Source organism: Poromitra crassiceps (genome assembly GCF_964638095.1).
Source record: "Poromitra crassiceps genome assembly, chromosome: 3".
In the NCBI taxonomy this organism is placed as follows: Eukaryota; Metazoa; Chordata; class Actinopteri; order Beryciformes; family Melamphaidae; genus Poromitra; species Poromitra crassiceps.
Genome location: NC_139625.1, coordinates 84,741,151 through 84,801,958, shown reverse-complemented (window position 1 = coordinate 84,801,958; position 60,808 = coordinate 84,741,151). Strand labels below are relative to the sequence as shown.

At 42.9% G+C, this 60,808-nt stretch overlaps 3 protein-coding genes and 1 pseudogene across 4 annotated transcripts; 1 reads left to right on the top strand and 3 right to left on the bottom strand.

Moving 5' to 3' along the window:
- Nucleotides 1–4,524: 4,524 nt before the first annotated feature.
- LOC310773323 (thyrotropin receptor-like) lies at nt 4,525–20,898 on the bottom strand (the record flags this gene model as incomplete). Its single annotated transcript, XM_083633197.1, has 9 exons — nt 4,525–4,767; nt 11,129–12,224; nt 12,905–13,093; nt 13,333–13,410; nt 14,413–14,481; nt 16,312–16,389; nt 16,492–16,566; nt 19,388–19,462; nt 20,792–20,898. 9 exons carry the CDS (start codon nt 20,896–20,898, stop codon nt 4,525–4,527), a joined length of 2,010 nt encoding a protein of 669 aa, XP_083489323.1.
- A 4,781-nt stretch (nt 20,899–25,679) lies between these two features.
- LOC310773322 (serine/threonine-protein phosphatase PP1-beta catalytic subunit pseudogene) lies at nt 25,680–26,699 on the bottom strand (annotated as a pseudogene). Its single transcript has one exon. The product of its transcript is annotated as a serine/threonine-protein phosphatase PP1-beta catalytic subunit pseudogene (transcript).
- A 4,368-nt stretch (nt 26,700–31,067) lies between these two features.
- Nucleotides 31,068–34,122, top strand: gdf7 (growth differentiation factor 7; the record flags this gene model as incomplete). The annotated part of the gene is made up of 3 exons (XM_083633196.1): nt 31,068–31,078; nt 31,248–31,474; nt 33,110–34,122. 3 exons carry the CDS (start codon nt 31,068–31,070, stop codon nt 34,120–34,122), a joined length of 1,251 nt encoding a protein of 416 aa, XP_083489322.1.
- A 6,567-nt stretch (nt 34,123–40,689) lies between these two features.
- On the bottom strand, nt 40,690–52,908 carry ldah (lipid droplet associated hydrolase; the record flags this gene model as incomplete). Its single annotated transcript, XM_083633195.1, has 6 exons — nt 40,690–40,878; nt 42,293–42,375; nt 46,927–47,167; nt 48,971–49,140; nt 50,752–50,886; nt 52,770–52,908. The coding sequence occupies 6 exons, from the start codon at nt 52,906–52,908 to the stop codon at nt 40,690–40,692; spliced, it is 957 nt and encodes a 318-aa protein (XP_083489321.1).
- Nucleotides 52,909–60,808: the final 7,900 nt, after the last annotated feature.

The window sequence follows — 60,808 nt, the reverse complement described above, 5'->3', positions numbered from 1 at the left end:
GGTGGTGATTGGATGGAGACTAGTGAACCTCAGTCAAGTTTAGATTAACTGAAAAACAATAAGGAACTTGGGGAGAAATGCTTTAGTTGCTCAGTTTGTGGTAAAAGATTTGACCGTAGGGGAAATCTACTGAGACACATGAGTGTCCACACGGGAGAGAAGCCATTTAATTGCTCAGTCTGTGGTAAATGTAGTCAAAAAGGAAACTTGAAGGTGCACATGAGAGTCCACACAGGAGAGAAAACATTTACTTGTTCAGTCTGTGGTAAAAGTTTTGGTCATGAAGAACACGTGAAGAGACATGAGAGTCCACACAGGAGAATAAGAATTGACTTGCTCAGTCTGTGGTGAAACCTTTGGTTATGAAAAGAACTTGAAGAGACACACATGAGATACCACAGGAGAGTAACCACTAATTGCTGAGTGTGTGTATTTTACAGTATATTTGTGTATTAAGTATATAATTCTGTTTAGTGTGATTTTGAAAAATATATATATATTTGACTGATACTGCAATTGTGATATGATTTGCAACATTATGGTCGATCAATCTGCACCATCAAATATGAGGTTTTCAAAGCCAAACTGACAAACTTAATTCAGCAACATGAACACCAGACAAGCTTTTCAGATGGCAGGGTTCCCACGGTCATGAAATTCCTGGAAAAGTTATGGAATTTGAATTTGTAAACTTTTCCAAAAAACACTGTTAATTACAAACTTTTTCCAGGTCTGGAAAACTTATGGAAAAAGGAAAAGAGTATGGAAAATATTAGTGTTTGCTTACTATTGTCTTGTGACTATCTGACTTCATTTTTCTAAATAGCATAATAAAATTCTGAATTCAGAAAAAATAAATTGATAATGCAAACAAGTGTTTTATCATGGCATCAGATGTAGCATACATGTTAACAGTTTCAAAACCATTCAAACATTTGTTCCCAACCCAACCCGGTCTCACCCCCGGGGCATCAAAATATGCTGATATGTCACGCCCTCAGTGTCATTATTGCCGGTGTGAAAGGTTACACTGAAGAAGGACCGTCTGGAGGTCGCCTCGCAGCGACCCCCTGCCGTCATGGATGTAATAACAGTCTGAGGTTTAAGTAGGTGAAAGTCACACTAGGGAGAAGGGGTGGGAGTGGTGGACCTGTTCGAGACCTGGTGTTCGAGACCTCAAATCCCGACCCAAACCATAACCCGGCCTAACCTTAATTGTCATGTCATGGTGTCTTTGGGTCATTTATAAACTAAATTAATTCTGTTCTTTTTCTATGGATTTTTTGTACTGCTATTTTTTTTTTATATATATATTTTCAATTTTTTGCAGAACAATAAACAAACAAGACAAACAAGCTCAGACACAGGAAAACAAAAACAAACAAAAAAAAAACATCTTTGACAATTAGTATTGTAACATGGTGCTACCAGCCCTATATGTGCCCATGTGCTTATACAATATGCATTGAGTCCTATGAAAGGGGTCCATGGAAAACCATCCAGGTAAGCAGTCTATCACCCGTAACCTCAGTCACTAGTCATTCTTGACTTCGTCAAAGTAAGCCAACAAGGGGTCCCAGATATTTGAGAACCTTCTGAGCGAGTTGGCTCTCAGGAACCTCAGCCTCTCCATCTGTATAACAGAGATCATGTCCATCAGCCACACCTGAAAAGAAGGCGAAGAGGAGGACTTCCATTCCTTTAAAATCAGTCTTTTAGCAACAGTTGTCCCCAGTGTCAGAGATTGCTACACAGCTGTAGGGAAGTTCAGAGAGGACTCCGAGCAGCCAAAGATGGCGAGTTCTGCCTCTGGCTGCAGGGTTACTTTGTAGGCCTTAGAGTACCAGTCAAATATTTTGGCCCAGAATGCCGTTAGTGAAGGGCAGAACCAAAAGGCATGAGATAGTGCCCTCTGACACCTGACACCTGTCACACAGTGGAGAGACAGAAGGGAAGAGCTTGTGTAATTTATACTTTGAGTAATGAAGACGGTGAGCAACTTTAAATTGGATCAGCTGGTGCCTGCTATTAACTGAGCAGAGTTGCACCACAGACAGACTAATTTCCCATATAACATCAGATAAATCAATACCAAGTTCCCCCTGCCACGCTTCTCTAATCCTCTCAGTAGAGGCTGTGTTGCGGTTGTCAAACAGACATACAAATCTAGAGATAAGGTGCTTGGAGTGAGTACGGCTCCGCAATACTTCGAAGAAAACATGCTCATTTGGGAATGCTTCAAATGCACAAAGTTTAGAACGAACGTAATCTCTGGTTTGCAGGTATCTAAGCCAGTTTGTGCCGGGCAACTCAAACTTCCTCTTCAGTAGATCAAAAGATGCCAAATGACCATCTATGTATAGGTCTCTGATGGAGACCAGCCCTTTCTCACTCACATGGTAGTTTTTGTCTGACCATGGAGGCAAAAAAGAGTGATTGAAACAAATCGGTGTATGGACAGAAACATCTGGTACATTCAAGACATTCCTAACTTGGTTTAGAATTCTGACAGAATTTCTTGTAACAAAACTTAAATGTTGCAAAGTCCCAGGCCTCTCTAACTTAGAAAATAACATGGCTGGTAGAGAAGAGCTGACAATAGAGTTGGCCTCCATCTTTAGCCATAGGGGTGCCCCGGGAGTGAGATTGCCAGGAGTCCCTTGCCCGCCAAAACATTAGAGCTCTAACATTGGCAGCCCAGTAGTAATGCCTAAACACTGGTAAGGCCAGCCCTCCCTCAGACTTGGGCTTTTGCAAATTAATTTTCAAAATTCTATGATTCTTATAATTCCAGATGTAGGACAGAATTATTGAGTCCAGTTCTTTGAAAAAAAAATGATCTGAGGAAGATAGGAAGGTTTTGACACAGATAGAGGAACCTGGGAAGTGAAACCATCTTAACTGAGTTTATATGGCCAATCATGGACAAGGGTAGGATTTTCCAGTTTTCTATACACTTTTTAAGTCTTAAAACAAAATCACCAAAATTTAACTTAAATATTTGTTTAGGTTTTCTAGGTATGGTCAAGCCAAGATAGGTGAGGCAGTCCTTTGCCAGTTTGAATGGGAGATTTTCTAGGATTGTACTGCTATTTTACATTGAAGTCAACGGCAAGTGGCTTGACGTTTAGCGAAGTATCCGGATGTGGCGGTCTGGCCTGTCAAGGAGTCACATGTTTGATGTGGACTTGCTCTCACACACAACAGACGCGGTGCGTTTCTAAATTCTTACTGGGTGTACTTTTTAGAACAAACATGGCCAGAGTGCTACTGTATCTTTCAAGTTCAAAGTTCAATTAGAAATGAACTGGAGAATAGTAAAGAACATTAGTTGAGTGTACAGAGTGTACACAAAGCATTCTGGGTCATTTGAAGACACACCCAGACTTTGCAAGCTGAAGCTGCACTACTCGCTATGCAACCCAATGCTTTGCAAGGGAAAAGTCTCTGGGACAGCAACAAACAATAGCTGCCATTATGTTTGACATTTTCCCTTTTTAAAACAGTGCCCTAGCCCTAGTCATATTTTTTTAAACCGCCTGGTTTCCCGAGCGACTCGTCCCAAGACGGTTATGTGAAAACAAACCATCAGGCAGTGTCAGGTTATTGGTCACACGTGGAAAAACGGGGTGGGGGGGGGGGGGTAGATAGATAGATAGATATTTATAAAGAGCACCCGTGCGGGTGGCCTGACGGAGCCGGGTTTTTTAATTAGGTCAGATTAATTGCCCTAAGGCTGATTGCCCTAAGGCTGAGGCTATAGTTCACTGATGATGTCACTGATGATTTCATCAGTCTGAGGCTCACGAGAGCAACTGAGGGAGAGTGAGAGGGATAGAGTGACATAGAGCCACTTTGTGTTGAAACGTCAGAATGAAGAGAAAAATGTTTGCATCAGTTCTGTAATTGATATTTTAAGTTTATTGGATAAAAGTTACATGATACCTAAAACCAAGCCAAAGTCACACCCTCTTCCGGTTTAATCATACAAACCAAGGAATTTAATCCACCATTCTTTTTTCCATAGATATTTCGCAATAATATGCTTATACAAATGGTTTTACTTGGTCAAAGCAAGCAATTCAGCTGTATTTAGAATCAGGAGAGACCATAGAACATTTCACTCAGAACAAAACTGGAAAACAAAATGTCTAAAAAATATATTTTTTAACATGCATTTGTTTGTTTGTTTGTTTTGGTCAGAGTGAAATGTTATGTGGTCTATGGTGATTCTAAATATAGCTGAATCAATTGGTTTGACCAAGTGAAACAATTGTTTTATAAGGATTTTAATGAAATGTCTATGGAAAAAAGAATGGGTGGATTAAATCCCTTGGTTTTGTATGTATGCCTAAACCGTAAGAGGGTGAGACTTTGGCTCATTCAAGAATGCCCGTATTTAAAAAGAAAAATCTATTTCTACTGTTATGTATGTTACTTCTACATGCAACATTAATTTCCTCACATTTATAAATGAAAAGAAAGATGATCCATTTTGAGTTCCAGGACGGGAGATCCAGGGACCTACAGCTTGTTGGCTGCTGTTTCCCATACGGACACATGTTGAGGTTTGAAGGCTGGCCTGTGAAGACAGCCCATGTGGGGAGTGACACTGACCAGTTGGTTTCGGTAGAGCTGTGTTTGGCGCTGGCACAGCCCCACGCGGCTCAGTAACGTCAGGACATCCCATTTAAAGGCCCTTGTCAGTATAGCATAGAAAAATGGGTGTGCACAAGAATTGAAAGGATAGAAGAGCACCAGCAGCACCTGTGGGGACACACAGAACAGCCCGAATTTTAGCTAGCGAGAAAATACATCATGAAAATGTACCAGTTACGCCCTCTTCCGGGTTAGGCATACGAACTAAGGGATTTCACCCGCCATTTATTTTTCCATGGACATTTCGTAAAATGCGTATAAAAAGAGTTTTACTTGGTCAAACCAAGCGATTCAGCCATGTTTGGAATCAGGAGACACCATACATTTCACTCTGACAAAAAAAAGAATTGAAAAAAGAAATCTCCTTTTTCTTTGGTCCAAGTGAAATATTCTATGATCTCTCCTGATTCTAAATATAATGTCAGTGTTTCCTGAGTCGATCACCTATTTTCCTATCCAGTAGGATGCACTTTCCGGTCTTTTATGTGGCTTTCCATTTCAGCGAACACTAGCTATAGTGTTGTGGAAATATTTGAGACTATATTTCTAAGAGTCTACCTGTCAAATTTCATATGCATACCTGACCATTTAAATGTCAAATACTTTAGGAAAGTGGTTTGATGAGAGAAAGCTGTAGGATGAGCTTGGATGACATTTGACAATTGATTGCTAATGCCTTAATAGTCCATGGGCCAAACACCAAAATTTCACATATCGGTACCACTCAAGTGGGCAAATTCTAATCATGATTTTTGAACATGTATATATCCATAGATGATATTTTAGTATGATAGCCTTTCCAGAATGGTAGCTTTCTCACGGTTATCAGCTCATGAAGTTAGCCAGCCCCTACAATAATTTGGATTCTAGGTGCTGATGCATATCCTATTCTAGGCTCTTTTTAGGACCTTTACTCATGTTTGATGAGAATATATTTGATAGGATTTTAAAGGGTAGCTTCCTAGCTTTCATTTAAGCTGAGTTGTGTGTCTCTCTGACAAATACAGAGGTCACAGGAGCTCCTCAAACTGTCAGTGACATTCGTTTTTCCACAATTTTCGTCTAAACTATAGTTTTATTTCAGCACTGTGGCATCTAGGAACATCAGAGATACAAACAACAAACACTAGAATACTCACAGGACTATAAGGATTCAGAAAAGGTATCATGTGCCCATACTATCCCATCGTGAGGGGTGAATGTGGCCCTTAAGGTAGAAGAATGACTTCTCAAGGGAAATGAGCCAGAGCCCTAAATTTAACAAATCGGTACCAGCCAGGTGGGCAAATTTTACTTGTGATCTTTTTTAATTCATATACCGTACATCCCTAGATTATGTTTTTATATGATAGACCTTGATGACTGGTAGCTTATTAGTGCTTATCCCCTCTTAAATTATGGACTGCTGTCGTTCAAAACTAGGAAAGTGCCCTCCCTGGAAATCATCTTTCTTTCATTATCCGTTGCCTAGGGTGTGTCTGGACTACTGTTAATATTACATAGATATAGGCAAACTATCCTATGATATTGTACATACCATACTATACTATACTATACTAGATATACTATGCTTGTCTACTAAAGTGGCACATTTCTCAGTCAAAAACAGAGTAAATTGACACGTTTCTCAGTCAAAAATAGTTTTATTTGTGTTACATTATATGGACAGCCACATTCAAAATGTTTCCAGTCTTTCAGGACAATATTAGGACAATCTACCCTTCCTGAGACACCATGCCACCCACGAGGGCAACACCATCATCGTCATTCACATCTGAGTCTGCTGGTTGGCACATTTTTGTAGTTTGCACAGGTTTGTGCACTTCAGACCATTATTGAGACCTCTTGAGGAGTGGAGGCAAAGTGTACTAGTGCCTATTTTCAAGAACAAGGGAGACACACAGAGTTGCAGCAACTACAGGGGCATAAAGCTGATGAGTCACACTATGAAGCTTTGGGAAAGAGTAGTGGAGGCTAGATTAAGAGGAGAGGTGAAGATTAGTGAGGAGCAGTATGGGTTCATGCCAGGAAGAAGCACAACAGACGCATTGTTCGCCCTGAGAATGCTGATGGAAAAGTATAGAGAAGGCCAGAAGGAGTTACATTGCGTCTCTGTAGACCTAGAGAAGGCATACGACAGGGTACCAAGAGAGGAGGTGTGGTATTGTATGAGGAAGTCAGGAGTGGCTGAAAAGTATGTGAGAGTAGTGCAGGACATGTATGAAGGCAGTGCGACGGTAGTGAGGTGTGCAGTGGGAGTGACTGAGGGGTTCAAGGTTGGGGTGGGATTGCACCAAGGGTCGGCCCTCAGCCCATTCTTGTTCGCAATGGTGATGGACAGGCTCACAGACGAGGTCAGGCAGGAGTCCCCGTGGACTATGATGTTTGCAGACGACATAGCAATCAGTAGTGAGAGCAGGGAGCAGGTGGAAGAAAATCTAGAGAAGTGGAGACATGCGCTGGAGAGAAGAGGGATGAAAATAAGTAGAAGTAAGACAGAGTATATGTGTGTGAACGGGAGGGAAGATGGAGGGGGGGTGAAGATGCAGGGAGTAGAGGTACCAAAAGTGGAGGAGTTTAGATACTTGGGGTCAACCGTGCAGAGTAGTGGGGACTGTGGCAAGGAGGTAAAGAAGAGAGTGCAGGCGGGGTGGTGCGGGTGGAGAAGGATGACTGGGGTGATCTGTGACAGAAGGGTACCAGCGAGAGTGAAGGGAAAGGTCTACAGCAGGGTAGTGAGACCAGCCATGCTGTACGGTCTAGAGACGGTGGCACTGACAGACAGGTGGCAGAGCTGGAGGTGGCAGAGATGAAGATGTTACGCTTCTCTCTGGGAGTGACGAGGCTGGACAAGATAAAGAACGATTACATCCGAGGAACCGCCCATGTCGCGCAGTTTGGACAGAAAGTGAGAGAGGCAAGACTGAGATGGTATGGACATGTGCGGAGGAGGGAGGTGGGGTACATCGGGATGAGGATGCTGGAGATGGAGCTGCCAGGAAAGAGGAGGAGGGGAAGGCCCAAGAGGTGGTTCATGGACGCAGTGAAAGAGGACATGCAGGCAGCGGGCGTGACGGAGGACGATGCAGAGGACAGAAACCGATGGAAACAGATGATCCGCTGTGGCGACCCCTGACGGGAATAGCCGAAAGAAGAAGAAGAAGAAGAAGACCATTATTGAGACCTGTGCACTCTGGTGGTTTGCACGACCTCACACACTTGCAGGAGAGCAACTGCAAAACGGTCTGGTGCTGGGGAACCGCACATCCACTGGATTTCAAGCTGCCCCTCATCGTCTGTGGTCCACCCATGGTCCTTGGGGCTTGGTACAGATGGCTGGGTTTGAAGAGACCGTCTAGAGATTGCAGTCTAATCTTTTGCATGAATGGAATGCATTAATAGCCAATCCTCAAATGGTGGAAGCTGGCTGGACTCGACCTCCCCACGTCTGGTGCAGAAAAGTTGGTATCGGAGGAGGTTGACATCTGTAATGTGTGTAGAGGGTACATATACATAATACATGTGGCACATGATTTCCAGCAGCTTCTTGAAGAGCTCATTAGAGACATCCCAAGCACGGCCGAGCTCAAGGAAGGCTTCTTGATATGTCCTGTCTGTTCAGGGTGCCCACTTTTCCGTGTCCTGCAAATACGCTGACAGTGTTGCAGCCAGTGAACGTGTGCATGCCAATCAAGGCGCCAGCAATACTATCGCCGCGTGATTTGCATAGTTTGGTGATGTCCTGGAACATTGTCTTGTTCTGTGTTCCACATTTTTGGTACATTGGGCATGGGATGTCCTTGCTCCAACCCAGAGTCAGTAGCAGGACATCTGTGTCTGCCATGATGATCATTGCCTTGAAGCCAGACTCTGCTACATGGAGAGCATGCATTAGCATGCAGGTGTCAGCTTCTTCCTGAGAGGATTTGAGCTGTGTTACCTCCTCCCATTGGTTCTTGTTGATTTTGAAGCAGACTACTTCACAGGTAACATATAAGGCCTTGTCTTGTAGTTTCTATCTGTGTTTGTGTCCTTTCCATTCCTCAAACAAGAATTTGATCAGACTGACTTTGCTGGCAGCGCTGTAGATCAGTTTCCTCCACTGCTGGATGTTGTGGCTGGAATCATGCAGGTTGGCTACATCTGGCGGGGCAACAGTTGCAGTTGACATGCTGACAAACTCATATTGATCTGGACTGAGTGGATTCACAAAGGAGTTTCCCATGATATCAACAATGGACTGTACTTTAAGGACCATAGGTGGACCACAGATGATGAGGGGCAGCTTGAAATCCAGTGGATGCACGGTTCCCCAGCACCAGGTACCGTCTTGCAGTTGCTCTCCTGCAAGTGTGTGAGGTTGAAACGGTCTGAAATGCACAAACCTGTGCAAACTACAAACATGTGCCAACCAACACAGTGAAGAAGAGCTTGCTGCACAGCTGACAGACTCAGATGTGAATGACGATGATGGTGTTGCCCTTGTGGATGACATGGTCTCAGGAAGGGTAGATTGTCCTAATATTGTGTTGAAAGACTGGAAACATTTTGAATGTAGCTGTACATATACCGTAACACAAATAAAACAATTTCTGACTGAAAAGCGTGCCAATTTACCCTCTTTTTGACTGGGAAATGTGCCAATTTAGTAGACAATTAAGTATAGCATATATCTATCTAGTGGTATGGTATGGTATGTATAGTATCATAGGATAGCATGCCTATATCTAGACATGTAATATTAACAGTTAGTAGTCCAGACACCCCAGGGAGAGGATATAATGAAAGAAAGATGATTTCCCATAATTCCCATAAGTCCATCATTTAAGAGGGGTGGTTAAGCACTAATAAGCTACCATGGTCATAGGAATTTAAAAAAATCACAAGTAGAATTTCTCCACCCGGATGGTACCGATATCTTACATTTTGGGTTCTGGCCCATTTCCCTCGAGAAGGCATTCTTCTACCAAATTCAAAGGGCAAAATTCACCCCTCACGATGGATAGTATGGGTTCATTATACCTTTTCTGAATCCTTATAGTCCTATATGAGTATTCCAGTGTTTGTTGTTTGTGTCTCTGATGTTCCTAGATGCCACAGTGCTGAAATAAAGACTATAATTTAGGGGAAAACTGTGGAAAAATGAATGTCACTGACACTTTGAAGAGCCCCTGTGAGCTTTTTATTTGTCAGACAGACTCACAACTGAGCTCAAATGAAAGCTAAGAAGCTACCCTTTCAAATGTTGTCAAACATGTTCTCATAGAACATGGTTAAAGGTCCTGAGCCTAAAATAGGTTATGGATCAGCACCTAGAATCGAATTTATTGTAGGGGTTTGCTAACTTCATGAGCCGATAACTATGACAAAGCTGCCATTCTGCAAAGGCTATCATACTAAAATATCATCTATGGATATATACCTGTTCAAAAATCATGATTAGAATTTGTCCACTTGAGTGGTACCGATATGTGCAATTTTTGTGTTTGGCCCATGGACTAAATAGGGGAAAATAAGAAAATGTCCAATAAATATGAAAAGCTACTCCTGTGGAAAGGCTATCATATATTAATTTACTTATATTGACCCTATAAACAATTTAGTATAGGTAAAGTTTTGCCCACCCATATGGTACCGATATCTGGTCTGGCCCATGGACTATAACTGCATTGTTTATGTTAGCATGACACCAGCTGACCGACTCAGGGTAAGCCTAGCCGATGCTAAATGACCGGATATATTGTCCTTCTCTCGACTCTGGGAGAGACAAATCTAAAGTGAATGATTAAAACAATATGTCACTAGAAAGATAGGAAGTTATAGTTGACTTTTCCACCATTAAACTGGCTGTAAACATTATATGGCCGTAATAGTAGATAACCGCAGCTGACCGACTCAAGATAATAGCAGCAAAAGTGATCGACCTATATAACAGTTCAGCTAGCTGAATCGCTTTGTTTGACCAAGTGAAACTATTTTTATAAGCATTTTATGAAATGTAGAAGGAATAATGAATGGCGGAAGAAACCCCTTGGTTTGTCTGCCTAATGTGGATGAGGCTCACGCCAAAGCCACGCCCACTTCCAGGTTAGGCATGCACACCAACAGATTTCATCCGCCATTTATTTTCCGATAGAAAAAAAAAAAAAAAAAAAAAGTTTTACTGTACTTAGTCAAACCAAATGATTTAGCTATATTTATAATCAGGATAGACCATACAACATTTCACTCGGACCAAAACTATACAAAAAAATAGCGGATTAAAAATATTTTTTGTCTCAGTGAAATGTTCTATGGTCTTCTAAATATAGATGTCTCGCTTGGTTTCACCAAGTAAAACTATTTTTATAAGCATTTTACAAAATGTCTATGGGAAAATAAATGGTGGATGAAATATCTTGGGGCGCATGCTGAAGCAGGAAGTGACGTCGACTTTGACTCTCTATTCAAACTCAAGAGTGAGTCAAACCTTTGAATCTGTGACAGTGATTAGCGGTCGGTGGAGAGTTGCAGACAGGCCATAGAAGCAGATGGGTGCTAGACATAAGAAGTTGGTGAAGATAAGAACGGCCATGCGTTTGGCCATGCTGGCATCACGTGTGCTGGACTGGTGCTGGGGGTTGTGCACCATACAGTATATGTGGAAGTAGCACAAGCAGACCACTGTGAAGGCCAAGACGTTGAGCATCAGGAGAGAGACCACGTAAACTTGACCGGCCGCTGTCTCAGTGTCCATAGGTAAGCAGATGCTCACCCTCTGGTAACTGCTCACACCAGCCACTGGCAGCAGCGCTAGCATCAGACACAGCACCCAACCAACCAGCATCAACACGGCCGCATGGCGGAGTCGCACTTTCCTCTCTGGCCTCATTGCAAACAAGATGGCGTGCCAGCGTTGGAGGGTGATTGCCGTTAATGTGTAAACGGACAACTCGCTGGCAAAGATGGATAACGCCCCCGCTAGATTGCAGCCGCCTCCTGTCTGCCAGGTGATGGCGTGGTGGTAATATTGGGAGCGGGTGTAAAGGTCAACAGAGGCAATGAGCAGCAAGTAGGTCCCCATGCAGAAGTCTGCAAACGCCAAGTGACACATGAGGAAACGGGTGACGGACAGCTTGCGGTGGCTGGTCAGCAAGACGAACATTACCAGGAGATTAGCTGTAATGGCTAACAAGCTAACCACCCAGACAGACATCCTCAGGAATCCTTGGCTTATCACATCCTCACATGGGTTAAAGGCATCAGGAAGGGGGCTGCAGAGAAGATCATCTGTGTTAAGTTCCTTGCACAGTGCATCGTCCAAATCCTTGTCAGGACGCTCTGTAGCCAACTCCATGTCAAAGCCATCAGTTGGACACTCATCCGGAGGACACGTATAGCTGTCATAGTAGTAATGATAGTCATATGGGTTGACAGTGGTTTGGAGAGCATAGATGTCTTTCAGATGTAGTTGCTGGTAGTAGATTTTGTGTCTCCTATAATTCCCAGAGACATTTCCAGAGGATTTCTGTAATTGTTGTCCCAGGGCCGCCCTGGTCAGGTTGCAAATAACTGCCTCGGTGTGTCTTGAGCACAGAAGACAAGGATTTATCATTAGAGAATAACAAGTAATTAACTGCAAATTCATTAAATGCATTATGAACTTTCAAGTTTGAACTAAAATCATCCTAGTTCATTTATTTCAACTAAAATGCATAAAGGTGAATAACCCAAACTGACATAACTCTTGTGGAACATATAGAGGGACAGGCAAGCAAAACAACTGTGTATTTTGCGATAAAAGCATATAATTTACTAATCTGATGTGGATGATCTTGGTGTCAAATCATACTTTTCTCAGAAGCTGCTCAGAAGCTTCCTTCTATCTCATAATTCAAGATTCAAAATAAGTGAATGCCATAACTGCCCAAACCTAATCTCTGAAATCATCCACATGAACAGATTGGTCTACTAAACGTTTGCGGTTTGTGGTCACAATTTGCATAAATGGCATCCCCCACCCCAATTCATGATCCCTCGATATCGAATTCTTTTTGGAATGCCTTTGGCTAAAAGTGTACCAAATGATATGCTTTTATCACAAAATGCACGATTGTTATGGGTTTTCTTTTAGCTAAGTTGCCCCACTAATGCAATACCGGTAACTCGATAGATGGGGAAATTTGGTAAGACAGAACAAATACCAGAGGTAATCAAGTATAGCGTGGGATTTTTTTTTTAGAGGACTTTCTATTCTCTTACTCACCCTCTCCATCTTTTCAACTCTTTGAGGCCACAGCAATGGCTTGGGAAGGTCAATTCAGCACTCTGTAAATGGAGGAAGCCTCTAAGGGGGGGTAGTTTCTTGAGGGTCCAAGTGTTTTTAGCTTGAAGTTTCTCAATGGTCTCCAGTCCTATTGACGGCAAAGAGTTCACTCTGGTCTCTGAGAGGTCTCTGGAGGACAGAGAGAGCAAAGCTGAATTTATATGTGGATACAAGGCTGAGGCTGTTCCTCTCTCCTGTTTTGGTTTAAACGTCTGAGCTCTGTCCGTTTTGTAGGGGTAGAATTAGCACATTCTTTGATTGAGTAAAATACAACATTATGAAGAATGATGTCTAGCTTTCTTCAGAGAGAACAGACAATGAACGGTAATACCTGTCTAACAAAGACTGTATACTTTTCAATCACTCACAAGAGAGTTGGGCCATGAATCACGCCAGAAAAAGCAAATTCATCTATTCTTTGCAAATCCATATTCCTGTGAAGATACCTGATCAAAGGAGAATAGATTAGCGGCAGGGGAAGTGGCAATATTTTGTAAGTTTTGTAATTGATATCATTCCTTAAAGTAACAATCCATGAAATTCTCATATGAATAAATGTCCGTTTTGCTACTCTCTATCACTGTATCTCTATCACAACAGTTATCCAACGCTGCATGTTCATGGCAGAGCAATGGTTCATGATGCTGTTCTAAGCCTGGTGCACAGGAAGTGATGCGTTTCATGTTTCCAGTTTATTCTGAAAAATCTACGGGAACTCAAATTACACCAGAAAGAAAATACAAGGAAAAATATGTCCCAATAATGAATAATAATAATAAGCACCAATGATGGAGACAATTTTTTAAAAAGACCACAGCAATAACCACTTGGTGTTGAACAGTAAAGTAAAGTAACGCGTTACTGTAATTTGATTACATTCGCAGTAACTAGTAATGTAAGGGATTACAATTTCCAAAATAGTAATTATTACAGTTACTAATCCAAGTAACTTCAAATTACTGCATTACTTTCACTAGCACTGACACAGTCCAAAAACGAAGTGTGAAGATAGGTCTAGCTATGAGACTACTGCGTTGTCAGAACGCGATTGGATTTTTGTCCTAGGTAGGCAAATTAATAAAAAGTATGCAGTTTGGTTGATTGTTGACTCCTCCTGTAAGGTTAATTATTGTTCCAATGAAGTGGATTCAGTTCTAAAAGGACCTGGCTAAATAGGTTGTACGTCACTTTTTCAGGAGGGGGTAGCGAAAGTAGGCTAATATGGTAATGTAATGAGTAACGTAACTAATTACTTTTGACACCAAGTAATAAGTTAAGTAATTGTATTACTTTTTAAAGGAGTAATAAGTAACTACAGTAATTACATTTCCTGAGTCACTTGCCCAACACTGGGCGCAAACGATGGAGACAAAATCAATAAAATGACAATCTCATGAATTAGCACTTTAAAATGTTGTCAACAAACACAATACTTAAGGACTGCATACACTTCCTCAAGTCTGCTCCCATTGAAGGCGTAGCGATGGATCTCTTTCAGGCCATTGCTATTCAACATACTACAAAAACACATTGTTATTCAGTTAGGAATCTGAAGGACCTCAATTTCCATACAGTACATGTACCCATTTGGGCTGAAGTTGTCTGTCAAAGGCACTTGCCTGTGGCTGCCCCATGTGATGTAACATAGGTAACACTTTGTCAGTGTGTTGTGACCAGGGGCCCTGGCCCGGGGCCCGGGGCGCTGGCTCGCCCTGAAATCTGATTGGCCACCCCAGGTGCTACCCCAAAATCCTGAGGGCGCCGGGCCTCCGGCATCCGTGGCTGACATCACTGTCTTGCAGAGGCTGTAGCGGGCTTTTAAAGCTAGCATGAAGAGCATGGTATATGAAACTAAGGCCATGTTCACATTACAGGCAAATCTGATTTGCTGATAAAGTCATTAATCATCATTATCTTGATTGGTTTCCTAAATCTGATTTGGGAGTGTGTCCGCACTGCAACAAATCTGATACTCAAGTCGGATCTGTGTGTCCAGACCTAAACAGCCTATCTGCATGGGTTGCTATGGTAACGACGTAAATACGGTAAATACGTACGTTGGTGACGTGGTTTTCCTGCGCAGAAGCATTTGATCATGAGTTGCGAGTGACGTTCAAATCAGATTTGGTGGATCTGCGCGTCCGCACTGAAGTCACATCAGTCGAAAGCAGATTGGAAACTACCTCCATATGTGGTTTGGGACAAGTGACACAAATCAGACTTGGAGCGTCCAGACTCCTAAAACCAATCTGGATAAAGTCATTAATAGGTCACTAAAGTTCACAAATCAGATTTGGCCTCCTAGTCTGAACATGGCCTAAGACCTATAAGGCATCCATTGCTATCAACCCTGTCATGCTAGATAGTCTGCAAGGGGCTCAAATGTAGCCCCTGGCATTATTTAGCCGCTAAATGATGCTCCAAATTTAGGCACAATTTTGGTGATGGAAAAACGGGCACCTCGAGATATGTGAATGAGAATGGGTTCTATGGGTAGGTCCCACAAGTCCTTTCCAGATAAGGTAGCATTTACATAAAACAAAGTTTTTAATTTTCAATTTTGTAATTAAACCAAGGCTGTCAAAAACGCTGACACTGGTGCCCTCAGGATTTTGGGATAGCAACTGGGGTGGCCAATCAGATTTCAGGGTGTGTCCAGGGCCACTCCTATAGGCATGCCCCATGTAATTAAGGTAGTTAGTAGTTGTTAGTAGTAGTTGTTAGTCAAGTATTTTGTGTGACCTCATCTAAAGTGAGGACTATCTATGCCTTACATTATAAATAAGCTCATTAATCATGAATAAAACATTTACAACTGTATTTAGGAATTATTACTAATGCTTACGAGTGTATTAACAATGCTTTATAAATGATGAATTAAGTATTTAGTAATACTTAACTAATGCTTAATAATAGTCTGCAGTTATTATAAAGTGTTACCGTAACGTCTTATAGTTTGATATGCTCATGTATGTAAGTAATGTCCACCTGGGGTCACTTTGTCCACATTCTTTATCCAGACCAATATGTGAAAGGCTTATTCCAGTTATATGTTATATGTTCAGATGTTCACATATGCTTCAGACTTTTATGACTTTTGAAGCGGCTAGTAGATAACAGTAGCCCAGAGCTAGACTTATTAAAAGAACTAGAAATATTGTGCGTTTCCCCGCGCTCATTTCTAGCATGCCTCGCACGCTTCACAGGCTCGCTTCGCCCGCTCACCTGGCAGCACTTCACGCATGCACAGTTATTATTATTATATATCATTATTATAGTAGTGAGATATCAAAGAAAAGGCAACATTTGAGATACAGAGGAAGCAGAACTGCCTAAATCCTACTTACATGGTTAGATCATTTTCAGATATTCCATTGAAAGAATTGGCAGGTATTACTTCTATGAAGATGTTATCCACCATCTCCCTGTTGAGATGAAATGGACATGAAATATTTCACACCAGACGAGAGTAAAGTTCAACTACTTTGACAAAAAAGAAATAGGTATAGTATTCCATTGCTACATACAAGATAAACTCATCTTGGCTGGATTGAATGTACTGTAGGGCAGGAAAGGAGGTGAGACCTGTGTTGAAAATACCACTGTATCAAAACAAATGTCCGTTAGCAATAATGCAAGGAGTTCAATTCTAGACACCATTTTGTGACGGGATCACACCAGCTGTGATGCTCGCAATTTCAAATGAATGTGGGCCAGGGGCAGTGGTACCAGGGGCAGTGGCACCAGGGGCAGTGACATCAGGGGCAGTGACATCAGGGGCAGTGACATCAGGGGCAGTGGCATCAGGGGCAGTGACATCAGGGGCAGTGACATCAGGGGCAGTGGCATCAGGGGCAGTGACATCAGGGGCAGTGACATCAGGGGCAGTGACATCAGGGGCAGTGGCATCAGGGGCAGTGACATCAGGGGCAGTGGCATCAGGGGCAGTGACATCAGGGGCAGTGGCACCAGGGGCAGTGGCACCAGGGGCAGTGACATCAGGGGCAGTGACATCAGGGGCAGTGACATCAGGGGCAGTGACATCAGGGGCAGTGACATCAGGGGCAGTGACATCAGGGGCAGTGGCACCAGGGGCAGTGACATCAGGGGCAGTGGCATCAGGGGCAGTGGCACCAGGGGCAGTGGCACCAGGGGCAGTGACATCAGGGGCAGTGGCATCAGGGGCAGTGACATCAGGGGCAGTGACATCAGGGGCAGTGGCATCAGCAAAAGCCAGGGTATGGCAATTAAGGGATGGGTTGGGAGTGGAAGATTTTGTCAAATAATTTGTGAGTTGTTCCTATACAATTCACTTATATCATTTAGGTGACAGTCCCTCCAGGAAATTGTGATTTTGCGACCACAATAACTAATGCAAATTCAACCAATCTCCACAATATTTACAGGGGCTTGCAATTTTTCGAAATTCTCGCGATTTCTCCACAAAAACGGCAACACAGGTGCCTCAACTTGCAATTTTTGCCAGCTCCCGCAATTTTAATCACAAAAAATCACATAAAACTTTGCAAATTCCATTGCAATTTTTGAGTAAGCTGCCATTAGCTAGTAGTTAAAAAATATAATTTCCCCCCCTCAACTTTAATTTGACCACACACAAAAATCACATAAGATTTCACAAATTGCATCACAAAATTTTTGAGGGAAGCCCCTACAAAATCACAACTTTTTATCACAACAATCACACACACACACGCACACACACACACACACACACACACACACACACACACACACACACACACACACACACACACACACACACACACACACAAAACTCCTGGAGGGACTAACTAAAGGGTTAGGGTCACATCTTCCTGGTCACCAGAAATGGAGATGTCAGTTTAGTAGAGATTCTGCAGCAGGTGCAGGTGCCATGTGGGTTGATGTAGCTAGTATATCTATGACACAAAGGTGCCATGTGGGTTGATGTAGCTAGTATATCTATGACACAAAGGTGCCATGTGGGTTGATGTAGCTAGTATATCTATGACACAAAGGTGCCATGTGGGTTGATGTAGCTAGTATATCTATGACACAAAGGTGCCATGTGGGTTGATGTAGCTACTGTATATCGAAAGCGACCACTGCTCCTGGCCTGCCCCCCGGAGGAAAGGACATGCCTGGATGGGTTAAATGCAGAGGACACTTTTCACCGGCCACCGTCAGCATGAGTGTGTTGTGGCCGCATGCATGTGTTGTGGTGTTCGTGTGACAATAAAAGACGGGGCTTGTCCCGTTACGAGAGTTTTTTTTTTTTTACGAGTTTTTTTATATCTATGACACAAAGGTGCCATGTGGGTTGATGTAGCTAGTATATCTATGACACAAAGGTGCCATGTGGGTTGATGTAGCTAGTATATCTATGACACAAAGGTGCAGGTGCCATGTGGGTTGATGTAGCTAGTATATCTATGACACAAAGGTGCCATGTGGGTTGATGTAGCTAGTATATCTATGACACAAAGGTGCCATGTGGGTTGATGTAGCTAGTATATCTATGACACAAAGGTGCCATGTGGGTTGATGTAGCTAGTATATCTATGACACAAAGGTGCCATGTGGGTTGATGTAGCTAGTATATCTATGACACAAAGGTGCAGGTGCCATGTGGGTTGATGTAGCTAGTATATCTATGACACAAGGTGCCATGTGGGTTGATGTAGCTAGTATATCTATGACACAAAGGAGAGATTCTGAAATCTAATAACCGTGACGTGAATTAGCGATTGTACACGTTAACATTAGCTAGCTAGCTTGTTAGCTTCACAATGGGGCAGTGTGACGTTAAGTCCGGTTTTCCACTACTAAGATAACATGGAACATGTTTGTATTGTATGTATATATAACATGACATGGGCTTGCTTATGACTATGTTTGAATCAACAGTATTATGGCATTTACAGTTTGTTTAACCCACCTGAATTAATGGGTATAACGGACAAGTTTCTAATGCTAAGGTTAGTCTGACGCTGTGGCTTGTTTATTGAGGAACTGTTAGCCGGAACTGTACTAGTCAGAGCAGCAACTCCCATTCAACTACACTGCCAACTATAGGCTGTGTGGTGGGGTGTACTAAGTAGTGAGGACGAGCAGGGAGGATTTTGACTTTTGTGGAACGGATATAATCACATAAGATGACAAGGATTTATTTAAAATTTGGCTAGCAGCTAAGGTATGGCGAGTGCAAAGCGCAATGGCCCCTTCCCTGCTTCCGCGCACGCACGCACGCACGCACGCACGCACGCACGCACGCACGCACGCACGCACACAGACTCACAAGGTGAAAACAATACCAGCCACATGCTGTTGAATATAGCATCAAGCATACGCACGATTTATATGGTTTTCCTGTGAAAAACATAATATACTTAGACTAACGAAAGCAAATGAGATTTTACTTACAGATACTTCAAATTAGGCAGATCCTTAAAAGCTTCTGGCTCAATGTGTGCCAGTGTTTTGATACTTCTTATTTCTCTGTTGGACGGACACACACACACACACACACACACACACACACACACACACACACACACACACACACACACACACACACAAGGGTAATTAACGGTAAGGGTAATTCATGGTTAATTAAAGCATTAATTAACAGGGTTAGTAAAGCTTAGTGAGCATTAATGAACCCTTAATTAACATTACCTAATGTGTAACACTTTTCAATAAGGGTGCATTAATTAAGGGTTGGTTAATGCTTCACAAGCATGAATTAATCCCTTGTTTACAGGGCTTTACAATAAGGGTCACAAAGAGCATTAATACATTGTTAATTACAGTTAAGTAATGCTTATTCAGTGCAAAATGCAAAATTACAGCCGTTGCGAAGATAGGGCGGAGGGGAAAAAAGTTGGTAGCCACAGTGGGAAGTGGTGCTTGGGAAATTTGGTTTGGTGCACATGGTACTTGGTCTGAAAATTTTGGGAACCTCTGCCTTAGGTCTTCTAGTTTCATATGGTACCAGTATCTCCACTCTGGCTTTAAAAAAGAGCTGTAGTGGTACAGCCTCTGAAAGACATTAATGTTGGCTGCGGATGCCAGCGTCCTCAATGAGTAGAAGAACTTTTTTCTGATGCACACATCCACAACCCACTGAAAACAGCCCCGAGACCCACCAGCTGAGGAACACTGGCAATAAAGGGTACTACTACATGTACATGTAAAAATGGGTACTTACAAAAGGGTACTTAACATGTAATAAGGGGTACTTACATGTAATATATGGTACTTACATGTAGTAAGGGCTACTTGCATATAATAAAGGGTACTTACATGTAATAAAGGGTACTTCCAGTACATGTAATAAGGGGTACTTGCATGTAATATATGGTACTTACATGTAGTAAGGGCTACTTGCATATAATAAAGGGTACTTACATGTAATAAAGGGTACTTCCAGTACATGTAATAAGGGGTACTTGCATGTAATATATGGTACTTACATGTAGTAAGGGCTACTTGCATATAATAAAGGGTACTTACATGTAATAAAGGGTACTTCCAGTACATGTAATAAGGGGTACTTACATGTAATATATGGTACTTACATGTAGTAAGGGCTACTTGCATATAATAAAGGGTACTTACATGTAATAAAGGGTACTTCCAGTACATGTAATAAGGGGTACTTGCATGTAATAAAGGGTACTTACATGTAATAAGGGGTACTTACATGTAATAATGTGTACTTACATGTAATAAGGGGTACTTAAATGTAATAAGGGGTATTTACATGTAATAAACAGGGTACTTACATGTAATAAGAGGTACTTACATGTAATAAAGATTACTTACATGTGAGTTGCCCAGGGCAGGTTATGAAAAGAATGCCTCTCCAGAAGTCTGACAGTTTCATCATCAGAGATGGAGCTGGAAAACAAATCAGAAACCAAAGGCTTCATTTGGTTTCACATACGTGGCTTGCACTTAGGCATACCATTTTTGGATTTTCAAAAGCTATTGAATAAAGATACTATACTCTTGTACATTGTTGCCCTGCATTATCTTATGAGTAATCTTTGAGCAATATAAGTACCGTAATTACATTCAGATATGGGAACCACTGAACAAACCGACTGATGAACTTGAAAATAACACGGCTATAGCGAAGACATCTTACTTTTTTCTTGACCAATATATTACATTGTTATGTGAATCATATTTTACACTATATTTTAAATTATCATCCTTATTTGCTGTGATTGTTTTGTTTAGACTGTGCAAAGAGTGCATATATACCACTCAGAAATGTTCCTTGTATTTCAAACAGTAATAAAATGGAGTTATAAAATTACAACATCAAGAATAAATGTTGTTTATTCTTCTTTGTGAAATAGTTATATGTATGGAAAATTATGCTATTTCAAAAGAAAATCTTACATGTAGGAAATGTTGACCAAATTGCCGAATGCATCCTGAGGAATAGAAGAAAGCCTCGTCTCGACCATCCACCTAAATGGAAATCGACATTCTTTTTTTATATATATATTGTTTTGACAGGACAAGAATACAGCACATGTCACAAGCTCATATTACATTCAAATGACAAGTTCTCTGTAGTGTCCCCTCTTTTTTGTTTTTACTACACACTAAAAACCTACTTCAATCATGAGACCAGTGGGTAAAGTTTAACGAGCAAGCTTTATTCATGAATGGCATGGCAACTAATTCTTTGGCGTAATGACTCCGTGGTAACATGCCCTCTTCTTGTGGTGAGAGAGGAGGGTATCTACTCAGACTAGGATTGAGAATCCCCCCCCCCGCCCCCCCCCCCCGTAGGGAATTCTTCAGGAGTCAAGACGTTGGTGGTGGACTGGGGAGGTGGGTGGGGCGAAACGTAGCTTCAGAGGATGGGATACGATCAGGCCAGGTACGGCGACCATGAGGTGAAGGATCAGGGAAAGAGGATGATGACACGCGACCATGGCTATATTGGCATTTATCTGACGCTTTTATCCAAGCGGCAGCTATATGTACTGCCACGTCATTACCAACGTCATATTGACATATTGATAGTGGCTGATTGGCTATTGAGGAGCTATTGAGGATGGGGTGATGAGTCAGGAGACACACCTCATAACGGACGTCACACTTGGATTACACTTGACTAATGCTGAGCGCTGATGCCTATTGTGATATGACGTAACATGACTGCTTCTCATCTTGAAACTAGGTCGAGACCAACATTAACCAAAAACCAAAACAAAGGGGAGTATAACAAAATGATGTCCACATCCACAGACATCTTTCCCCTTCTCAATACTAGGTCTTTATTGTCACACGAACACTACAACACATGCATGCGGCCACAACACACATTCATGCTGACGGTGGCCGGTGAAATATGTCCTCTGCATTTGACCCATCCAGACTTGTCCTTTCCTCCAGGGGGCAAGCCAGGAGCAGTGGTCGCTTTTTCTTTCCAGCACCCGGGGCCATCATTGGACCAACTTCAGATGTTGTCGTCACTGGTCGGATGACGATCTTCTGCATGTTTTTTTTATTGGGGGGTTATGTACGGAGGAACCCCCTGGGGGGTACGGGGAGAACATGCAAACTCCACACAGAAAGGCCCTTTCGACGAGATAGCCCACCTGGGCAGTAGGCACTGAAGATATGGGGGGGTCACAACTCCAGCGCCCACAGCGTCCCAGGTGAGAATCGAACTCAGGACCTTCTAGCTGTGAGGCGACAGCGCTACCGACTGCGCCACCGTACCGTATAAGATACAAACATGGACAGCACAAAACATACACCACAGCAGACAAAAACAAAAGGAAAACAAAAACAAAAAAGTGCCTTACCGCCTAAAGTATTCCGTTTACCTCCGAGTGTTGGCATGGGTCGATTTGCGGTTTTGCCGGTCAGGTCCGGTGTACGAGCTTAAACCGGTTCGATTTATTGGCAACCAGCTAAACCGAGTTAATTTAGCCAAGAACTGGTCAATTAAAAGGCAAATTAAAAGGCAGCCTCAGCAGCCTATACAGAGCTAAATCCAACTTGTATTGCATTAGTAATGAGCAACATGACAACGTGATTCATCTCATGTTTATTAGTTATAGTTACTTTGTTTATAAACTGACATACACAAACAATCCGTCTGTCTAATCTAAGAGTGAATTAGATCTAATAATCTAATTCACAATAAAAACTAATGTGAAATAATGTTTGACTGAGCTCTAGCTAAAATGTAAAATACCGCCGTCTGCTCGCTAACCAGGCACGTATGTATGTACTTAACCTAACTAACTTAATCTAACTAACTATCCGGTGAGCACAACATTGTCAGACTAAACTCCAGCTGACACCTCAAAAAACTACAATCCGCTATAGAAAAATGTATAGTTTGTTTATTAACTGGCCCCTGGCCTCCTATCATTTCACGAAAGTGGCCCCTGGGCAAAGTAAGTTGAGTATCCCTGCTTTATTCTATACGTAATCCTTTCAAAAGTGGCCATTCTTGTCATCAACTCAATCCATTCTTTAAAATCACGTGGGCTACACGATTTCCAGTGTCTCAATATTATTCTACATCCTGTTGTTGTGGCCAGACAGACAAACCTGCTCTTTTTTTTTTTTTTTTTTTTTTTTACAAAAATACAAGTGTACAAGAGTACCGCATTCTTTCTCACATCTCCAGCATGTGTCACTGTTCCTTAATTTAAGTTTGGCTAATTTACTCAGAGTCTAATATCTTCTATTTAGCAATTTATAGAGAATAAATTGAGACTGCGCTTCACATGAACATGTATGCCAAGAGGCGGAAATCGACATTCTAATGAGATTGACATTGTTTAAACATAATAAAATAGTGATCCAAAAGATGAAATCATTGATGAAAGATTTTTGGCAACTTACACCTCCTCTGTGCTGGGATGGAAAACGGGCATGACTTCAACTCCCATGCATGAAACTCTCCGAGTTTCCCATTGACACTGGCAGTGAAGTGGGCAGTAATCCACATGAAGTGTGGCCTCAACACTTGTGATGAAGATGAAAATCAGGTGATGAAAATCAGGATTCATTGTGACATGCCTGTGAATGCTGATGCCTTGAATGCTGTGGCGTAGTCTCCAGATTCTGCACAGAGAGAAGGGAGCAGTTTGGCAACTAGTGTCAAGCAAGCCAGAGTAACAAAAAGGACTTCTCGTCACAACTTTCAAAATAAAAGCCTTATTGATGAACATGTAGGTAAATAATGCATTTAAGGAGCAATTTGTAGTAAATGAAAGTAGCTACAGATGCTGTTTTTCAGTATTTTTCTCAGATGCTAGTTTTCTGTTACATATTGTAACGGCACAGGCGAGGCTGGTATCGAACCCGGGTCTGTCATTCCAAAGCACAACACATTAACCATCCGACTAAAGGGACAATACCCAAGTCTGAGGGCCAGTGTGTGCCAGAGCCAAAGTGAACGTCACTTCCTGCTTCAGCATGCGTAGCAGATTTTCATCCGCCATTTATTTTCCCATAGACATTTAGGAAAATGCTTATAAAAAATAGTTTTACTTGTTCAAACCAAACGATTCAGCAATATTTAGCAACAGGAGAGACCACAGAACATTTCACTCAGACCAAAACGTAAGAAAATTGCAGATTTAAAGAAAATATTTTTTCAATGTTTTTTTTTTTTTAGTTTTGGTCCGAATGAAATGTTCTATGGTCTCTCGGGATTCCACAGCTCATTTTACATCTAGAGCAGTGGTTCTCACCCTTTTCATATCAAGGACCCCTTAGTTTATTCCACCATACATTATAGGGCCACTACGTATCGCCATTTGATTGTAATTGTGTCCCTCTGACCCAATCTACATAATAAAGTTGAAGGACATGGGGCAGGTTGGAAGGTCCTGGAACCACATGGAAACTCCTGGAAAATCCTTGAAAACACCTGGAAAACACCTCACGCCCACACCCCAGTTTGGATTGGGCTGTCATTTTGCATGGCGAGGGGTAATGATCTGGAGAAGTTCATGGGCACTTCATCAAGTCCTGGAACCACCTGGAAAGTCCTGGCAAATCCTGGAAAACACCTGGAAAACACCTCACAGTAACACCCCAGGTTGGATTGGACTGAAATTTTGCATGGCGGGAGTTTATGATCCGGGGATGGTCATAGGCAGGTTGTGTAGGCTACTCCTGGAAATCATCTGCACACCACCATCATTTCCGGCCAAGCAAAAGGCACGGTTGTATTGCACAGAGGGAATATCCGCGCTTCAGCTGACTTGCTTTGTGCCTATTTGACCCGGGCAACACCGGGTACATTGCTAGTCTGAGAAAATTGTTATTGTGGCAGCAGCACAAAGCTCATTCCCCTAAATGTCCACAGGCCCTTTAAGGATCAAGGTTAGAAGGTCCTCCCTCGCGTGAGTGAGTGTTACTTCAAGAGTGAGTGTTACTTCAGTATTTCCGGGTTCCAGCCCAGAGAGTTGTTAGCGTGGCAGTTCTAGCTCTGTAATATTGTGTGGAAGGAATAAACAATCCAGCTTTTAGGATCAAAAGGAAAACTGCCTCCTCGTTCCTGCACTCGCATAACTGGTGACCCGGCACAATATCGACTATGTCTAACAATTAAACAAAATGTAAACAAACCTGAAAAATTCAAATATTCCTACCACATACCATACTCATTTTATGTTTTTAAAATGTGCTTCATCAATTTAGACATCAGAAATGTGTGTCACAATATCAAACAAGACATGGAGTCTAATAACGGCATGGGTGGGGGCGCGGTGACAGGAGCCCCCGAATTCACTCCCCTGTTCTCCCGTGTCCCCCTTTTCTTCCTTTTCTTCTTCTCCGGCGGCTTGAGGATCTGAAAGGAGCACACAAGGTTCTCATCCACGGCCATCATGCCGCCGGCGTTGTCGGACACCCCACAGTAGTTGGGGGCAGAGAACAGCGTCACCAGCTGTCGTCCGGCAAAGAACTCGTAGCCGCCTTGAACGACCTGATGGGCTCGGCAGATGAGGTCCATGTCATGGCGTTGGAGGAAGTCGCTGACCACGTCGGGCCCGAAGGTGACGGACATTCCGCGCTCATTCTCCCCCCAGCCCTGCATGTCTTTGTATGGGTCTGCCCACAGCAGGTCACACAGCAGACCTTTGTCGGGGACATCGGTGGGTCTCGTGATGCGACGAATTTGCTCCATGGACTGCAGATCAGGCGAGAGACCTCCGTGGCAGCAGAAGATCTTCTCGTCGACAATGGCAGCAATGGGCAGACATTTAAAACAGTCTATGAAGGTCTTCCAGAGCTTTATGTTTACTCTGCGCTTGCACTCGTCATAGAAGCCGTAGTAGCGGTTAGTGGAGGCACACTCGTGGTTCCCACGGAGCAAGAAGAAGTTTTCTGGGTATTTGATCTTGTAGGCCAGCAGCAGGCAGATGGTCTCCAGCGACTGTTTCCCTCTGTCCACGTAATCCCCCAGGAACAGGTAGTTGGCCTCCGGAGGGAAGCCGCCACACTCAAATAGCTTGAGCAGATCTGTGTACTGTCCATGGATATCACCACAGATTTTGAGCGGAGCCTCCAGCTCCAGGAGGGTAGGCTGGCTGAGGAGAATCTCTCGGGATTTGATGCAGAGTCCGCGGACCTCTGCCTCGGTCATTGCTACTAAGTGTTTCTTCCCTGGACGACATCCTCGCACTTCCAACAAACGAGTAATGAGGCTGTCAACGTTTAATTCACTTTCCACCATGTTTCTGACGCGTAAATACAGGCAGAGAACATTTTAAATGTCCACTACCGGTCCTTTTATAGCCTCGAGGGAAGGATTTATGACATCACTGATTCTATCACAATGAGTGAGTCAGAAGTGAATGTTTGAGTGAGTGAGATGCTACTACTATAATAGGCATCTGTGTGTCTGTCTGTCTTACCTAGACCAATCACCGCTCACGCTGCTTTGACATCACTGATGATGTCATACAGTAGACGGCTTGGCCTGGTGGCCAGGTCACCACTAGTGAAGTCATAATCCTCGATGTCATAATGATTTCATAATGTGGGGGGCGTATATTCTACGTTCACCCACCGATGACATCACAAGGTGGCCAATGATGTCTCACTGATGACATCATCACAAATTACATCACAATTGTGCAAGTGACATCACTGATGATATCATCACTGATGACCAAGGCTTTCGTTATAGGATAATTGACGGACAAATTAAAATCTGCCGGTTACCAAGTCCAGTGAAAATAGCACAATTTGAGTTGTCAAATTACATTTCCACACAGCTCCTTCTATTAAATAGCCTAAATGAATTTTTTTGTGTCTACAGGTAAGTAGGCTACGGTGTCATATATGATGAATGAAACATAATTCACAATTAGGAAGTACGCGATCTGATTAAATGCGTGTGCCACGGGTCTGTCAGCAGCATTCAAGTGGAGACATGTAGCTACCCCACACCTGCATAACGAATGACGTGCAGATATGAGAGAGAGATAGAGAGAGATGACATGACAATCTAATCGTAAAAAAGTATTTTCTGAAACCAAGCGTGTCTGTTATTGTCAATGACGACGATAGCATTAATTAAAAAGCGGACTACAGCTGATTGACACGCGGTGGTCCAACCAAACCCAGCAAGCAAAATTACGTCATGATAACGTTGTGATGACGTGTTCCAGTGACGTTCAGGACTAGGCCAGATCACATGGTGATTTGGGGATGATTTAGACGTCTACGCGGGAACGTCAAGCTGACGTCGAAATATGACCGTTACCATGAATGGGCATGTTCAGTTATTCTGCTATGTACACAGTGTATATTCAGCAACTTTATACATAAAGCTATAATTGTGTCCAGATTAACAATTTTATGCTACATTTTCAAAAAATATAATACCACCCCGTGAACTCGGGATCTACAACTTACAGGCCGGCTATTCTACCGCTACGCTAACTATTTGCTGAAATATTCTGCTGTAGGTTGGAGTAATATAGCCTATTGTTTCAAAACATGGACCCCTTGTTATTTTTATACCAGTATAACATCCATGGAGTCGGGACAGTTTTATTAAAAACGATAGCTAATTTAATTCAAAACTGAATCTGGAAGAATCATTGAGGGTCCCCTCAAAATTTACAAGTGTCACCAGCCTGTAGCCTACTTTGTTTGCCAATGCTCCTGCACACACAAACAGGCTATGAGACACGGATAATACATAGCCTACCGTACAGTATACGATAGGATTATGGTAGAAACTTGTTTTTTATTTAAAACGTTGGCGTCAAGTCTGACGGTCCCTAGCACTTGCCTCACCGCCCGCAGCACATAGAGACCAATGTTATTTGTCCAGCTCGGAGGATCGTTCATTTAGGTGGAAATGAGGTTGTAGCTCGTTGTCTACCTTAGATGGGGAGGCGTCGTGTGTGCAGTACACGCTTCGTTTATGAGCTATTGATCCGGGAAGTGCGAATCTGTCAATATATTTCCAACTTTACCGAACTTTTGTGGATCGCACATGTAACAGTTTACAATCTGTGTAAGCAGAACCCCGAAACACATGCTACAGCATGCAACTCCCAAATATTTACGCCTCGCAGTGTATTTTCTCTCTTTCAAAACAATCTGGCAACACGATATGCAAGTGAGACAATTGCAGGATTCGCCCGCAATTCATCTCCTCGTAGTCCCACCTCCACGAATAAACAGTTTGTTAATCAGCAGATGTCCACAACTGCTGATCACTCGGATTTTGGATAAAAAATAGCCCAGGCTGAGAAATACGTGATTGATTGCAGCCATTTAGTTATCCTCATGGATATTTCAGTGGTGAGTGAAATTAGTTGGATAGTGATACTTGGGCCAGATCTGACTCGTCATGATATGACTTGAGCTGACCCCGATTGGGCTCTCTCGATTCGTCCGGGTCCGTCCGTGCTTGCTGGGAAGATGACGGGATTTCAAGCAAGACGGTTCAACTTCAACTCACTTCCTGTCATTTTGGCACGTGCGTTTTGGCCATGGTTTTTCACGGACACGCCCACTTTTGAGGTTTTCGGCCGGTCTGAGTCTATTGGAGTCAATGGGAAAAGTCAACGTGATCTCAGATTATGACAGATTCTTTCTCCCCCATATTCATTAAAGTAAATATTCGGCCTATTCTCCGAAGCCACATATCTTCAGAATATTCTGACACTAAAATGGCATTTTTCAGACAGACAGATCAGGAGAAAAATAAACTTGTTCAAGACCTGTCTCTATCTCAGCAACACACTCTCGTGAGATTTGGCAACAGGAACTCATGTTAGAAGGGAGCGATTAGCTAAAGCTAAAGCTGAAGTTCGTTGATGTAGTAGCTAAATCTGTGTCTAGAGAAATTCTTTTTTTAATGGAATATCTTAGTTTAAACCGTATTGCGCTAACAACGGGCAGCTTTATGTTTATATGTGTGGTTTGGGAACTCACAATCTCTATTTCAAGTTAGCTTGCTAGGTCAGCACTAACCCTGCGTCACCAGGCACAGTCCTCTCACAACACTTCAGGGGAGAGTTCAGGTGACCATGTGACCAGGGTTAGGGTTAGGGAGAGTTGTAGCGATTTGTTAGAATTGGCCGAGCCTGAGGTGAATCATCTAGATAGTAATGGAAGATAATTGGTCCAACTCGCTCAGAATGGACAATAGGCTAGAGTCAAGCTCAGCTGGGAATATTTGCTTAACTTTAAACTGGAAGAAAAGGTCAGAAGAATAAGCTATTACTGTATTGTTAGTTACCTGTAGTATTCTCATCTGAGAACTTAAAGCCCTTATGTTACCGGTAGTCCATGGTGTTGTTGAGCAACACTAGCCACAATTTCTGCGTTCAGACGCAGAAATCACTCGTGAACACAGTGAGATGGCTAAACAGTTTATTATCATCACAAATGATGTCACAATGTCTATGACATCAACTATAATTGGCAGCGTGTCTCTGTCTGTCTGTCTGTCTGTCTGTCTGTGCGGAGTTGCAAGGTGCCCCGATTGCCTCCAAAATGAGCTGAAATACTTTTCAGTGGTCTGGCACCGATCACAGCTCACACTGCTATGACATCACTCTGATGATGTCGTACAGTTCTATACGGCTCGGCCTGGTGGCCAGGTCACCACTATAGTGATGTTCATCAGTGAGTGATTTATGGTGCGGGATCTACAGCAATATTTTACCTAGACCAATCACAGCTCACACTGCTATGACATCACCGATGAGGGCATAACTCACTGATGATGTCATACAGTTCCATGACATCACAATTGCTTGGTGTCATTGGTGTGATATAATCACTGACATAACAATTCCTCCAGTGACATCAGACATAATCTCTGATGACATCACTGATGACATCATCGGTGATTTTACGACATCATTGATGATCGCAGAAGTCATGCGTGACCATTAAGGGCCGAGGCGTCTATAAGAGGGTCTGTCCACCCGTATGTACATACGTACGTACGTCCGCACGTTTATTAGATCGTTTAAGAAATTTAGTTTTTTCCTCCAATGTTATTTTTTTAATTTTTGCTCCAACTGAAATGTTTTATGGTCACTCACGATTCAGTAGGTCATGGGTTGGCTTGGTTCCAGCCTTAAAACTCGTTATATATGGATTTTTTTTAAATGTCTATGGAGAAAATGGGAAACTCACTCCTGGGGCAAAAGATGTGATGTGACTGTTCAGTTCTATGAACAGATAGACGTAGGATTAGCTTGATTACAACTGTATCAAGATGATCAAAATGATCAAATTATCATACCTTTGGGGGATTTTGGGATTATTGATCGTACATCGTACAGAGGTCGAAATTATGGTACAAATATGATCATTATCGTACGTCTGGCAACGCTGGCAGAAAGGGATTCCCCTTCGCTCCGACTGAAATGGTCTGCACCAATGGCAGAGCTTATCCCCGCAGCCTGCTTCCAGTGAGTCAGTCTATTGATTGCATGGCAGTACCACACCTTGTTGCCCTGTACAGTTGACGCCCATGCCGTTTGGACTACTGCCACTGACTTGGGTATGGTTTCTTGCTGGCGGGGGGGGAGGGCGCTGTGTACCTGTACACATCGAGGCTATCATGGCTCAAATGTAAGATGGAGTCAATGATAATATCCCTCAGTCAATCTAAAGAGCAACGGGGAGTTTCCGAGCTCACAAACTCACACTGCACCTTTTATTTTCACTCCAGATCTCTGCAAATGGATGCGACAAAGACTGTGGCCTCTCTGCTCTGCTTTGCTGTCTGTGTGGGCTCCAGGTATCATGAAGCCTGGGAGCAGCACACCTCCCAGCCGGCTCGACCCCACTCCCACCTGGCCGAGAGCAGCAGAGACGGCATGGACAGGGAATATCGCCTCCACCATTACATGCTGTTTTTATACCGGACACTCTCCAAACTTCAACCAGGGGACAATGATCGTGTTTCACGTCCCATGATGGCACTTACAGCAAATACAGTGACGAGTTTTGTGGACCAGGGAAAAGGTGGGAGGACATCCTCAATTATTTTCTTTGAGCATTTTAAAGTATTATGTGTAAGAACAATTAGTAGAAGTTCTCTTAATTAATTATTGTTTAATATATTTACTGTACGTATAGCTACATAATGCTACATATTGTTCATTACAGTAAATTCATATTGTACATATCCATCGGCACTCCCACACTTTATATTTAATGCTCTTATTCTGCTGTCAATATTACCCATCCTCACTGACTCTGGAACTGCTAATGAGTCTAATGTTCTTGGTTTTTTCTTTGCTATTTTTGCCCTCATTTAATTATCTGATATTTTTGTTTTTCTTATGCCTAGCTACTACACATTTATTGCTGCACTTTGTCCCAATAATTTCTTTGATCAGAATGACTTGCGTTATACTGTGCATTTGACAAAACTTGAAAATTAATCGATTGGTGGGGAGTGCCCTAGAATTTGTTTACATAGGCTTAATTTTCATTCAGACGCCCTGTCCAGGCTTAGTGTACAGCTATTGATCTAAAATGTGTTCAATCGATAGTATCATTTAGTATTACCGCCCCCATTACTATCTCTGTTTTCATTACACACTAAATGTTCTTTGAATCAATAGTGTCCTTTAGTATTACCGCCCACATTACTATCTTTGTTTTCATTACCCTTACCCTTAGTTACCGGCTAAATTCACATCTTGTACCCTGTAACTACCCTGTAAGTACAGAATTGGTCCCCTGCTTTAGAATACAGCCTGCGCACCTGTAGTTACATTCTAGTTACTATGTAAGTGCAGGGGTATTGACACAGCTTCAGAATACAGCCCGCGACCCTGTAATTACACTGTAGTTACTATGTAAGTGTGGGGGAATTGACTAGGGATGTTCATTTTGAAAATTTTCCAAAATCGATAATCGGTCAAAATTAACGATCAATTAACCCTAACCTCAATTTTCAATTTTTTATTTTTTTTTACAAAATGAATGCCTATGGCAGAAAATACGAAAGACAACGTGTTCTCCTCAATGAACTCTTTATTTCAATGTGTCTCCTCTCCAACACTCTGCTGTCCCCGGCGCATGCCGGTGTGAATTCCCCATGTTTAAAACAGTTTTGTTGGCACAAAGGCCCGTGCCCAGCCAGAAAACTAGAGACTATATGAAGCTCCACCTCACGTTAGTCGGCTGTGCAATGGAGTGGGGCGAGGAGGAACGAATTCCACCCAAACCTAGTCAAAAAAAAAAAATTATAATAACAAAATCGATCCAAATGCCACAGGATCGATTCCAATCCTTAACGATCAATTTCGATTTTCGATAATTGATGAACATCCCTAGAATTGACACAGCTTCAGAATACAGCCTGCGACCCTGTAATTACCCTGTAAGTACAGGTGTGGTACCCCGTAATTACCCTATAAGTACAGATCTTGTTACCCTGTAGTTACAGGCTAAATTCACTTATTGTATCCCGTAGTTACTAACTACTAGTCTAACTACTCTTAGAAGTACAATTCGTTAAAAAAAGGAAATATAACTGAGTAAATGTACTTGAGTACTACCAACCTCCGCACATGTTTCACTTGGATTACATACTGTAGACAATTATAAAGATGGATCACAAGTCTATGCTCTGCTCCTCATCCACAGACCAACCTTCTTGGGAGAGTGGTCAGCGTTACATATTTGACCTGTCTAGCGTGGCCAGCATGGACGGCCTGGTTGAGGCGGAGCTGAGAATCCTCAGGAAGCCCCTGGTAGACCTTCTACCTGTGCTTGTAAATGGTGGAAATCTTTACAACATCCTTCTGTACTCGTGCTCTCTCGAGGGCACCTCTGGCAAACAGCTTCTGGACTCCAGAACTGTGGAGGTTTTGGATGGCGGTCTCCCCAGGTGGGAGGTGTTTGACGTGCGGGCCAGCGTGAAGGCTCGTCTGAGAGACTCCAGAGATCTGCCGCAGGCCTGCTTCCACCTCCTGGCCGTGTCCCAACTGACCGACGAGGCTGCCGACCCCCTGTCCCTCGGGCTGGGCCGCCATGCTCGACCGCCACAGGAGAGGGCCTTGCTGGTGGCTTTCTCACGTGCCGGCAGGAACGACGATGTGTTCAGAGAGATCGTGGAGAAGATTGGAAATGTGGCAGGTGGCTTTGGGCTCCCCACCTCTCTCAACCCCATTCTAAATATAGTCACTGATCAGAAGAAGCATGGCCGGCACCGTCGAACAACGTCCTCCAAACCATCGTCCAGCGGTGCTGGTGCAGGGGGAGGGATGGGTGCTGGTGGTGCAGGGGTGGGAGTAGGGGCTGCCGGTGGAACTGGGGGGAGAAATGGGTCCGGCCGTAGGAGGAGCCGCTGCAGCCGCAAGCCCCTCCGTGTCAGCTTCAAAGACCTGGGCTGGGACGACTGGATCATCGCCCCCCTGGACTATGAGGCGTACTACTGCGAGGGAGCGTGCCACTTCCCGCTGCGCTCCCACCTGGAGCCCACCAACCACGCCATCATCCAGACGCTGATGAACTCCATGGAGCCAGACATCACCCCGCCTAGCTGCTGTGTGCCCTCCAAGCTCAGCCCCATCAGCATCCTTTACATTGACTCAGGCAACAATGTGGTCTATAAGCAATATGAGGATATGGTGGTGGAGAGCTGTGGCTGCAGGTAGCAAACACAACTCTTATATAACTATTATGTTTATTGCAGTGGCTCTCAAACTTTTTCATATCAAGGACCCCTAATATAGTCCACATTAGAGCCAGGGACCCCCCATTTCTCTGACCCAAATCTGAGAATATTTTTTATTGTCAGATTATGATTTTGTCCAAAATTCCATGACTATCCGTACTGTAGGTAGAGAGATCACAAAGAAACTCTAAATAGTCATTTTAAAGTGAGGAAAAATAATGAGGTTTAAAGAGGACATGAAACGTTTGATTATGTGACTCTAGTTCATTTGCATTTCACCACATACAAAACAGGACACTGCTTTCGAGTCTGAAATTTACCTACATTTGCTAGAAAGATTAACAGAATTTCACCTCTTCGCCAACTAGGGCGCTGCTAGATGATGTCACCAGGTTGACTGTACAGTACAGTACAGTACAGTACAGTACAGTACAGTGGACAGGCTGGTTAAGTGTTGGTAGTAAAGTTTTTTTGAAGTTTTTTTGAAGTTTTTTTGAATTTTGAATTCTAACAGGCTTACAGCATATGCAAAATGCAATGCTACAGTTAATCATTCTAAATCATTATACTCCCATATAAAAATAGGTCAGAACTTTCTGTTTACAGAGCACTAGAATGTAAACCTTATTACATGCATAGTTCACTTCAAAATGAAAATTTAGTAAATTATTAATTTGTCTATCTCAAGCCTTCTTCCCAATTATTCCTTTAAGTTGGAGCTGTTCTTCTGTAATGGCAACAAACAAATCTCCATACAAATCTTCAGTTATTCCAAAGAACTTGCATTGATAAGAACTGAAGTCTAATGGGTTGTTCCATTGCAAACATTTCTTCTTGGCAAGATCTTTGATTGGCTGTCATGGTTCTGTGCTGTCGTCCCATTGGTGCAAGGAGGCGTTTTCAGGCCAAAATGGTGGCAATGCTGTTGTATCAAGCCTTCTATACTCTTTGGTTATTCTTCAGTGACCTTACCCTCTAGAAAATGTGTTCCATGCCATAAAAATCATATATCATCGTACCATCAGCCGCTGCCACCGAGGAAAGTCTTTAGATTGAGGTTTGTACCTCAGATTTGCCCTATCGTTATAGGAATAATATGTGCTGAAGTCAAAGCTTGTTAGACATATATACTGTTATTTATTTATGCACTAGATGTTACTGAATTACACATTGTTGTTTGGACATTCCAGTTTCCACATTTACTGCGGTCACAAAAAATAAATAATCAATGTTGCATTATTTGAAAATGTTGTTTGTGCTACTTATCTGTAGATTGTTTGATGAAACTAGCTGTTCTCTTTAAAGTGTGTATTGACTCTATAACAGCAGCCACATGCACATTATCGCGATGCCAGACAATTGGAGATATCCGGGTACCAATCGTCTGGGGATTAATTAAGATCTTAATGTAAGACAGTTTCTAGAACGGTGGCAAAAACGGTTGGCAACAAACATACGTCCCTTTGTCACCTTACCGGAAATGATGCTCCCCCCATTATCCTCCGTAGTGAAACAAACTGGAGTTACAGAGAATCACTGTAACACAGGGAGCTTTTTAAAACATTGAAAATGGTTGTTTTATCCGTTTACAAGCACACGAGTTTGGATTGGTTCTGCGAGGCTTTTTTTTTACTCAAATCATTTTTACCCAGTTTCAACAACAAAAGATGGGAGGATGTTCTCAGTCTCCAGTTCAGCGAAGCAGTTCGAGACTTAGAACTGAGTCTTGTCTAAGACGGCTTGATTAGACAATCAGTATTCAACATGGGTAAATCTACGGGGTTACTGTCACTGTTAACTGTCAGTGGAGCAGGTCCAGGTTTTATTAATAATAATAATAATAAATAACCAAAGTGTGTTTAATTTTTGTCATAGTTTATTTATTTAATGCTACAAAATTGTCATCTGTTGGACCTATCGTGAGGGTGAACATCAGTCATCGTTTCAGGCATATCATGTTGGCTTTGCTTTTCTGTTCTACTAGCTAAGCTTTCACTTGAGCACCTGCCCCCCAGAATATGTCCTGTGCTGCCCTTTCCTCGTTAATTAAAATCCAAATCAGGTTCTTCTTATCCACAACTGATGTTAATAGCAATTAGGGTGAATGTGCTTTGTTTATTGTGTTTCTGCCACTTGTTTGGTTGTTGGCATCTAATTGTATGTACTTGTAGGACAAACTGAACTGTTGGCAATTTAATGACACAATCCCTATACTGACATACCATCAGTGCCCTGCAAAACCACGCATCTCTATGTGGGACATAATATCAATGGTTAGTCATTATATTAAAATAAAGTAAATTTAAACATTTCTAGACAGTATCACAATGGTAAATTCTGTCAGTGTGTTGTGTATAAGGAATGTTTGATAGGTCAAGGTGTGTATGTGTGTGTGTGAATCTATATATGAGAGGTATGTGTATGTATGTACTATATATATATATATATATATATATATATATATATATATATACATACATGTACTGTATATATTGTAATTTCTACTATTTTATTTCATACACGAGGGCGTATGTATGTATGTGATGTTTTTTGTGTGTGTGAAAATATAAATAAATCATATATATATATAAAAAGGAATGTTTTACAGCAGATTTGTAGTTTTGTCACACAGAATTGTCAACATCACAAAACTATATTTACCTATGAGAACAAATAATTGAATACAGTAGCGAAGTCTAGAAACCTCAATTATAATCTTCAAAATAACATTTAAACAACAACCCCAGTTTCTCTTCATAGCATCAACAATATGGTGAAGACCGTATTTATTTATGATTTTCTCAATTGGATTTCATTCAAAAGAGAGGCAACCAGGGCCGGTTCCAGAACAAGATGACTAGGGATGCATCCTAGATAGGAAGGGGTGCAGATGCCCGGCCGAAAAATTTGACATGTTATTTGACTAAAAATAATGCATTTTACCATAATTTCAAGTAGAATGATACCACCCAAGCAAGAATATTTCAAGTGTTTCAAGTGCTTTACTGAAATATTTGGACCATATAATGATAATACAATTATCTCAACCTTAAAAGGTTACATATAGGTGCCAAAAAGCCATAAATTCACATCAAAGAACAAAGAAAAACAACAATTATAATTCAAGTTTAAACAGTAAGTGTGCAGCTGCAGCATTTATAAAAAAAAAAAAAAAAAAAAAAAAAAAAAAACTTTTCAACTGAGCATGCAGACAATTAAAATATGGGTGCAATGCATGCTTTTGCACCCCCGTATAACCGGGCCTGGAGCCTGGCAACACTGGCATGTCTGTGACAGAACTCCAGCAATGGAAATGAAAATGAAGTGATTTCCCAGAGACTTATGGAACATGAATGAGAGGTAAGAGAGGTGTCAATCCAAATAAGAGTGCCAGAATGGGATTTTTGAATGGGGTTCTAGTTAGATGACTGAGATAAGGTCTGTGGTTAACAAAAGGTTATATTAAACCTTTGTGTTCAGCAACACCAATCATCAGGATACACTTGAAAATGTTGATTTAGAAAGAGTTTGTGAGAACATTTTTAGGGGTAATCTTGGACCACAACATCTGTTGGAAACCCCATGTTAAGTTTGTATGCTCTAAAATGTCAAGAAATATCGGTGTCCTAGGTCAAACTAAACACATTCTGAACCTGAAATCACTGTACATGCTGTACTGCTCTGTTATTTTACCCATCCTGAATTATTGTGCGGAACATTATGCACACTTAAAAAAAAAAAAAGCAATAAGGATTGTTCACAAGGTAGGTTATTTGGAACACACAAATGCACTTTTTATACAGTCAAACACATTGAAACTGAAGGATTTGATCGATTCCAAAACCGCACTAATTATGTTCAAAGCGAGGAATAATCTACTTCCTGGTAATATTCAAAATAAATTGCAGACAGAGAAGGATGCTATGATTTAAGAGGTAAATATAATTTGAAACAGCCGTGTGCTCGCACTACTCTTAAGAGCATGTGTATTACAGTCTATGGGGGTGACTCTTTGGAACAGACTGGATGACAGGATCAAACAAAGTGCTAACATCTCCATTTTCAAATCCAATTTAAAAAATGATTTAATCAGGAAGTACAGTGAGTAGCTCTGATTTTTGTTGTAGTTTTTTGGCAATGTCCTCTTTTTTCTTCCTGGCAGCATATTATTGTTATGTTATTATTGGGTGTGTGTTCCTGGTCTGATATGTATTATACATTATTATACATATATATATATATGTAATATGTAATGTTATATATTATATATATTATATTCATTATATACTATACTACCCTATATACTATTATAGGGTAGTATAGTTCATTGGTACATCATCACAACATCAAATCATTGGGTTATTGGGGTAATATTGGAATGTATTATCAGGAATAAGTATTGATAGGGATATGTGGGTTGATCTATGATATTGTGTGTGTGTGTGTATGTGTAAGTTTGTATACGTATATACATATGTATGTATGTATATGTACAGTATACGTGTGTGTGTGTGTGTGTGTGTGTGTGTGTGTGTGTGTGTGTGTGTGTGTGGAGGAATGTGTGGGAGTAGGTATATGCTTATATACGGATGTATAAATTTGTATATGAATGGTTTGGGGGCAGGACTCGATAAGCTTCGGCTTCTTCCGGCCCCTTTTCAAACAGTTTGCTCTTTATTCTGTTGGAGTTTAAGTATTTTCCTTTTGCTGAAGTCTATTGGACTGTTAGTGATGTTTATTTGTTTTTCATTTTTATGTATTGTTTTAACTGTTTGAAATAAATCGTTTCAATCAATCAATCAATCAATCAATCAAATATCAAATTGATCACCAACTAGGCAACGTCCAATTTTGTGAAACCCTATGCCACAAACCTTGGTGTGATATTTTTGACTCCGCCTTTAAGTTTTACAAGAAGCAGGTCAATGCAATAGTTAAAGCTAGTTTCTTCCATCTTCGTACTATTGCCAAAATCAAGTCCTTCTTGTCATCAAAGATCTTGAGAAGGTCATCCATGCCTGCATATCCTCCCACTTGGGATCAGTCAGTCTGCAGCTGGTCCAGAATGCCCCTGCCAGCCTCCTGACGGGTTCAATCAATTTCATTCAATTCATGTAACTCAATTCAATGTTGTCTGCTAGTATCAAATGTTTAAAATTGTTATAGAGAGCCAAAGTGCCTCCTTCCGGTCGGGCCCTATGCGAACCAGCATGTGAAAAAATATGAATGCTGGTGAATGGCGAGAGACAGTACTTTTTTTTTAAATCCCATTTGAATTGTGTCATGAGGTACACATTATGATGTTTGTCAATTTAAAAAATAACTGCAAGTCAAGAAAGTCGCAGTTTGTGCTAAAACTGTTGCACTACAAGTTATAAATCAGAAAGACTACACACAACCAGTCGGCTAAGTGACATCTCCCCCGCCAGGCCATGTTGGTGTTGCTGTGACGTATATTGTGAGATGTAGTTGATTAAGTGGTTTCATACAAAACTAAATAATGTCTTGGACTATTTTCAATAATGAAGACTACTTAGCAGCTAACGCCCAGTTCAGGTCATATCACAGTGCACGCCCCCTTTCTTTGAGGTTGTATAACCCATTCATTGTTAGGCTCGCCCTCTTTCACTGATGCTGTCTCCTCATCCATTCACAGTTTACCACGCTGCATGTGGCAATAACCAATCAGCCCAAGCTATTCCTCTCCAGCTGATCCCAATCACCTAATCAGTGTAGTATATCAGGGTCCATGTTTTACTCTGTTTGACATGTACTGTGTATGTGCCATGTGTCATTCTCAGTTGCTGATCATCATCGCTGAAGCAGTTATTTTCGCCCCACCTCCTCCCCTGACCACCATCATCGTCATGACTCCTGCAGACTCCTGAAGAATTCCCTATGGGGGATTTCCTATCCTATTCTTCACTGACGACGCCCTCTCACCATCTCAGGAGAGCGTCATCATATCATGGAGTCATACGCCAAAATTAATTTGTTGTTTCATTAAAGCTTGTTAAACTTTCTACTAGTCTCTCATTATTGAAATGTTACGTTTCAGTTTTACGACAAACTGCGACTTCTCTCCCCAATTGTACTTGGCCAATTCCTCCCTCGCTGCCCCACCCTCTCTGCCGATCTGGAAAGAGCCGTAGACACACACAGGCTTCCTCCGAGACATGTGCAGCCAGTTGCCACCACATTCTTCGAGGCTGGTGCGTAGCTGAAGCAGGAAGTAGGCGGTGACTTTGGATCTCTATAGAGTGCCTTGTAAATTGCCACAGTGAGCACTTGTTTACTGAACTGAACCCACAGCACAGTGCAGGATGATGGGCAGCAGGCAGAGGAGGAGCTGGGAAGAGCAGACAGAAGGATGTCATGTCCTTATATAGGCAGAGGAGGAGCTGGGAAGCGCAGACAGAAGGATGAAATGTCCTTATATAGGCAAGAGGAGGAGCTGGGAAGCGCCGACAGAAGGATGAAATGTCCTTATATAGGCAAGAGGAGGAGCTGGGAAGAGCAGACAGAAGGATGTCATGTCCTTATAAGGTCATGTCCTTATATCAGCACGGATCCATTCAACAACCATGTGCGCTACTTCTCTGCCTGCGTCCAGCACGAAGGCATGGCGGAAGCCTTTCTCACACAGTCTTACATCTCCAGCTGGGAAGTCCTGCTTGATCTCATGATAATACTGTGCAGGGCACCAAGGGTCTGTAGCTCCATAATAAAACACAAGCTGAAAAAAATGAAGGGACATATGGTTTACTAAAACAGAAAACACTTGTGGGTGTTGTCTACAATTGTTTGAATAGGCCTTTTTCACAGGGGCCATTTTGTGTCGAAAAGGCAGGGTAAACACAGGTGCAAGCAAAACATTAATGAGGGTCTCCATGGAAGTTGGAAACCCTCATTGATGTTTTGCTTCCACCTGTGTTTACCCTGCCTTTTCGACACAAAATGGCCCCTGTGAAAAAGGCCCATTAACGAAAAAGTATCAGTTGATAAAAGTTGAGAGCAAGATTTATTTTATTTTATTTTATATCGAGTTTGTTTCCCTGGATTTCCCGCCTCATTTCTCTCCCCTATAGAGAGCCAAAGTGAACGTTACTTCCTGCTTTTCTCCCTGTACCAGCATGTGAAAACAAATATGAATGGTGGGGAACGGAGAGATACGCTATCTTTTGTATCCCGTTTGAATTGTGCCACACATGTCATGTTTGTCAATGTAAAGATAACTGCAAGTCAAGAAAGTCACAGTTTGTGGTAAAACTGTGGCATAAGTTACAAATCAGAAGGAATACGCACAAGTGACGTAAGTGACGTCTCTCCCGCCAGTCCATTGTTGTTGATGGTGTGACGTATAATGTGCGACACGAGATGTAGTTGATTGACAAAACTAAACCTTACATTTCAGTTTCATAGTTATCTTTTAAATTGACAAAATTTTACATGTGTACCTCGTGGCACAATTCAAACGGGATAAAAAAAGTAGCGTATCTCTCCGTTCACCAACATTCATATTTGTTCACATGCTGGTACAGGGAGAAAAGCAGGAAGTGACGTTCACTTTGGCTCTCTATTGTAGCCTACTTGGCCAATTCCACCTGCTGTCCCGGTCGTTGCCGCACCCCCTCTGCCGATCTGGGGAGAGTTGTAGACTAGCACATGCTTCCTCCGAAACATGTGCAGTCAGTCACCAGCCGCTTCTTTTCACCAGACAGCGAGGCGTTTCACTGGCTGGACGTAGCGCATGGGAGGATCATGTTATTCCTCCCAGTTCCCATCCCCCTGAACAGGTGCCCTGACCGACCAGAGGAGGAACTAGTGGAGCGACCAAGACAGATACCCTTAATCCCACTTCCCACCCACAGAGATGGCCAATTGTGCCTGTATGGACGCCCAACCAAGCCAGAGGCAACACGCGGGGTGGAACCTGCGACCCTCATGCTGGTAGGCAGGGAATCTACGGCTGCACTACCTGGATGCCCGAGAAGAAGAAAAAGCAAAAAAAATAAAAAAATAAAATAAGAAGAAATTGTTCAAGTAAAATATAGCTTTTAGAATTTTGAAATATTGACTGGTGTCTAGTAGACAAGGAGACATGTTATAATACTATTTATATGGGCTAGGTAAGTTTTTTTCCCCCTCACCTTTTCAAGGTTTTTCTTGATGGTTATGTTGTCTCTTTCCAGAACTTCTCTCATCTCCTGACCCCCCATGTACATAGCATTGGCTAAGAAGAGAAAAATCCATTGGTCATGTCATTGGTTCAATTCCTGTAAGCGTCAACTGTTTGTTTAAAATATACAACTTTAAAATCATTTATAAAGTACACCACTAAAATGGCAAATGCTTAGCTTACTTTCTCCCTGTGGTTCGAAGCCTATGGTGTTTAGGAAAAATACTGCCAGAATAGGGTTTAGATTGGGTGTTGCCAGCCACCACCAGCGTCTTTGATCATTTACACTCAGCTTTCAAGACGCACAGAATATTTAGTTCTATAACTATGTAAACACTGAATATTGCAAACGACAGACGTTTCATATGGAAATAACATTTTATTCTAGCTTCATCCGTTCTTTAGCTATCGACACCTGAATGTAGGTAGTGTTCATCAAAAACGTCCGTCCGTCTGACAAAAAGCTGAGAAAAATGCATGTAAACAATGGTCATTTTCAAGGATCCTGAACCCAATGAAATGTGTCTGAGGGCGGATACTTGACCGGTGTTACACCAAACTATGCAGCACATATGCACTGTGGTTTCCCTTTCGGGCCAAACATGTCCGTGGTCACAGCTTTCACTGTAACACCGGTGCATGAGTCTGCTCTCGGGAGAGGGGAGCCTGGCTTACATCCTGTAGGCAAAACTGCTAGACTACTGAAGACAAGAATATCTGAACACAGATCTAACATATGTAATCATGACACCAGACGTCCAGTGGCAGTTCATTTCACACAAGCTTCCCACAATGGGCTCTATTCTCCCCCTGGCCTTAGGCGCTAAATTGGCCTTAAACGGGGGGGGGGGGGGGGGGGGACCGCTTTACGCCTGCCTACCGCTGACTCAGGAGGATACCGTCATGTTTTTAGGCCCCGAAATGCGCTTTACGCTGAAGAGGCGTGGCACAGTGCCAGAATAGGACAGAATGGGCGTTTCGGCCTTAAAGTCGAGCTGAACCCAAAAATGACTTTTCTTTTCTTTTAGTTCAAATACTTGGGTATGCAGTGCACTTATTTAATAATGTATGCAAAGAAAATCACAAAAATCTAATTTCTTTAGTTTTTCACACTTTTTCACATCAAAAGTTCATTTTTCAAGATTTCATTGATAACAGTAATGTACAGTTTGCTGACGTCACCTAGTACTATCAAATTTCTACCCCATTTCAACCAATCATGTCACGACATGCAGCTGTCAATCAAATCTTCATTTCAGGATCATTTTCTCTTCCAAATGAAGTAGAAAATGGCGCCTAGTGCCTGTCATCTGGCAGAATTCCTATCCCATAAACTTGGCCAATTGTTAGAAACATGAACAAAAAACAAAAACTATAATCTCTAAGAATGCAAAGAAATGTAACTGGCTCGTTAAAACGTGCATTCCAGGAATATTATTTACATTTATAACGATAATGGCACGCGCCTCCGAGCCTGACAGCCTCCCTGGCTGTCAGGGGTCGTCTCTCGGAGATTCCAGGCGGGCGGGCAGCACCCATGCTGATCGGATTGTCCGCTCGCTCTGCACGAAGCCGGTGGCTGCCTGGTACTCCGCGGATCCCACTCCCGTAGCACGACAACACGCTGAATCCCACCCGATTTGGGGGTGGAACACGCCAGGATTGGCCGATGCCAAAGCCAGTCGACAGAATTGTCAAATCAAATCATCGACACCGTATATGGTCCGCCTCTCAATTTGTTTTCAGTCTGAAATGGACTCAGATGCACGTGACGAACGGGTTCACCTCGACTTTAAATACCAGCCTAAAGCAATCTTCCCAAAGGGCGTTCATTTTGCGGGTTAACGCTTTTCAAAACCAGGCCTTATTCAGTGCCCCGGGGATATAGCCAGTAACCTAGGCCTAGCTACTGCAAAACTGTTGAAAATTCGATGTCTGGTTTTGTCACGAGGGCATGAATCCAGAATGCAACATAAAGGATGCCAACTTCCATAAAACACCACAGAAGAAGAAGGATACAGTATGTCAGGTTGGGTTCGGTATCGTATCGCAAGTGTAGAATGAAACGTCCTCCTACTCCAGATGATCAGTCCATTAAGGGTGATTCTGAGGGGGATGACGAAGGCCTTTACCAAAGCATGAGCGGGACCTTCATCATGCTGTGACGGGCAACCCTGGAGCCGACGCATGTCAACATCTACGAGTCAGTCAGGCCATTTAACCCTGGAGCCAACGCATGTCAACATCTACGAGTCAGTCAGGCCATTTAACCCTGGAGCCAACGCATGTCAACATCTACGAGTCAGTCAGGCCATTTAACCCTGGAGCCGACGCATGTCAACATCTACGAGTCAGTCAGGCCATTTAACCCTGGAGCCGACGCATGTCAACATCTACGAGTCAGTCAGGCCATTTAACCCTGGAGCCGACGCATGTCAACATCTACGAGTCAGTCAGGCCATTTAACCAACGCATGTCAACATCTACGAGTCAGTCAGGCCATTTAACCCTGGAGCCGACGCATGTCAACATCTACGAGTCAGTCAGGCCATTTAACCCTGGAGCCAACGCATGTCAACATCTACGAGTCAGTCAGGCCATTTAACCCTGGAGCCAACGCATGTCAACATCTACGAGTCAGTCAGGCCATTTAACCCTGGAGCCAACGCATGTCAACATCTACGAGTCAGTCAGGCCATTTAACCCTGGAGCCAACGCATGTCAACATCTACGAGTCAGTCAGGCCATTTAACCAACGCATGTCAACATCTACGAGTCAGTCAGGCCATTTAACCCTGGAGCCGACGCATGTCAACATCTACGAGTCAGTCAGGCCATTTAACCCTGGAGCCAACGCATGTCAACATCTACGAGTCAGTCAGGCCATTTAACCAATCAGGCCAAGACATGTTACAAATGTATGGCAGAATGCTTGCCTAGTCTGACATGGTAACATGGTGAAAGACAAAACATATTGTGTATCTGAGGCATTACTGGAACGTTACTGCTAACAGTTTGATGCCTGGGCTGCACACGTTGTTTGACTGTCATGTCCAGTCTGTTATTGTTCACGTAGTAGACCCTCCTTTGATCATGCCACTCTCACTCATAGCGGCTAAACTCTCGATAGAAACCGATTTGTAACGTTATCTCTCCTCTTCAGCCATCGCCTCCCTCCTCCCTGCAGCTGGAGGCTATTTCCTCCTCAGCTCAAGATTGGGGATTTCGTCTCGCAGACTCGTATCAAGAGCCACACTGCACATCGGGGTGAGCTCTGCTGCCGACAACACGCAGCAAAATGTTTATTTAAACAGAAACGGTGGTGCCATTGAAACATGCAAGGAAACATTACTGTTCAACCTGGGAACCGTAGCAAATCTGTGCACACGTTTTCATAGTTGAACACACCTCAGCTGATCCCTGTAACGTTAGTAGGCTAAACAATGGACCCGCTCACAACAATAAAAGTGAGAAAAACAACAAAGAACGTGCAAAGCCACATATTATAAGCCAAATAAGGGGCTGGGGCAACGCTTTGAGCACAAGACAAGTCTTCAAACCACATCTCCTGATAAGCGTCGACGAGTGGTAGTGACGAGTCATTGCAACCTCTTTTGTGTGTATTTTCCTATTCTAACTTACAGTATCATTATGCATCCTTTGACTATGGTGTATCACATGATTAGTCAGGTGACCCCTGGGAAAGGTATTTGAAGGTGTGTCTGCACTTGTTTCATGTCTGAAGGTCCTTGCACACAGAGTCCGTTTTTTCGTCCGAAATTGACGCACGAAAAAAATAAAAATACGACCTCATTTGTGTCAATCATCATTGACACACCGAGTCCGACGATTACGTCCGTCATTTAAGTTTTCGGACGAGGTTCGATTTTCTGCGTTTTTCCGCATCCATGAAATCGTTTTGACAGGTGTTTGACCACCCAGAGCTGCCGTAGTGTTGCTATTCACAATGAAAAATGGCGTCTGAGAAGTTAATTCAGTTCGTCTCCCAGCACAAAGCATTTTATGGCAAAGCAGGAATACAGAGATTCGGAATTAAAAGACAGAATGTGCCGGGTGATTGCAGACCAGCTTGGAATGCGGGACGCGGTGTGTGTGTGTGTGTGTGTGTGTGTGTGTGTATGGGGAAGGGGGGGGGGGGGGGGGAGGAGAGAGACAGAGAGCCACACAGACACACTGCCAGTTGTGGATCAATAGGATCGCGGTAGTTTTCTTTTCGTTGCGAATCTTCGCAACGAATATTGGATAATTAACGCATCGGACTCAGTGGGCAAGGTATCTGTGCGTGACGTTTTTTTCCCGGATGACGGATAAAAAAAACGCAGCGAACAATTCGGACTCTGTGTGCAAGGACCTTGAGGAAGGGTTTTGCCCGAAACGTCATACTTTTTGTGGTAATACATTATTATACAATAATAGTAATAATATCAACGACGACAACATCATCAATAATAATAATAAAATAATCATCATCAACTAATAATAATAAAATAATAATGAATAGGATAAATGGTGGGAGCAGCATTGAGTGTGTGGACTCTAATTTGTTATTTTGAGTCCTAAAGTGAGCATAGCATCATAACCAACCTGCACAGTCCCCGCTGAGGAGGCCCACAGTGGGCTGGAGGACGGTGTGGTCCAGGGAGCGGATGGCACCAAAGGCCAGCTTGACCAGGCTGGTCTGCAGGCTGAGAGGCAGCAGAGAGAGCAGGAAGACGGGCAGGTAGGCCACGTAGCGCAGGTGGCACAGTACAGGGGTCATGACCTTTCCCTGAGGAGTCTGGGCCATGCGCTCGATGGTGGGGAACAGCATCACAGCCTTCACAACCTATGGTAAACAAAGGAAAGCAAGATCATAAAGCACCTGGCCTCAACAAAACTCAACTTCTTTGTCACTGTATTTGAACCCGCTTCTGATTTAAGGCTTTTGCACACCAAGTCTGTATTTTTTGTTTAAAACTAAATACGACCTCATGTTGTGTCACTCACGTTTACACACTGACTGAAATTTTGGTCTGTAATTAAAATTTTCAGAACAGGTTTGATAAGCTGGCACCTCACTGCTCTCTCTCTCTGGGGAGCTCCACCTCACTGGCCCCTCTCTGCTGCCTCTCCCCGGGAAGCTCCACCTCACTGGCCTCTCTCTGCTCCCTCTCCCCGGGGAGCTCCACCTCACTGGCCCCTCTCTGCTCTCTCTCCCCGGGGAGCTCCACCTCACTGGCCTCTCTCTGCTCCCTCTCCCCGGGGAGCTCCACCTCACTGGCACCTCACTGCTCCCTCTCCCCGGGGAGCTCCACCTCACTGGCCTCTCTCTGCTCCCTCTCCCCTGGGAGCTCCACCTCACTGGCACCTCACTGCTCCCTCTCCCCGGGGAGCTCCACCTCACTGGCACCTCACTGCTCTCTCTCTCTGGGGAGCTCCACCTCACTGGCCCCTCTCTGCTCTCTCTCTCTGGGGAGCTCCACCTCACTGGCCCCTCTCTGCTCTCTCTCTCTGGGGAGCTCCACCTCACTGGCCCCTCTCTGCTCCCTCTCCCCGGAGAGCTCCACCTCACTGGCCCCTCTCTGCTCTCTCTCTCTGGGGAGCTCCACCTCACTGGCCCCTCTCTGCTGCCTCTCCCCGGGAAGCTCCACCTCACTGGCCTCTCTCTGCTCCCTCTCCCCGGGGAGCTCCACCTCACTGGCCCCTCTCTGCTCTCTCTCCCCGGGGAGCTCCACCTCACTGGCCCCTCTCTGCTCCCTCTCCCCGGGAAGTTCCACCTCACTGGCCCCTCTCTGCTCTCTCTCCCCGGGGAGCTCCACCTCACTGGCCCCTCTCTGCTCCCTCTCCCCGGGGAGCTCCACCTCACTGGCCCCTCTCTGCTCCCTCTCCCCGGGGAGCTCCACCTCACTGGCCCCTCTCTGCTCCCTCTCCCCGGGGAGCTCTACCTCACTGGCCTCTCTCTGCTCCCTCTCCCCGGGGAGCTCCACCTCACTGGCCCCTCTCTGCTCCCTCTCCCCGGGGAGCTCTACCTCACTGGCCCCTCTCTGCTCTCTCTCCCCGGGGAGCTCCACCTCACTGGCCTCTCTCTGCTCTCTCTCCCCGGGGAGCTCTACCTCACTGGCCTCTCTCTGCTCTCTCTCCCCGGGGAGCTCTACCTCACTGGCCTCTCTCTGCTCTCTCTCCCCGGGGAGCTCCACCTCACTGGCCCCTCTCTGCTCCCTCTCCCCGGGGACCTCCACGTCACTGGCCCCTCTCTGCTCCCTCTCCCCTGGGCACGGTGCTGTGGCACCCGGCCACGGCGCACACCCCAGCCGGCTTGGCGAGTTGAAGGTGAGCACGGAGCTCCTCTCCAGTGAGATACGGCTACCATTCCCCGACCTGCTGCCATCTGCCTTCTCCACTCCACATCACCGCTGTTGCAGATCAGCCACTGCTGCCTGTCACCTGTCATGTTGTAATGTGGATACAGGAGAGGACATCTATTTGTCTCGAATGCGATTAGAACGACGAACATAATAATAAAACGCAACAGACTCCATCCGCCTCCCATGCTCAAGGAGGGCGGCGCACTATCGCCCTCTATTGGTCAGCCGCCACTGATCAAGCTTCTAAATTCCAGCCTTGAGTGCTCAGAGGAAGCTTGACTAACCTTAAGCTCGGGATCTCTCTTCATCATCTCCAGAATAATGTAGCAGCCGATGGAGTGTCCCAGCAGCACCAGGCTAGTTTCCCGGGGAACATGCTTCCTGAGGAAGGCCAGCTTGTGTTCAATCTGCCCGTTCAGACCCAACACGTCGCCCTCTGCTGTCCAGGAGCCATCTGCATAATGACCAAGCAATCAGTTATTGTGCTGTCCATGTCACAGTGTGACTAAAGTTTGCCTTCACATGATCCAAATAGTGGGATTGCAAGCTGCAAGGGGTTGATGGAGGATGTAGTACATATCTCTTGTGTCTACCAATCTAAAAAGCGGTGTGCTTGATTGGTAAGCTAGCAGCCTTTACATATTCTTTACAAGTCCAGACATTCAGCTGTCATATTTCAGAGGAACATTTGCCAATATATTCAAGGTAATGATTCAAATGGGTGGCTGTGGCTCAGAAGATAGAGCCTGTCGTCCACCAATCGGAAGGTTGGTGGTTCGATCCCCGCATGTCGAAGTGTCCTTGTTGGGCAAGATACTGAACCCCAAATTGCTCCTGATGGCTTTGCTGCTGATGGCTGTGCCAGCTCCCTGCGTGGTAGCTTGCCTCCATCAATGGGTTAATGTATGTAGGCATTATTGTAAAGCGGTTTGAGTGGTTGGTGGACTAGAAAAGCGCTCTATAAATGCAGTGCATTTACCATTATTATATACAAAAAGCCAGCGTGGTAGTCTAACTGTTCCATTAAGGTAGCCAATGATCCATGCAAAAAAAGATTTCGGCGAAGATGCAAGCCATCCAAGATGTGATCTGCTCGGACAAAATCAGTCACATGGAGTTGAGGCCGTTTTTCTCAAGACATAAAAGGATGCATCAAACTCAAAGTAAAAAGATAATTTTGATATCACCAGAAAGCGTACATTCTCCTCTTTCCATCGGTATATAAAACTCAAAATATGTTTTGGGGTCAATGTGGCTGCAAAACAATACACAAATAAAAGCTGCAAATCTATCAGTGTGCTCCAGCCCCTCCTTTGTTTCCTAGAAATAGGCCTAATCTACCTTGCTATTTTTTAAATCAACACGGATGGAAACATCAACCTATCAGAGAAGGATTAGGCTACATATTTAGGCCTAGCTTTCATTCATTTGCTGCACAACCTTTCTTTTCCCTCTCTAGCACCACCAGTTACTGTAGCCTCGTGTTAATTGCTTCATTATGATTGACAGATTAACGGTTTTCTGTAACTGTAAGGATTACAGTCACCTTTTTTGTAATCTGATTACGTAATCCCATTACATGTAATCCGTTACTACCCCAAGCCTGGTGGTTTTCCAGAGAGATGTACTCTGCCTTCCAATGTAATCACATGAGCGGGGGGGAACTGGAGTATAGACCCAAAGTCCCTCCCCTTCCGGCCGGGCCCTATGAGAACCAGTGTCTGAAAAATATGAATGAACGAATGAATGGCGAGAGACAATACTTTTTTGATTGATTGAACTGTTGCACTATAGGTTATAAATCAGAAAGACTACACACAACCAATCACATACAGTAGTACTGTAAGTGACATCTCTCCCGCCAGTTTCATACAAAACTAAACGTTACATTTTTGGTTTTAGGACAAACTCCGGCTTTCTTGACATGCAAAGTTATTTAAATAGACTTAAATATACTTCATGGCACAATTCAAACAGGATAAAAAAAGTAGCATGATAAAAAAGTAGAAGTATCGTCTCTTGCCGTTCACCACCATTCATATAGAATTTAGGAAAGGGACTGTACCTTGGACCATGTCCATGGGGGCAGGGGGCACACAGTGGCCAGCGTGGCTCACGGCCCACACAGGGTGACCATAGCCAAACATGCTGTGAAGTGTCTGCATGAAGGTCTGGTAGAAGCCCACTACACCTGGGTTACCTGCATGGCAAGACACACACACACACACACACACACACACACACACACACACACACACACACACACACACACACACACACACACACACACACACACACACATTTATTAAGGATGAGGGAGTACACCGTTATCTGTCGGCCCACAGACACAACATAGCCCGTCTGTAAACGATGTTTAAAAGTCGGCAGACACGTCCAGCTTGGCCAAATATCTCACCGATAAACATCCCGACTTGTTCAAAGAGCAATAATTTAGCGAAGGTGATCGATAACATAATTACATTGCCTCAAATAAGTCAAGTCAAACGAGTGTTATTTCTTTGTGACAAGCATTGTTTGACGAGTAATGCGCTCAGTACGAGCGCAGACCCTCTGCCAAGTAACGTTATTGAGTCATGACGCTGTTTATTACGTGATTATCTGGTTGAAAAATATCAATGCAATCGCATAAACTTAGGTATAGGGGACATCAGATCACGATATACCATGTAAACGCTTTATTAACACTATGGCCTTGATCTAATTGTAGTAAAATGACATGCTGGCTGTGCATCATCAATAAGTGATATCAGCATATCAAGCGTTCATTGTTATAATGGGCTACAAAGTTGGTCAGTGCTCAAAAGCAGAGCAGGGACAAGTTGGTCAAGTGAAAGTGGATCCCTTGATTTAGAGTCAACCACTCCTGCAAAAGAGTGAACGCGAGTGATTCAAATTCATAAACAACTGGCCTCAGGCTCATTTAACTTCACAAGATGCATTTACATCATTATAAGTTGAAAGCAGTGATTGATAATCAATTAAATCTAATAATGATACATGTATTTTTCTGCAAATTGTATCATTGGGAGGTTGATTCTGGCACTCAATATTAGGGGTGGGCAATATATCGATTTTACGTCAATATTGCGATATGAGATATGGGGCCCTATCTTCGCGAAAGCGGTAATTTAGCGTTTGCACTCGTTTAGCGCTGCGCGCAATGCAAGTTGGGAACGCATGCCTGTTATAATTGTACTGGACATAGGCGTGCCACATGCCAAACCAGGCGTTTCAGCGCAAAAATGTGGGGATAGATGGCATTATCCTATTGTCAGCAGCCCGCAATTACTTTGCGCTAAGAGCTTTGAAAAGCACCTCTTACGCGCTAAATACCCCGCTGTGCTGGAACGCACCATGATCTAAATGCAGTGCAGTGCAGCGCAGTCAGACAGGTTGAGTGTCTGCTCTGATCACAGCTCTCTGCAATAACCTCCATCAGCCATAAAGAGGCTTTCAGTCTGACATTCAAACAACTGTGTGTGTGTGTGTGTGTGTGTGTGCGTGCGTGCGTGCGTGCGTGTGTGTGTGTGTGAATGCTCCAGTCACTGTGACCTTTCAAAGGTTAGCAGCACTGCTCTCTCTCAACCATGGCCCATCAAAAACTGACAACGATCATTATTATATTTATTTATAGCATGGTCTGGGTGAACACACTTTTCTGATTGGCCGGCAGGTGTACGTTAAAATCGTTTAACCCACATTTGAGTTTAATCACATATTATTCTAATTGATGTTTTTGAGGGGAAACTTTTCTATAAGGATAAAAATGTTTCTTTTTAATGAAATAGTTGCATAGCATACCTTTAACATAAGAAGACTGAACCAACAGACATCTGAAGTATCCCTTTAAAGGGATACACCAACATTTTGGGAGATTCACCTATTTGCCATATTCCCGATAGTCAAACTAGAATGTAGGTGCCTTTCTCTTCCCTGTGCATGCAGTACAAAGTGCGTTTCACCCCTCCTGAATAGTGAGCTTAGCACTATGGCAGTGAATGGTACAGGAGACTGAAAGACTGAAACAACAGACATGCTATATGAATAATGAGGCCAGCTCACCTGGAATGATGAGAAACAGCAGCTTGTGTCCAGAGTGTAAGCGACAGGAGCCAAACTTGAGAACCTCTGTGATGGCTCCACAGCAGTACATGAAGTCTGTCCTGGGTTCATCCCTGTGGACTGTCACCGTGCTGTCCATCTAACCAGCTTAGAGGGAAAGAGTTCAGTCACTACATGCCCCACAACCAATCACTCATCCATAACTCAATCATCATCAGCATCATCATTTTCATCATCATTAAAATTGGGTAAGGATGTTAGTCACAAGCATGGCAATAAATTGGTCAAGTATAATTGGGGAGAAAATGGGGGGAAATCAGTAAAAGAAAGAAAAGAAAATGATGTTAGTCACAGTTTTTCGGTGTTAGTCATGTTTTGTGAAACGTGTCATGACACAAAACGTGACGCAAATCATGACATCATCCGTGATGTCACAAATCAAGTTATGAGGTGATGCAAGACTGACCCCCCTCTCAAAACAGCCCAATCAAAAACTGATCATTTCTCTAGGCCTATTTTACAATTATGAAATCATAGGTTACTACAATAATTATGTCTACTTTTGATTTTGATAATCGGCCTACTTTTGATCAATTTCACCCAAATTATGGAACATTCTGCAATATTCCATGTTTTATAGTTGATTCCCTTTTTATTACCAAATTCCATGATTCCATCCATTTTGCGGACATCATATGGCCCTGATGATGTCAATGTCAATATCAATATTGACAACGTACGTACATACGGGTGGACGGATAACCCGAATCCATAATGCCTCCGGCCTGGCTATCGCCGGCGGAGGCATACAAATAATATTAATACAACATATCATTTATAAACAGTATTCACACCCACACCCACAGTATGAGTGCTGATGGGACTTTATTGTTTCAGATTCACAAATATGAAACATATCTTATAATTATTTAGCAATATACTATGATCTTAATAGTTTTCTGAAAATACAGTAAATGATTCCATTGTTTTATTTTTGATTGATTCCATGACTTTTATTTATTTTTCATATGGATGAAAAATAATTGTACAGTAGCAGCTAGGCAGACAGTGAAGCCATTCAGTCAGATGACCACATACATGAAAGGCGAGAGAAAAGCGATTAACGACCAACAGAAAAAAAGATTTGTTCCTATAGACGGTTTTAACTTGACAACATAAACATTCTAAATTGCCACTAGCTTTACTTCCTGTTGCAGTGTTTGCTAATACAATAGCTGACAGGAAATAAGCTAGGTTTCAAATGAAGCAATAAGCCCCAAGAGGTCCTGATTTACAGTGACAACAGCTAAGAGGTTGTCTACACAGGCAAAACATAGAGGCCATTTACACCTGGCGCTAACATGTGTTTTCTGTGATCAGATTGCAATCAGATTGTGTTTTATCACTTGAAATGCCAGGTGTAAACACCCCCAAAACGCATTGAAGAAGGATTGCAATCTGATCGGCCAAACCACCTCCAGAGGTGGTCAGGGATGCATTGTGTACACATTGAACACAAGTGTAAATGCAATGTGTCCTCTCAATCTGGAGACAGCAACTTTATGCGGATTGAGAGGACACCCATTTCTGCCATCTGATTGTAGTCAGATTGCAGAAAACGCACGTTAACGCCAGGTGTAAATGGAATCAGGCTGAAGTGATAAAATACAATCTGATTGCAATCTGATGATCACAGAAACCACATGTTAACGCCAGGTGTAAATGGAATCAGGCTGAAGTGATGAAATACAATCTGATTGCAATCTGATCACAGAAACCACATGTTAACGCCATGTGTAAATGGAATCAGGCTGAAGTGATGAAATACAATCTGATCACAGAAACCACATGTTAACGCCATGTGTAAATGGAATCAGGCTGAAGTGATCAAATACAATCTGATCACAGAAACCACATGTTAACGCCAGGTGTAAATGGCCTCATACACAGGATGGAAGGCGAGTGAGTTAACCCTTTGTGGAGCAGATTAAACTACCCTGTCACAAGGAGTAGCCTGATACTGCTCCATCTACATGTACCCCATGCCTGAGTCAACTGGGTACTTCAACAACATCAATATCAGATTCAACATACCTTTGTAGATCCAAGTCACATGTTAAGGTGCTACTGCTGTACAGTGAAGCATACAACAGTCCTCGCCTCGATAAAGTGGCTCGAGTTTGTCAACAGAGTCCAAAGGTAATGCATTTCAATGTTCAACCACGTCAAAGGGTCAAAGGTGACACAGCAAGCTATTAGTATTATATAATGTACATAGTGTGCATGTGTGTGTTACGATTTAAAAAATATTGTGATATATTGCGACTTATTCGCTTTTTCAACTACTACAAATGATGTCCCCAAAGAAAAACATCTGTTTTATCTGAATGAGATAGTTTCCAGTCTGTTCATCTCACTTCACTCATTTTTATTGGAGCAAAATCGGTTTGTCAAGCAGACAGACTGACCAACTCCGTAAAAAAAAATCATAATATAATAAAATATTGCCATACTTGGCATTTGTGCAATAAGATATATAATTGACACACAAAATATCATGATACCGTGCTGTATCAACCCCCCCTCCCCCCATTGTGTCTTCTGCAAGAGCAGCTTCCCAAAAAGAAAAGGTGAAAATGGAAATGAATTTGTCTTGTAGGCCCAACACAGTACAGTACAGTCAAAGACATCCCACCACTTTCACCAGGCTCCATGGTTCCATTGTTGCAAGCTACACAGCCAGCAGCAACTTTTTCTTTGTACATCTTTCTTCAAGATCATTCAAGATTCAAGATTATTTGAATAGCCATGAGTAATCATATTACAAACAAGGAATTTGTCTTTGTGCAGTCTGCAGCGCAGCGATCACAACAATAGCAGAAGATGGAACAAACAGAAAAACAATCTTCAATTTATGAATTATTAAATGCAAAGTAAATGTCCTTTAATTAAAGTGACATATAGTGGGGTAAATTGTCCAGTAAAGTCCTTGCATTGCATTGCTTTGCTGCTTGTTTTTTCGATTATTTTTTTGTAAAGCACCTTGAATTGCCTTTGTGTATGAAAGGTGCTATATAAATAAAATTTGACTTGACTTGAGAAGTGACTAGAAACAGACAGGTCTGGTTCTATGAGGGTGCAGTGGAAATGTGATGAATAATCCGTGACATTACTGTCTGTCGAGGTTGTAGTGGCCGGGCTCATTTTTTAAAACTAGAGTGAAGATCCTGGTATCATATGAAACTAGAAGACCTAACACATCCATCGGTACCATACATAATGGCTATATATCAATATGAATTGTGCAATGCACATTAAGTGTATCTATATACTCTTTTGGGGACGCCGGCGTTCCCGGCCCACTTACTGTTATTAAGAGGCTGTGGCAGGCTCTTTTTTATGCTAAAGGTTTTGATACGAAATCACAGCATGATTTTTTTCTATGGTGTTCATCAAGGTCTTGGTGTGTGGTGGTATTTTGGAGGGATTTTTGTCTCTCTTTTAATTCATTCTCAAGTGGTCTATAGTGCACCCCCACTCATTTCAGATGCACCCGAAGTCATTCTGTGCTGGAGCCGGGCCTGCAGAGAAGTGATTAATACAGACAAAACCACCTCGGAGCCAGGGGGACTTTCTACATGAAAACATCCCCTGCTTCAGGTGGGAGAACATGTGGGAATGACAGCCCAGCAAGCAACCCATTCATACACTCTGAGGTGGATGCCGAAAATAGGGGCTCCTGTTGGTTTAGAAAAGTCACAGTGTTGAGTCATAGTTTATGGGGTGCGTTCCTGCTGATGATAAGCAAAGGCACACGTCAGATTTTACAATAGAGTTTGCCAGTTTGGTGTGAGTGCCGTTCTCTTCACACCGGGGGGAACAGCAGGTATCGGAGCTGCGGCTAGGTAGCTTGCTTGCTAGCTAGTCGAATCATGGAAACTGGGAAGTCATTAGTATAAGCTCAGTCGCTCACACACTCTCACTGAGATATTAGCTTGAACCTCGGTAGCTTGTTTTTTTAGGCAGTACAGTACGTAGTACGTACCAAATCTTTGTTTACTTGTCACAGACGATAAACAGTTGAAGATGCTCCCATCCTCCTAGGCGATGTCTGTCAAGCTAACTGTAAGCTGTAAGCTTCCGGCTGCACATATTTGCTTCATTCTCATTGGTTGGTAGAACACCCTCCTTAGCGCTAACCAGCCAATAGGGTGTCTCAGCTGGAGCGGGTGCGTTCCTGATCGACTGTAGTCTGCACCAGAGCCGTATAATAGAAGAGTTCCGACATCTCCATTCACTCCAATGGACCAGTTTTTTTCCAGGAAGTAGAAAGTGGAACTCTTCAGTAAAAAAAGCAGCACTGTCGAGTTGCATCAAAATAGACAGTGTTGTACTTTGAAAGGGTTTTTCATCCCTTGAAATGAATCAAATTGTACATTATCGGCTTTATTTTAGCATGCAAAAGTAGCGCGAGACCCATTCCTGGCTGTTCATTGGCTAATGATTCTTGCATTTTGGTCCTCCGCTGACGCCACTCTCTCTCTAGAGGACACTAGTCTGCACCACTAGTCTGCACCAGAATCATAAAGAAGAAGAGTTGCGACATCTCCATTCACTCCATTATTCTCAAGAGTTCCAGGAAGTAAGGTCCTGGATTAAGCAGCACTGCCGAGTTGCAGGAAAATGGACAGTTTGTGTTGTACTGTGAAAGTTTTTTTTTTTCTTGAATCAAATTGTACATTATCAGCAGAGCCGTATAATAGAAGAGTTCCGACATCTCCATTCACTCCACCGGACCAGTTTTTTACTCTCAAGAGTTCCAGGAAGTAAGGTCCTGGATTAAGCAGCACTGTCGAGTTGCAGCAAAATAGACGGTTTGTGTTGTACTCTGAAAGGGTTTTTTCCCCCTTGAATCAAATTGTACATTATCAGCTTTATTTTAGCATGCAAAAGTAGCGCGAGACCCATTCCTGGCTGTTCATTGGCTAATGAGTCTCGCATTTTGGTCGATTTTGGTCCTCCACTGATGCCACTCTCTCTCTAGAGCAGGGGTTCCCAACCTTTTTTGTGCCAAGGACCGGTAGATACATGGAAAAAAAAGTCGCGGACCGGTTGTCAATTTTAATGGTTTTAGTTACATATATATTTACTCACCAGGTGGCGACAAAGGGCAAATAACAGCCTTTTGTGTTGTACTGTATGTAGCCTAATACAGTATTTATGTTTTTGTTTGAACTACAAACATAAATAAACGTCAACTTGAAACTATGTTTCAACTACCACACACAGCCTATAATATTATAGCCTATGTTTATTAAAAAAAAAAAAAAATGACCGACTTGCGGCCCGGTACCAAATGCGTTGCGGCCGGGTACCGGTCCACGGCCCAGTGGTTGGGGACCACTGCTCTAGAGGACACTAGTCTGCACCAACCACCATGAATAAGTCCCGCCCACTTCCGGCGGGTTAGTCATATGAACCCTGTTACAAACCAAGGGATTTCATCCACCATTTATTTCCCCATAGACATTTTGTAAAATACTTATAAAATATAGTTTTACTTGGTCAAACCAAGTGATTCAGCTATATTTAGAATCAGGAGAGAGAGACCATAGGACCAAAATGTAAAAAAGGGCAGATTCAAGTGGGTGACAAAAGTCAAAGAACATTATGCTACTTTGCCTTCAATACAAGCAGATGTTGTCCACCTAAATTAGTTTTGCTGTCAGTCAGTGAAATGCATTTTTGTTGATTTCATCTAAAACAGCCTATAGAGGAATCAGCGTGACGTCACAATGACAACAAACCCGACTCTGCGGTGTGGGAACGTGCAAATCCATGCGCTAAACAAACGTTAATATCTCAAAAACTATAGGCTACATGACATCGCTTATTTTTTCTGACATTCTGAGTGAGAGCAGAAGTAGGGTAGCTCAAGAGTTTGATGTATAATATATGCATGCATGTCGTGTTGAAGTTGTGTCAACTGTTGCAGTTTTTAAAATGTACACCGCACAGCTGGGGCTAGAGTGAGCATTCAAAGCTGGCTCCATAGGGACCCATTGCCATTTCCCCCTGGAAACGCGGTTTGTTTACCAAAATGCTGCTGGCTGATCCCTCAGCAATCAGCATGACGTCACGACACCGCAAAACACCCAGAACTGTGGCAGTTAGTAGTATGAGTTGTGCCAATCAAACATTATCTCAATACATGACATCGCTTATATTTTGACATTTTGAGTGAGAGCAGAAGTAGCTCAAGAGTCTGATGTAGCCTATAATATATGCATATTTAGTTAAAGTTGTGTGAACTGTCGCCGTTTTTAAAATGTAAATAGACTAGAGTGATTCTCACGGCTGGCTCCATAGGGTCTCATTAGCGGTTCCACCCAGTGGTTTGTTTCCCAAAATGCTTATCGGCTGATCCCTCGTATTGTGAATTTTGAAAAAATAACAAGTATACTATACTGTTATTTTTTCCTAGTTAGCCTAGTTGTCAGGCTAACTAAATAAAATGCTGTTACAGCAGATCAGTAGTGACTGGGAACTCTGAGAGCAGGTCACGTGGGGGCTGGGTTTACCCATGCAGGCTAGGTGATACTTGACTGACCTTTTCTAAATAAATGAGCGTTGCTCTGAAGCAGGCAGAGTTTCTGTTTGAAGTAATGAGTGACAGTCAGGTGAGATGAACTTCTGCAGGTGCAAACGGCCGTCACCATGACAGCATCTTCACCGTGGCGTGGATTAAGTTCTCTTTGAGGGAGAGAAAAAACATGACATTTTCACGATAGGATACAGATCCAAAGTGCTGATGACAATGTCTCCTTGAAGTAGCAATAAAGGTCACAGGTCATAATGTAGGCTATATTCTGTAGTAAATCATTTCTCCGTATGCAAGAATAGAAAGTGTGGAAATTAATGCAAAGCTGGCAGTTTTACACATCTAGTGAGTTACATTGTACATACGCTACATTTACTTTTCACAGTATCAAGGTTCCTTTGCAACAGTGATACTGATGGGCGAACAGAATATTTCTTTAAAGGACATTTGACTTAACCATCATTGCAGGCACATTCAAACTTACATAACTTTATTATAAATTCTAGGCTTCAAAAGATACCAAATATGTCAAGCTGACCTTACAGCTTATTTTTTCCCCATTAATGTAATGGCACTGCCATAAAAATGGCATTGAATCCAATAAGCATGCTATAGCTTCAATGAAGGATTGGAATGAGCAGATACAGAATGTGTACAGTATGTGACATAGAATGCTACGGCCCACTTTGAAATCTGAAAATCTTTCGGGGCCCACCCAGCCCTTTAATCACAACTCTGATCAACACATGAGACTAAGATTATGCACTGTATTTCCCTATAGCATATGTTTTTTTTATATTATATATTTTTTATTTCATTAACAGAGCATGTGAACTTTGGCATAAGGGAAATTAATAATCCATCCAAAAACATTTTGGCAAAATACCCAAAAGCAGATTGCCAACATTTTCTCCTTCCTACTCATCAGAAGTAGCATGCATAACACATTTGTTGAGACAAAATGTGATGAGCAACAACAAGAAATCAATCCACAAGTTATTAATGCTATTTAGGATGTGAAAAATGCTACCTTATCTGTAAAGGGGAGACTTGTGGTACCCATTGAACCCATTTTCATTCAGATAAATTGAGCTGAGAGGTCAAGGCACCCCTTTGAAACAGTTTTCCCTCACCAAAAATGTAACCTGTTTGGAGCATTGTAGGCTAGCATGTTAGGCTTGGTACCAATGGTGGGCCGCAGCCCACAGTTTGGGAATCACTGCTGTATGGCTACAGTATGGAAAACATGCTTTTCCAAACTTTAAAGCTACTTAAGGGGAAATTTAAGGGGAAAGCCGAAAGTCAGGGTTCAAGGGGTTAAAACAGTCACAGTGCCTCATACAGATGGCTTAGTATTTTGATATCATAATATGATATCGAAATACTGTATATGTGGATGATGTCATTATGATGCAATCCACCACAATAAACCACATTT